We start from the raw sequence: 72089 nt of genomic DNA, 5'->3' as shown, positions 1-72089 counted from the left end.
GTGTCTCAAATTTTCACCTGCTCCAAGTACACCTGAAGCTACAACTGACAGCCGTTAACCAGCTAGGCACACAGACTATGTTACTTTTAGCAGAAATCTTTGGCCTGATGGATGAGGAACATGACCCCAAAAAAGTCACATTGGAACCTCCAGGGCAACATGAGATTTAGAGATCCTGATATACTTCAAACCTGGGCCATCAGGTTTGGAAAGCAATAGAAAATATTCATATATGGGCAAAGATTTAGAAACCCTGGCACCTCTCTGAATATACTAATTAGAGATATTTACCAGAAAAATTGGAAGTAAAGCAGTAACAAGAATGAGGACATCATAACTAGAAGGACTGGAACTGAAAATAGAAACAAGTAAAAAGGTGTGTATCTAAATAATTGTCTTAAATACACTTTTATGTGAAGTAATGGCTCCATATTGCAAAAATAAGAAAATAGTGATGGTCATAAATATGACTTAAGTTGACAAAGACTGGAGTAGTAGATTTGCCAAAAGGAGTTCAAAACTTCTAAACTCTTCATCTTTAGGAAAGAAGAGTGTAACAGCATTATTCTGCTATTAACGTTTAAAGTTTAATAATGGCTTTTAAATGCTTCAAAAACTTAACCACTAATAGAATTAAAAGCAGCATATGTGTCTTCCACATCATTGCACAAATGGTCTATACTAAATGTATTAATTCATTTCATGAACATTTAGTGTGTGCCTGTTATGGGCCAGGCACTGGCTAGATTCTTAGGTACAAAGTTAACTAAGAAATAGCCCCTGCAACACAAATGAGGGGTGGGTAGTGGGGGGAGAGCAAGGAAAGAAAAATAGGATAAAGCAAAGTCAAACACAAGACATAAATGTAATCAGGTGAATTCACTAATAAGAAAGAACTTAGATTGGGTTAAAAAACAAAATCCAATTAAAAGCTGTTCACCAGGAAGTCTTGAAATAAATTGACCTAGAAAGGTGAAAATTTGAAAATGGACAAATATGTTAGGCAAAAATGAAAATGAAGAAAACAAATATGGCATAATTCATATCAGACAAAATAGAAGAAAATATGCATTCAAAATTGACAAAAGAATACATCACAGTGAAGGAAAGTATGACAGTTAAATCCTTTATGTTACAAATGTGTAGAATTAAAATACAAGTGAAAACTTTACAGTTACAAAAGATATGGAGAGAACAGTTGTAGAAGATGACTTTATCACTTTACTTTCAATTTGATAGATGAAGTAGACTAGAGTAAAAGAATATAGGATATTTTGGTTATATACATAGTAGAATTGAATCAGTAGAAATATGTTTTAAACTTTTTTATTTCCACAAACAGAAACTTTATCACCTTTTAAAGTATGCATAAGTAGTTAAAACTACTGATCATGAATAAAGAAAAATAACAGTAAATTTCCCAAGGAAAAGAATATTTTAAAAGCACCATGTTTTCTGACCACATCCTAGATCAATAGTAAATATTCCAACTACATGGAAATAAAAAAGTACCCCACTTAAAAACTGTGGAGCCAAGAAGGAAATGTAAAAGCAATGACAAAATATTTAGAATATGAGATCACTGATGTGCTTCAGCTAAGATTCTACTCAGAGGTAAATTCATAGACATTAAATATTTTAAAGAAGAAAACTGAAGATCTAAGAATGCGAGAACAAAGAAGGAAAAAGTGCAAGAAAAACAAAAAATAAAAGTAAGTTCCAAATGAGAAAAAACTAAAATTGAAGTTATTTTTTTATAAAAATAGTGGGTTTTTTTTTACCATTTTACTGTGTGTGTCTGTATCCTATGAAGGTTAAGCCATGTTTTTATGTAATCATGGTATCTGCAAATACAGACCATGTATGGTTGTGTTTGCATTGGTTAATACTGCCAAGCTCCTTTCTTTGAGGGAGAAGAAATAATTTTGCAAAACCTAATAGTTGGCCCACGGTGTTGAAAAACAAAAGTCTTCATTATTCGGATATTTTATTCCACCATTTATATAAAATAATTATCAGCGTCTTGATTTGCTAAAAGTCCTTTTGTTTCTTGCTGAGCCCTATTTGGCTGTTGTAAGTATTTTATTTACTGTGAACCCTCATAAGATTCAGTGGCTATAAAGAATTAGAATAATTATTTCAAAAATGTTTTCTTGATCATTTGTAACATTTATCTACTTATTTATCATGGGTTTTTGTTGTTGTTTACTTATTTATTTTTGCCTTCCATGCTCAATGTTTTATTGGTTCCAGGACAAGAACCATTAGTCCATTTTGTTTACAACAAATTCCATAGAACCTAGAGTAACGCTTAGTCTACAGAAGGCTCTCAATATGTTGCTGAATGGACAGAAGAAAGGAAGCGAAGGCTTATCCCTGAGTTATACTTTGTACCTGAAAAACACTTCGTTAGAGGCCTCTTTGGTTAATATGCACATTTAAAATGATATTATGTACATTTAACCTTGTATACTAGTTCTTATTTATTACATCAGACTCATGGGGTTGTACTTCATTTCTTAAAGATTCCAGGAACAGAAACAGTCCTTCATGCAGGGCTAAATTCCAAGGATCCCCAATAGCTATAAGCTTTGTTTCTGTATTTTTAGGCCTATAGTCTTCAGATAGATTTCAAAACCATCTCTTTGTTAAGTAGCTGTATGACAATATTGTGCATTAAGGTGTCTATGTGTGTGTGTATATATATAGACAAAGGAGAATACTCATTCAAAACTCAATTTAAGGGTGATGAGGGCAACTTTTCTTCATTTCTTTCATCTTTTCTTCATTTCTTTCATCTTTTCTGTTCTTGTAGTTACAAATGGAGAGTTGGCCTGGGTCCAAGTTAATTCTTCCCATGGCCCTGTCTGTATTGTACCCTTTTTTCAGTGATTAAAGTCTGCAGACTTCAGACTGGGCAGTCGTAGGACACCATCTCCTTGGCCACTGTGACTGGTGAAGGAATAGGTGACCAAAATTGGGCCAATCAGAGCCCTTCTTAAAGATTTTTCATATCAATAGATCTGGAATTTTTTTTTTTTTTTTTTGAGACAGGGTGTCACTCTCTCACCCAGGCTGGAGTGCAGTGGCATGATCTCGGTTCACTTCAGCCTCGACCTCCTGGGCTCAAGCAATTCTCCCACCTCAGCCTCCTGAGTAACTGGGACTACAAACGTGTGCTACCACACCCAGCTAATTTTTTCTTTCCTTCTTTTTTTTTTTTTTTTTTTTTTTTTTTGGAGATAGGGTTTGGCCATGTTGCCCAGGCTGGTCTCAAACTCCTGGGCTCAAGCCATCTGCCTGCCTCTGCCTCCCTAAATGCTGGGACTACAGGTGTGAGCCACCACACTCAGCTGAAAGTTGTTATTTTGGAGAGATTTATGGCCACCTTCTCTACAGAGGAGGTCATCTTTAACTGAAAAAGGGTGAAACCACTATATTGAGGAAAGCTGCAATGCAATATGGGGTCAATCTTGCCAGGTCCCTGCCTCTGGAGAGTCAATCAACTCCCAGGCTAGCTCCATTTCTGCCACATGCAGCCTGAAGTGTTCCATTCTTCCTCTCATTCTGTAAGAAATCAGCCCAAGGTCCTTCCAGCGAACCACCATTTTCTGTAATCAAGTTAGGTTTCTATTGCTTGCAACCAAAAGCATTCTAATTCAACCATTCTATTAGTTTGCAGTATATTTGAAAGAGGAAAATCTACATGTTTTAATAAAGTATACTTTGGGAAAACCCTCCACCTTGGGATTAGTTTATATATCGTGCTCAGTTTTTTAAAATACATGACATATATTTCATATATATGACGTTAGCCACAGACCCTATGTTAATGTCAAGTGTTTTAACCACAAAATAAGTGAATGCAGACTCAGCCTGAAAGTTGAATGCTGGCAGCCTTCCCTTAGGCCAGAAAAATGAGCAGTTCCACAGCAGCTGTCCTTTAGAAACCATACTCCATGGAAGTTTGTTTTTAATTTTTATAAATTTGTGGGGTACAAGTATGATTTTATTACATGCATAGCTTGCATAGTCTTCAAGTCAAGACTTTAGGGTCTCCATCACCCAGATAACATACATTGTACCCATTAAGTGATTTCTCATCATTCACTGCCTCCCAACTCCTTCTCCTCTCTGAGTCTCCATTCTCTATTATTCCACTCTCTATGTCCATGTGTACACATTTTTTAGCACCTACTTATGAATGAGAGCATGTGATATTTGACTTTCTATGTCTGGCTTGTTTTACTTAAGATAATGACCTCCAGTTCCATCTATGTTCCTGAAAAAAATCTGATTTTACTCTTTTCAATCACTAAATAGTATTTCATTGTGTATATAATCACCATCTTTTCTTTATCCAATCATTCGTTGGTTGACTCTATATAGTGCTGTGATAAACACATGAGTGCAGGTATCTTTTTGATACACTGATTTCTTTTCATTTGGGTAGCTATCCAGTAGTGCGATCATTGGATTGAATGGTAGTTGTATTTCTAATTCTTTGAGAAATTTCCATGCTTTCCTTAGAGACTGTAATAATTTATATTCCCATCAACATGTATAGGATTCTTTTTTCTCTTCATTCTCACCAAAATGTGTGTGTGTGTGTTTTTGTCTTTTAATAATAGCTATTCTGTGGCCAGGCACAGTGGCTCACGTCTGTAATCCCAGCACTTTGGGAGGCTGAGGTGGGTGGATCGCAAGGTCAAGAGATCGAGACCATCCTGGCCAACATGGTGAAAACCCATCTCTACTAAAAATACAAAAATTAGCTGGGTGTGGTGACACGTGCCTGTAGTCCCAGCAACTTGGGAGGCTGAGGCAGGAGAATTGCTTGAACCCAGGAGGCAGAGGTTGCAGTGAGCTGGGATCACGCCACTGCACTCCAGCCTAGGTGACAGAGTGAGACTCCATCTCAAAAAAAATAAAAAGTAAAATAATAGTAGCCATTCTGACTAAGGTATGATGATGTCTCATTTTAATTTGCATTTCTATGATGATTAGTGATGTTGAGAATTTTCATACACCTGTAGGAAATTTGTATGTCTTCTTTTGAGAAATGTCTATTCATATTTTTTGCCCATTTTTAATGAGATTATTTTATTTTATATTTGTTGAATTGAGTTTCTTGTAGATTCTGGATATTAGTCTCCTGTTGGATGAATAATTTGCAAAAATGTTCTCTCATTATGCAGGTTTTCTATTCACCCTATTGATCATCTGTTATACTGTGCAGAAGTTTTTTAGTTTAATTATATCCCATTTGTCTTTTTGTTTTTTTTAGACAGAGTCTCACTCTGTCACCCAGGCTGGAGTGCAATGGGGTGATCTCGGCTCACTACAACCTCTGCCTCCCGGGTTCAAACAATTCTCCCACCCCAGCCTCCCAAGTAGCTGGGATTACAGGCACATGCCATCATGCCCAGGTAATTTTTTTGTATTTTAGTAGAGACGGGATTTCACTGTGTTGCCCAGGCTTGTCTCGAACTCCTGAGCTCAGGCAGTCCACCCGCCTTGGCCTCCCAAAGTGCTAGGATTACAGGTGTGAGCCACCACGCCTGGCCCTATTTTTTTGTTGTTATTACTTACACTTTTGAGGTCTTAGTCATAAATAATTTGCCTAGACCAATGTGCAGAAGAGTTTTCCCTGGGTTTTCTTCTAGTGTTTTTATAGTTTCAGGTTTTACTTTTACATTTTTAATTCATCTTGAGTTGATTTTTGTATACAGTGATAGGAGTTCAGTTCCATTCTTTTGCATATAGTGAATCTATTTTCTCAGCACCATTTATGGAAAAGGGTGTCCTTTCCCCAGTGTATGTTTTTATTGGCTTTGTTGAAGATCAGTTAGCTGTAAATACGTGATCTTACGTCTGTGTTATCTATTCTGTTCCATTAATCTATGTGTCTGGTTTTATACCAGTACTGTGCTGTTTTGATTACTATAGCCTTATAGTATAATTTGAAATCAGGCAATGTGATGCCTCCAGCTTTGTTCTGTTCTTTTGCTTAGGACTGCTTTGGTTATTTGGACTCTTTTTTGTTCCATATGAGTTTTAGAATTTTTTTTCTAATTCCGTGAAAAATGATGTTGGTATCTTGATAGGGATTTCATTGTATCTGTAGACTGTTTTGAGCAGTATGATTATGTTAATGATATTAATTATTCCAGTTCATGGGATGTTTTTCCATTTATTTGTGTCATCTACAATTAGGCAGGCAGATCACCTGAGGTCGGGAGTTCGAGACTACTCTGGCCAACATGGTGAAACCCTGTCTCTACTAAAAATACAAAAATTAATTGGGCATGGTGGTACACACCTGTAATCCCAGCTACTTGTGAAGCTGAGGTGGGAGAATCGCTTGAACCTGGGAGGCAGAGGTTGCAGTGAGCCGAGATCATGCCACTGCACTCCAACCTGGGCAACAGAGTGAGACTCTGTCTCAAAAAAAAAAAAAAAAAAAAAAAGAAAGAAAGAAAATACTTTGTGTAAATTTGCCATATTTACACTCCTTCTGTTAAAGCATGTTTACTTGCACCATGATTTTATCTTTTAAGCGAAATATTTCAAACAGAGAACAGTATAGTAAATGTCTATGTACCCTCCCTCTTAGCATAAAAATTATAAAGTTCAATTCATTTTTTCCTAGTTTTCCCTAACCCAGAGGGTAATTTAGACCCTATGTTAACAGTAACAATTAGTATTTTTTTAAAAAAATCTGTCCCAAAGGCTAGACAGCCCACAAGGGTTTCCCTAATTATTTTGGGGAACTGCGTGAGGGTTGCTTTCAAGCACAAGGAATTTGCACAACCACATGGAGTACATGGTTCTCTCTGGCTCTGGCTCCATCTCCCAGCAGAAATATCTGCTGCCAGTAGCTATGGAAGGCACCTAAGGGCTGCTACTGCCACAGGTGCCGCCTGCAGCTGACACTCACTATTGAAGCTATACTTCTTTGGGTCGTTGGAGTGGTGACAGTGCTCTTGTTCTCTCTGGAGGTAGAAAAATCCTTCTCCTCTTGTTGAGATACAGGGATCCCAAATTAGTGTGGCTGGTGATCACAACATCTCATCAATATTTGGTGAAACAGGCCTCACAGCTGTTCATCAGACAAGTGAATTAACTGACCGATTGTTATACTTAGAACCTTTGTCCCTCTCCAGGACTCAAGCATTATTTGAGTCCCAAGCTCACTTTTCCTAGAGAATGGGCTTCTCGAAGGGGCTGCTTTCTTTCTCAGTACACATACACCATTGGCCAACTTGCCTGTCAATCCTACAGGCCAGTCTAGATTCTAGAGCAAACACACTTTAAGTCCCAGCTTGGCTTACTCTTCTAAGGGAAGAACTCATGTCCATCAGATTTATTTGATGTTATTTTCTGAACAATAAAAGTGTTCAAATAGATTATAGGAACATTGCCTAGGATAGTATGGTATAGCTGTGGTTTGTGATTTATGGTATATCCATATGATTAGGTACAATGTACAATTTTCAAATGATTATGAAAATTACGTAGCAAGATAGTAACATGGTCATTACATACTTTTAAGTAGAAAAATCAGGATTCAAAATTATATGCATATTATGATTAAAGCTAGTATTGTGATTACAACTATTATTACTTACGATCTTATTTACAAAGGAATAATTAGAGAACATAGCCATGTTAGGGTGAGGATCATAAGTTATATCATAATGAAAGAATTTATTTTTCAGAATGTTTATTATACAAAGTAATAAAATATTTACTATGTGCTAAAAATTGTTACAAAATATTAAGTATTGCATAATCTTTCTGTTTTTTAAAACACTGTCCAAGCACCAGTACTAAAGGATCTTTTATCTGTCTGATTACTGCAAGAACCTGGAATCAATAAAATACGGTATTTTTTCTTCGTCTCAAACTTTCTGTCTCTCTCTCAAGACCCCGACTCCTTCTGCCTCTGCCTCTTCCTGTCCTTTTCCCTCTCTCTCTCCCCCACCCCCCTCCCCACACACACGATTTGTTAAACTCAGAAGGGAAGATTAAAAACAAATAATTCACCTACAATAATATACTAGTGCCTGTTGAAAGTTTGACTTTTTAAATTAAGCTTTAAAAAGTTTATTATTTAGGGTCATAGCAGAAAAAAAGATGTCATATTCAAAGGTTTGTCATTGAATACAGTTTAATAATGGGACTCTTTGCAAAGGTATCGGCGGACTAAGGGAACTGGGAAGGAAGGGTGAGGCACCCAGGAACTAGCAACCGTGGGAAGTCATTACCATCCCTTGCCTGAAGGAGCGAGGAGGAGGGAATTGTCCTGGAACCTAGTGAGAGCTACAGCCATGGGAGAGGAGCTGCCAGACAAGAGATGCAGCCATAGAGGAAGAAGCACAGCTGTTGAAACAGAATGGAGAGGTGAGTATATCCTAGTCTCTCCTCCTGCCTTCTGATTGCCTGCCAGTGCTTCCCACTGGCCAAACCCAATTGCAAGATGGAGGCCAAGGGACCCTGGTGATGCAGTCCCTAGAAGTCAGCCTCTCTTGACATAGAGAAGGCAAAGAAGGGTGGAGAATGAATTTGGAGGGGCAAATGGAGAATAACCAGTACACAGCGCCCAGGTTTTCCATATCATAGGAGACAGGTAAATATCTGTTTAACTACATACAAACTTCGACCTTGAAGCTGCTGAAAAGTGCAGATTATTTTTAATTGTGCTACGTTTTCCTGGGCAGGCCTGGAGTTTGGATGACTGTGTACTCTGTTGATGGAAATTTATGGCTGTGTCCATACGCTGTACTTTATTTGCAACTATGCTCTGAAAGTCTTCAGTTTTCTGCGCAATCCTGGACTGGTCACGTCTCAGCCTGTGACCCAGCTGTTGTTGAGCTGGAGCTCTTTCATCCTGTTTGCCACCTTACATCTCCTGTGTCCTGTATCCATGCTTTTTCCTTCTCGCACTTTGTTGGAGCACACAAATAGATTCCTTAGAAAGTATTCATGAGAAGCTAATTTTCTGAGACCGTTCATGTCAGAAAATGTCCTTACTCTAACCCTTGACTAATAGTTTGGCTGAGTGTAAAATTTTAGACTAAGAAACATTTGTTTTTCAAAATAGGCCATTGCTTAATTTTCTTCTCACAATTGTATATGTCATTTTTTTTTCTCTCAAAATTTCTCTTGATCAGACTTTTTGGGATATTTCCTTATCTTCCTAACCTTCTATGTATTATTTTTATTTTGGCCAACTATTTCTTTTTAACCTTTGTTTTTCTCACAGCATCTTCTTATTATTTTAAGGATGCCATATATCTGTAGATATGTGTATACAGTAAATATACACATATATACACAAATAGATGCACATATGGGTGTGCATTTTTTAATCTTTCAGGGTATGAGTTGTTACTTTTTTAGAAGTTTTACTGTGTTCTCTGAATTATATTGTTTTCTCCAGTTTTCATTTTTCTGTTTATTTTGGTTTCTCTCTTTTGCCTTATGTATGGTGATTGTTGATTGTTTTTATTCGACTGAGGCATCAAAAGCCGATCTGGATTGTAGTGTATTCACAGAATGGAATATTATTCTATCATAAAAATGAATGAAGTACTGATACACGTGGTAACATGGATAAACCTCCAAAACATTATGCCAATTGAGAGAAGTCAACGCAAAAGGTCACATATTGTATGATTCCTTTCATATGAAATATCTAGAATAGATACATTCATGAAAACAGAATGGAGATTGGTGATTTCCAGGGGTCAGGGGAAGGGAAGAATGGAGAGAAAGTGCTTAATAAGAACAGAGTTAGGCCGGGCGCGGTGGCTCACGCTTGTAATCCCAGCACTTTGGGAGGCCGAGGCGGGCGGATCACGAGGTCAGGAGATCGAGACCACGATGAAACCCCGTCTCTACTAAAAATACAAAAAATTAGCTGGGCGTGGTGGCGGGCGCCTGTAGTCCCAGCTACTCGGAGAGGCTGAGGCAGGAGAATGGCGTGAACCCGGGAGGCGGAGCTTGCAGTGAGCCGAGATCGCGCCACTGCACTCCAGCCTGGGCAACAGAGCGAGACTCCATCTCAAAAAAAAAAAAAAAAAAAAGAACAGAGTTTTACTTTGTAGCGATGGGGACTAAATAGAGGTGGTGGCTGCAAAACATTACAAGTTTACTAAATGCCACTGAATCCTTCACTTTAAAATAGTAAATTTTATGTGACTATCATAAAAGAAATTGATTTTTTAAAAGAGCTGCCTGGAAGACCTGTGGATGTGTGGCATGACAAGCAGTGGCCTTCATTTCTGAATAATTAGGCAGCAAACCAATTACTCTGAGAGGGCCCCAGCATTGTTAGTGTGTGCATGAGAGGATTTACTCTGGGGCTTTTTCACACAAAAATAGTTCGAATCTCTGCCCTAACGGGCAGCAGCCCAGTTCGCTAAGTTCTTCGTGGGTCTGAGGCCTGCACGTGACATTAGTTCCCATGTTTTGTTCCTTGTGCATCATTCCGCTCTTGCTCTCAACCTGGTTTCCTGCTCCCAAAGCCTCTCCCTCTCAGTCTCTCCGGAGGCAGAGCACTGGTCCCCCACTGGGCAGGTAGAGACCTTGTTCTCCTCGTGGGAGGGCAGGAAGGGAATCTTCAGGCTTTCTTCCCTTGCCTCCACCTACTGCGTGCCACACCAAAAACCTCTAAAGGCCTTGGCACAGCCAGTCAACTCTCCCCATTGGCTGGCCCTCCCCTGCACCACCCTTCCCGTGGTGAATGGGGACTTTCTTCCCTGGAAACTCATTTCTATCATTCTTCTGATGTTGTGTTTGTGTCCTCCTGTTTTCTTTGTCACTAGGGTTTATACTTTTAAGAAAGCTTTTATTATCATTTTAATGCCACCTCAGGAGGGAGAAGAGATAAGCCAGTTTGTGGCTTGATACGCTTGTTTTTTATTGTTGTTGTTTGTTTGTTTTTTGAGATGGAGTCTCTCTCTGTCACCAAGGCTGGAGTGCAGTGGCGCTATCTGGGCTCACCGCAACCTCTGCCTCCCTGGTTCAAGCGATTCTCCTGCCTCAGCTGAGTAGCTGGGATTACAGGCGCATGCCACCACGCCCGGCCAATTTTTGTATTTTTAGTAGAGAGGGTTTCACCATGTTGGTCAGGCTGGTCTCAAACTGGTGACCTTGTGATCCGCCCACCTTGGCCTCCGAAGTGCTGGGATTACAGGTGTGAGCCACTGCGCCCGGCCAACACATGTGTTTAAATAGAAGACTGTATATTTCTTCTGACATCTTGCTGGGAAATTTGACCTCAGAGTGAAAAGAATGTTGTTCAGTTGTCAGCTCTAAATTAAGTTGTGTTCTCAGGCAAGTTGACAAATTGCCTAATCTTTTCTTATAACTGATTTTTAACTGTTAAAATGGTGATTGGAGGTGGTTAGGGATGACAAGACATTGGGGAGGAGGCTTACATCTATTAAATGCCAATTATGTGCCAAGCGAACAATACTTTATTTCCTCAGGCTTCAAGTACAAGTTACTGAAACTAAACTAATGGTTACCTGTCTTGTGTGATTGTTTTTGCCAAGTGCTGTTTCTTGTAACTCTCTCTGAAGTAGGTGAAAATCAGATAAGGTAGTGTCTCCAAAGCCCTAGCACCTCAGCCTATGCCTCTATGACAGACTTTTCACACATCATTGTCACTATTCGTTAACATCATTGATTCCCAGCCCCCAACAGGAAGGAATCCTGACTTATCACCATGCACAAAAGTAGCTCAATGAATAATTGTGGAATTTGTGGTACTCCTGTTACAAGTACAATAATTTAGTTGGAAGAAAATAAGTGATAAGTATAAAGTGATCTCCAAATGTAATGTCTTTCATGTCAGCTACGACAAATCTAAGAGCCTTATGTTCACAGATTGCTACTTAGTGATGCTATTTTTTGGTTAGAAGAAATCGACTGGTACATGTATGTTTCATTGTGAGGACCCCAAATCTACTCGTTAGTTTAAGCAAATTGGAATTTATTTAAGGAATCTAATTTCAGCAAGAACTCTAGGACTTATAAGAATTATTGGCCAGGTGCAGTGGCTCACGCCTGTAATCCCAGCACTTTGGGAGGCCGCAGTGGGCGGCTCACTTGAGGTCAGGAGTTCAAGACCAGCCTGGTCAATACGGTGAAACCCGTCTCTACTAAAAATACAAAAATTCGTTGGGTGTGGTGGTACATGCCTGTAATCCCAGCTACTCAGGAGGCTGAGGCAGGAGAATCGCTTTAACCAGGGAGGCGGAGGTTGCAGTGAGCCGAGATCCACCACTGCACTCCAGCCTGGGTGACAGAGCAAGAGTCCATCTCAAAAAAAAAAAAAAAAAAAGAAAAGAAAAGAAAAAGAAAAAAATTAGAAAGTTATCATGTAGCTTTTCATTTTATTCCCCCACCTTTATTTCTCCCTTCCTGTCTTCCAGGGGCCTCCCAGTATCTCTCTATGCTGCATGCCAGCTTCATTCTTTTCTCTCTGCTGACTGCTGCTTAGTTTACTCATCACCTTGGGCTGGGCTGCTTTAAAATGGTAGCTTCTTCCTGCTGGCTTTCCAGCTTGGCGTCACATAATTAACAAACTCAATATTTGTTCATTCTAATTCGAAGTTCCCAGGAGGGGGAATAATTGGCCCAGCTTGGGTCGGGTGTCTACTCCTGCTCTTCCACTGGGACAGAGTGTGCAGGTGCACTGCAGGTGGAGGGCTGGGAAAAGATGGATCTCTAGTACAGTACATTTGACAGGCCCCTCTCTCTAAAGGAGTTCTGATTGTTGTTATTATTTATTCATAAGTAAGGTATTTTCTCCAGAACTTAGTAGAGGAAGGTTCAGGTGAAATGTGGATGCACATGTTCTCCTAGTGTAGCAGGAAAGCCCCCTGGGGCTGGGAATGGTGAGTCCTTTTTAGACTGTCCTGTCTGACGCTGCTCTTACTATGATCAAATAGGAGCACTCACCGCCTCCAGAACTAGTACTTTTCCTCTGCTTCAGCAAAATTCTTCAAGTGCTCATTCTGACACTGGTAGCTAACAAAGCAGTTGCAAGCTTGGAAAAAAAAAAAGCTAACGAGCAGTTCCAAGTTTGGAAAAATGGAGCCTTTGTTACACCTAGGCTTGGAAGCCGCACATGAAAGAGGGATTGTCACGTTTCCGTCTCTGTGATCTCTAAATGCCGTTTTGCACACAGAGGACACATTTTGTGGCTTGAAATGAGAGTAGGAGAGGAGGCAGATTCTGAGGGAAAGAACACGCATGGGAGAGAGCTAGAGAGCTGCTCCAGAGAGTAAAGTCCATATTTTCTATAGAAAGAGTGGTCCTGGGAGTTGTCTAATTAAAGCATTATATTTATTTTATTGTATTATTATTTAGATATACGATCTGCGTATACCAACCCAGAGGCTTTCTCTGAGTTGCTTCAAAATGAGACTCTGACCTGAGCTTTAGAGAAAGGAAGAAGTGATGATTAGTTGTAAGGACAAACATGGACTAGAACTGAAAGCCTATCTGGGCTCTGAGGCAGCCCTGGGAAAGCAGCTGCTTATTTCTTCTCTGTGATGGTCAACTTGGTCTTATTTTCATGGTATCTTTGGTTTTCTCTTCTCTGATCACATTTTGACTCAAAGCGACACTCTTGAGCCCTGAGTTCCTGGTTCAATGAATGTCCTATAGCCAGGATAGTAGAACTTGTTTTACAGAGTGTACACCAATGCTTTCTTCAGAAAGGGACTGTAGGAGCCAGGGGAAGTAATGGGCATAATGATGCTTAATGAGCTGCTCAGTGTAGTCAGAAGTTGATAGCATTGATTTTTCAGTCCTCTGGCCAACCAGACAGCAAGCCACCCAGAGTGTCTTTTCTTGTGAGAATAGTGCTGGGTCACTCTTGTAGTTTCTCTGGGGTGACTCATAGATAAGGGCAACCAAGAATGGTCATAGGAGCCGCAAAGGCCATGTATAGAGTGACACCATTTCTTAGAATGCTGCCTGGCTGGAAGAGAAAGTCTTGAGTACACTCACTCTGTTACCTAAGATGAGATTTATTCTCTGCAAAAGAGCAGAAAGGTCTTCATAGGTAGGGGCACATGAGAGATTTGATGTGAACAAAGGGGATCAAGTGGACCTCACAGTTTTAAATAATATTTTTTCTCAGAAAAGTGGCCCTATAACTTTCAAAATTGCAAGCATTACCATCTGCTTGAATTTTAAATTTAATAAATGTTCTGTCAACTCCTGGACTTGAAATGAAAGTTGCATTAACCAAAGACGTGCCTTTAGATGTAAGTTTAAATAAAGCCCCTCTAAAGAAGACTAAAATTCTATGTAATTTTACATAATTAAATGTAGCTATTTTGTCGTACTACAATTTTCCACTCCTTATGTCTACAATTTTGATGTTTGTCATGGATTTGCATGGTTTATTTCAGTGCAAGCTTACCCACATTTGTAGGGTGCAAATGGTAATTATTCTCTACCCAAAGTCAGACAAGATGCCCCAAGTTCTCAGTTTAGTGACACTTGGAAGATTTTTAGCAAAACAAATAGTGAATACTTTTCACATCTGAACAGAAACAACGAAAGCAAAAGTAATTTCCAAAAGGTCACTTTTATTTCTGCTGCTATTCTACCTTTTCGACGTCGCTATCCTTTCCACTGATGAGAATTTGAATGAGCATATTGGCACTGGCATTTCTGAAACGACCGAGATTACCATACAATTCCAAGGGTTAATATGTTTTTGGTTACAAGAAACTGTTTTTTCAAGAGCTTATCTTTAGAAAATATTATTTTCTTGTCTTTTCAAATAAAAGATCATCAGAATGTCAAAGTCTGAATCCTATGAGTCTTTGGGTACAATCTTTTTTCTCATTCCTTTTCTATCACACAAGAAAATTAATATTTTGAATTTCCTATGCTTTTGTATAGAAAATTATTCATGTACTAAGCTCATTGAAGTTAGAAAAGATGATCTCAATCTATGAACACTGTCATACATACTTTATTATTATGAGCATAGCACAGGGCTGTGGGCCAAGGAGATTACAAAAGAAATGTCCATGCTACCCAGAATATGCAATTCAGTGAAGCACGAGGAGTACAGCAGTGTTTTACAGTTTTCTTTTAAAATAGACTGAACTCACTAAAAGTCTGAGGAGGTCTACGTAAAAATGTTGAGATTGTGAGTACAAAGAATATGTTAATATGGCAAACATTATGTAGGTGGCTTGTAGATGACTGACATTTGTAGAACACCATGCTTACTTATAGTCTTAATGGCATTGCAGTGAGCCCCGGGCTACTTCTAAGGAGAACCAAATCACTGTTATTTGCTCCATTGATTTGCAGATATGCAAGGCAGTGGGGTAAAAGTTGCTAACAATTCACAAATACTTCCAACAAACACACAACACTTTCTTTTTTATAAAGTTTGAAATAACTAACAATACTCCTACAGTGATATCCTGCCTGTTTTTTTTCTTTTTAAATTCACGTGTGTATGAATCATGTGCAATAAGATTTACAGTGTGTATCACTTACATATTTATATTTTTACTGTGAGATCAAACATGCAATTACCCCAAACCAGAAATGACTAGAACCAACTGAGGAAGAGAACAGCTAGCGAGCATCCTCAAGACACACCACAAATGACCAAGACTCTGAAGTGAGTTACTGGCAGCCAAGAGGCCTGCAGGGAGGCACAAATCATTCAATCAGGCATTGCTGTTGACTCTGAAGAGGGCATTTGGCTGGGAGGGAGAGGGAGGAGATCCAGGTCTATTTGTGTCTTGATGCAGGCGGGGAGGTCATGAGCCATAAAGTACTGGTGAGAGGACAGCCCTACTTTCTGATGTTTCGAAGTAATTTTGAGACAAGTATTACTCTGTAAGTAAAATGTATTCATTAGTCTATTTCAGAGCTAAGTAGACTCTCACTTTTTTCTTCAAGCCTCTTTGTTGTAGACACTGACACCAAAGAGTAAAACTACTCATTTATCGGGAACCTTAAACTCTGTGGCTTTCAGTTGAGATTAAAATCAAAACTTGTTTAGACTGTAAAAACAGACTCATGATAACAGGAACAAATGTTGGCAATTCATAGAAACACAGATTTGCTCCTACTTTGACTTTCCCCATACAATCAGTGAATCTGTTGAAAGCAAAGTTGGGTATTGGGGGAACCCACCCCCAATATTTCAACGTAGGTTCTTTCTATTTTCCATGTGTTGGCCAGCTGAGAAATAAAGAGAGACAGTATAAAGAGAAGAATTTTACAGCTGGGCCACTGGGGGTGACATCACATATCGGTAGGCCCATTGTGCCCGCCTGAGCCTCAAAACCAGTAAGTTTTTATTAAGGGTTTCAAAAGGGGAGGGGGTATAAGAACAGGGAGTAGGTACCAAGATCACATGCTTCAAAGGGCAAAAAGCAGAACTACTAATAAGGGTCTAACAAAGATCACATGCTTCTGAGGGAACAGGACAAAAGGCAAAAGCAGAACTACTGATAAGGGTCTATGTTCAGTGGTGCACAGTATTGTCTTGATAAACATCTTAAACAACAGAAAACAGGGTTTGAGAGCAGAGAACTGGTCTGACCACAAATTTACCAGGGCAGAGTTTTTCCCCACCATAGTAAGCCTGAGGGTACTGCAGGAGACCAGGGCGTATCTCAGTCCTTAACTGCATAAGACAGACATTCCCAGAGTGGCCATTTATAGATCTCCCCCCAGGACTGCATTCCTTTCCCAGGGTATTAATATTAATATTCCTTGCTAGGAAAATAATTTAGTGATATCTCTCCTACTTGCATGTCCATTTATAGGCTCTCTGCAAGAAGAAAAATATGGCTCTTTTTACCCGACCCCGCAAGCAGTCAGACCTAATGGTTGTCTTCCCTTGTTCCCTAAAAATTGCTGTTATTCTATTGTTTTTCAAAGTGTCCTGATTTCATATTGTTCAAACACACATGTTTTACAATCAATTTGTACAGTTAACACAATTATCACCGTGGTCCTGAGGTGACGTACATCCTCAGCTTATGAAGATAACAGGATTAAGAGATTAAAGTAAAGACAGGCATAAGAAATTATAAAAGTATTATTTGGGAACTGATAAATGTCCATGAATCTTCACAATTTATGTTCCTCTGCTGTGGCTCCAGCCGGTCCCTCCACATGGGGTCCCTGAATTCCTGGAACAGTTGGGCCCAGGAATTAGTCTTGAATAGGAGGCTGTAATATAACACATTTGGAAATATTTGAAAAGCTAATGATCTCAGTACAACTGATATTAGTCTTTCAGGTATAATCACTCAAAGATGTCTTACAGTATATGCAGTTTGTGTTTTTATTAGTGTGGAGTGTGTTTCAATTTTCTGCAGGCCAATTTTACTCTTTAGACCAATGCCATAAACTTGAACCTGGAATAATAAAAGCAGGAATTTTCCTGTTGTTTGGCACTGAGCTCTACTCATTAGCTGCTAATGAAGCAGAAGTCGTAGAGTCGAGTTCCATGTGGGCCAGTTGGCTTCATGTTGAGAGGAATATCTTTCAAAGATGCAGATTGAATTCCCATCTCTCAGCAACATCAGCCAGATGCCTATCATGGGACACAATCTGATCTTGGGGAAAGAGTTTGAATGTTTAATATACTGTGTGCCACAACTATAACTGGAAAACACACACACACACACACCAAATATGGCTTACTGTCTAGTACAACCCTAGCACATGCTCAGCGTCATAGTCAGCAACATTTCTCTTTAATGGTGAGAGAAAAAAATCCAAAAAGAAAAGAAGGATTAAAGAATCCAATTTAAACTTATAACCCAAGTGTGCTGTTGACCCTGCAAGTGATAATGTGTTATGCATAAAATGATTTACGTAATATTTTCAGTGTTGTTCTCACTTTTATTATGCCATAAAAATCTCCCATTTTCTCATTTCATAGTGTAGAGCCCAACGTACAGAGAGTAGAAAACAAGGTACACAAGCCAGTTCCTCTATCCATCCATTCATCCATCTAGACTTCCAACACACTTCCTGAGAGTGTGATTTATCCTTGCTGCGTTAATATTCTTTTTTCACTCCTTACTCCTTTGGAATCTCGCCTGCAGTCTAGCTACTTTCCCCATACTCCTCTCTCAAAGGTTATCAGGAACCACTTAACCTTCATGCTCAGCGTCTATTCTCAACCGACATCTGGCAGAATGAGGAGGTGAGTCATGTTTCTGGAGCCCTGGCCCTATGCCAGCTGGGAAGGCAGCCGTGAAAAGTCTCGCCGCTAACCCCCAGCCCAGCAACAGGACTGCATTTAAACAAATAACCAAAAATAGTCTCTCTTAAACACTTATCCTGTGACTGTCGTGACTCAGATTATCCTGGTTCCCCTTCCATTTATTGACCCTCTCAGGCTTGGCTCCATAATTTGTGGGGCCCAAAGCAAAATGAAAATTTGAGTTCCCTTGTTCGAAAAGTAAGAAAAATTATTGTTAAAGTTACTCAATATAATTCTGTTTCTTTTGCAGTTTCTCTCTTGACTTGTCATGGAATTGTTTTATTTGCTATTTAATGTCATTAAGAAAAAATAAAATTTTTAATTAGAATAAATTTTACCACTTTTCTTCATATTGTACAATGCCAATTTTAAATGCAAATTTAAAAGCATTTAACTTATATGTGTAATCACCAAAATTATACAGCTATTATTTTTATGGCTCATACATATATATGTGTTTCATTCTTACCTGAACAGTGGAACCACTGCACAAAACAAACTCTACTATTTTTTTATTTCACTTACTGATATGCACACATTCTATCAACACTCTCTATGGTCAGTTTACTTGTATGTCATCATTTTCAGTATAAGTGCTTGACTAATTAACACAAGTAAGAAATTAACACAAGTAAGAAAATACGTGATGGCGTTTATTAGATCATTGATTCCTTTCACACCAACAAGTTAACACGTTCTGGTTTGGGAAGAAAGCATGGCCTCTCAAGGCTTATCAGCCTTCCCCTGCACATGCTTACTCTAAGATGAAACATGCACCTGGTACTCATATTGAGTCTTGCTGAACTCCCATGCATTGTGAGTCCACTGGAATTCTGTGCTCATGAGACATCATATGTCAGTGGGAAGGCCAGGAACGGTGGGCATGCACATTGCACATAGTGCTTCTCCTCATGCATGTGCTCCATTGCCCCATCCAATTTTGCCTACAAAACACAGTTCAAAGATACATTTTAAAAAAAATTATAAGACTGTGGCAATAGCATTACACTGAGCTTGGAGCCCTTCTGAGAGTGACGCTGTGTGAGATTGCATCAGCCACACAACCATGTCACTGGCCCTGGACTCTCCCTGGTTTCTGTTCATCCAGTCCATCTAATAAGTGTCATGTGTAGTTCTGTCATCATCTTCTCTTTGTACATTTCATTCACCTTTACAAATTCAATTAACACCTCCTGTCTTGCTCCCAGTTTTTCCCAGGCTCTGAATATCCAACTGCCTGCTGAATACATCTCAACACATACCACATCTAAAATAAAATCCACCATTTTTCCCCTAAAGCTGTTCTTCCTGGTTCAGTTAACCAAAAGTCTCAGTCATTGGTCCACAGTCTGTACAAAGCTGATCACATGGTAGTTGCTCAATATACACTGCTGGTTTATTGACCAAATTGAATATCTGCCTCCAGTTACAATTTGTAAGAGTCAGCCTAGATCATTCAGAGATCAGTTGTTCTGGTTGTAGATTTCCCATATCCTTATTTCTTTTTAAAATTATTCTTATAATACAGCTTCAAGACATTGGACAGAGGCAAGAAATAAAAATAAAGTTTAGCCATCCACTTCTACCTAACACTAATTAACAACTTTTAACAGGAACCGTGATGATATTAATAGTTAAATTGGATACCAAGATTTAGAGTAGATTTCATCTACATCTCCTCACAACTTTGCTTTTCAGTTATTCCCAAATAAGCAGTTTCATTTATTTTCCATTTCCAGATTTCTATATACATGAACTTAAAAAAAAAAAAAAAAAATCCAGCCCTGGGCATGGTGGCTCACACCTGTAATCCTAGCATTTTGGGAGGCCAAGGTGGGCGGATCACTGGAGATAAGGAGTTTGAGACTAGCCTGGGCCAATATGGCAAAACCTTGTCTTTACTAAAATTACAAAAATTAGCCAGGTGTGGTGGCTCGTGCCTGTAGTCCCAGCTACTTGGGAGGCTGAGGCAGGAGAATCGTTTGAACCCGGAAGGCAGAGGTTGCAGTGAGCCAAGATTGTGCCACTGCACTCCAGCTTGGGTGACAGAGTGAGACTCCATCTCAAAAAAAAAAAGAAAAGAAAAGAAAAAAAAGTCCATCAGTGGGCATTAGACTTAGTCCCTGTCAAAGTCACACTGGCTACTGTCTTATTATTTGTATTCTTTGTTACAGAAATTGTAATTTGATGAACTTTAATTATGGTGTCTTGATATTTCCATTGCTTCCCACTCTGGGTAGGCCATGAAAATAATGGTAACATTTGTGTTGTTATTTGTTATTTGTATTCGTTGTTACAGAAATTGTAATTTGATGAACTTTAATTATAATGTCTTGATATTTCCAGTGTTTCCCACTCTGGGTAGGCTGTGAAAATAATGGCAGTATTTGTGTTGTTATTCTGGCACTCCAGTTTAGACTGTAACCCAGAAGAGTTTGAAGGGTATTAAAAACAACAGCAATAACAAAAAAGAAAAACAGAACTAATAAAGAAAGATGGGGGTTTAGATTATTTCAAACCGCATGATGATGTTTGGTTTATCTTTAAGTGAGGTTCAAGGCAGTTCGTGTTTTTATGAGACTCTCTAGGTCCATTTCTAGCCACCTTTGCTTTAGGTTTGGCATGTGGAAAGACTAAAACTGCCTTCTTGCCTGACTAGGGTTCATCTAGTCACTAACTGCCTGCAACACCAAGGTAGAACTTCTTATTTCAGGCAGCCCAGACACTGGAAATAATGTGTTGCTTGTATTATAAATCTAAAGAAATGCCAAAATAACCTGTGGCTGTCAGGAGTGGTACAGTTAGCTTTTATGACCAAGGAATGGAAAGCCAACTTAGAACCCAGTATCAACCTTTCCATTCAAACCTGCATTCTGGTGGACATTAAAGTTCTAGTTATTTATGAAATTTAAAAATGATATTTTAAACGAGACTTGCTTCTAGGCTGTTCTAAGATATATTTTATTTATGATATGTTATAGTAATCTTCTAATTTTGAGTTACTCTCTTTCTTACTATTGTTTTAAACATCATTTACAGTTCTGTGACATTTCTTATGCAATATCAAAGCCAATAAAGTAGTATATTAGTCAATGAAGACATTGAATTTTTGATGCACACAGCAGTGTGGGTCATAAAATAGAAGTAAATGAATAATTCCTACCTTCAGAAAATGAATCTTTTTGAGGCAATAATAATATAGGCCTATGAATAATTAGAGCACAATATAACATAGTACATAGCCCAGTTAAAAAAAGAGGTTAGAAGAGGAAAAAGACCAGATCTCTATGTGGAGGAGAAAATGATGCTTAAACTGTCTTTCTCTTTGGAAAATTAATGAGGACAAGAGAGGGCATCCATCTATTCAGCAGACTTGTGAAAATAAACTATCTAAGGGCCTTTAGACATTGGTAGATGCTGCATGCTATTTTTCCCTTATTTTATTTTATGTTTGTTTCAATAGGGTTTTGGGAAACAGGTGGTCTTTTGTTACATGAATAAGTTCTCTAGTGGTGATTTATGAGATTTTGGTGCACCCATCACCAGAGCACCATACACTGTACCCAATGTGTAGTCTTTTATCCCTCACCTCTGCCATCCTTTCCCCTGAGTCCTCAAAGTCCATTGTATCATTCTTATTCCTTTGCATCCTTATAGCTTAGCTCCCATTTAGGAGTGAAAACATACAATGTTTGGCTTTCCGTTCCTGAGTTACTTCACTTAGAATAATGGTCTCTAGTTCATTCCGGGTGGCTGTGAAGTCATTATTTCATTCCTTTTTATGGCTGAGTAGTATTCCATGGTGTGTGTATATAGGGGGTGTGTGTGTGTGTGTATATATATGTGTGTGTGTGTGTGTGTGTGTGTGTGTGTGTGATCACATTTTCTTTATCCACTCATTTATTGATGGGGATTTGGGCTGGTTCCATATGTTTGCAATTGTAAATTGTGCTGCTATAAACATGCATGCTCAAGTATCTTTTTCATATAATGACTTCTTTTCCTCTGGGTATATACCCAGGAGTGGGATTACTGGATCCAATGATAGATCTACTTTTAGTTCTTTAAGGAATCCCCACGCTATTTTCCATAGTGGTTGTACTAGTTTACATTCCTGCCAACAATGTAAAAGTGTTCCCTTTTCACCACATCCATGCCAACTTCTATTATTTTTTGATTTTTTCATTATGGCCATTCTTGCAGGAGTAAGGTGGTATCACATTGTCATTTTGATATGCATTTACCTGATTATTAGTGAGGTTGAGCATTTTTTCATATGTTTGTTGGTCATGTGTATATCTTTTTTTGAGAACTGTCTATTCGTATCCTTAGCCCACTTTTTGATGGAATTGTTTGTTTTTTTCTTGCTGATTTGAGTTCCTTGTAGAGTCAGGATATTAATCTTTTGTCAGACATATAGATTGTGAAGATTTTCTCCTACTCTGTGGGTGGTCTGTTTACTCTGTTGATTGTTCCTTTTGCTGTGCAGAAGCATTTTAGTTTAATCAAGTCCCATCTATTTATCTTTGTTTTTGTTACATGTGCTTTTGGGTTCTTGATCATGAAGTCTTTGTCTCAAAGCCTAGAAGGGTTTTTCCAATGTTATCTTCTAGAATTTTTATGGTTTCAGGTCTTAGATTTAAGTATTTAATCCATCTTAAGTTGATTTTTGTGTAAGATGAGAGATAAGGATCCAGTTTCATTCTTCTACATGTGGCTTGTCAATTATCCCAGCACCAATTGTTAAATAGGGTATCCTTTCCCCCTTTATGTTTTTATTTGCTTTGTTGAAGATAAGTTAACTGTAAGTATTTGGGTGGATTTCTAATTCTTTATTCTGTTCCATTGGTCTATATACCTATTTTTATACCAGTACCATGCTGTTTTGGTGACTATGACCTTATAGTATAGTTTGAAGTCAGGTAATGTGATGCCTCCAGATTTATCCTTTTTGCTTAGTCTTGCTTTGGCTATGTGGGCTCTTTTTTTGGTTCCATATGAATTTTGGATTGTTTTTCCTAGATGTGTGAAGACTGATGATGGTATTTTGATGGGAATTGCATTGAATTTGTAGATTTCTTTTGGCAGTATGGTCATTTTCACCATAATGATTCTACCCACCCATAAGTATGGGATGTGTTTCCATTTGTTTGTGTTGCCTATGATTTTTTTAAGCAGCGTTTTGTAGTTTTTTTTGTAGAGGTACTTGTTTAGGTATATTCCTAAGTATTTTTTAGCTATTGTAAAAGATGTTGAGTTCTTGATTTGATTCTCAACTTGGTCACTGTTGGTGTATAGCAGAGCTATTGATTTGTGTACATTAATTTTGTATCCTGAAACTGCTGAATTTATTTGCCTGTTCTAGGAGCTTTTTGGATGAGTCTTTATATGATGATATCAGCAGCAAACAGCAAGAGTTTGACCTTGCCTTTACCACTTTGGATGCCCTTTACTTCTGGTTCTTATCTGATTGCTCTGGCTAGGACTTTCAGTACTACGTTGAATAGAAGTGGTGAAAGTAGGCATCCTTATCTTGTTCTAGTTCTCAGGGGGAATGCTTTCAACTTTTCTCTTTTCTGTATAATGTTGGCTGTGGGTTTGTCATAGATGGCTTTTATTACCCCAATGTATGTCCCTTCTATGCCGATTTTGCTGAGGGTTTTAATCATAAAGCGATGCTGGATTTTGTCAAATGCTTTTTCTACCTCTATTGAGATGACCATGTGATTTTTGTTTTTGATTCTGTTTATGTTTATGTGGTGTATCACATTTATTGACTTGAGTATGTTACACAATCCCTGCATCTCTGGTATGAAACAAACTTGATCGTAGTGGATTATCTTTTTGATTTGATGTTGGATTCAGTTAGCTAGTATTTTGCTGAGGATTTTTGTATCTATGTTTATCAGGGATCTTGGTCTGTATTTTTCTTTTTTCGTTGTGTTCTTTCCTGGTTTGGGTATTAAGGTGGTAATGGCTTCATAGAATGATTTAGGGAGGATTCCTTCTTTCTCTATCTGTGGAATAGTGTCAATAGGATTGGTGCCAATTCTTCTTTGAATGTCTGATAAAATTCATCTGTGAATCCATCTGGTCCTGGAGTTTTTCTTGTTTGGTAATTCAAATTACCATTTCAATCTTACTGCTTGTTATTTGTCTGTTAAGAGTCTCTCTTTATTTCTGGTCTAATCTAGGAGAGTTATATGTTTCCAGGAATTTATCCATCTCCTCTAGGTGTTCTAGTTTGTGCACGTAAAGGTGTTCATAGTAACCTTTAATTATCTTTTGTACTTCTGTGGTTTCGGTTGACATATCTCCTGTTTCATTTCTAACTGAGCTATTTGGATCTTCTCTCTTCTTTTCTTGGTTAATCTTGCTAATGGTATATCAGTTTTGTTTGTCTTTTCGAAGAACCAGTTTTTGTTTTATTTACCTTCTGTATTGTCTTTTTTGTTGTTGTTGTTTAAATTTCATTTAGTTCTTCTAGGCTCTTTGTTGTTTCTTTACTTTTGCTGGGTTTGGTTTGTTCTTGTTTCTCTAGTTCCTTGAGGTATGAGCTTAGATTGTCTCTTTGTGCTCTTTCAGACTTTTTTACGTAGGCATTTAATGCTATGTCAGTGGATAAAAGTCCCCCAATATTACTGCATTGCTGTCTATCTCATCTCTTAGGTCTAATAATAATTGTTTTTAAAAATTTGGGAGCTTCAGTACTGGGTGCATATATATTTGGGATTGTGATACTTTTCTGTTGGACTAGGCCTTTTATCATTATATAATGTGCCTCTTTGTCTTTTTTAACTGCTGTTGCTTTTAAGTTTGTTTTGTCTGATACAAGAATAGCTACTCCTGCTTGCTTTTGGTGTCCATTTGCATGGAATATATTTTTCTACTCCTTTACCTTAAGTTTATGTGAATCCTTATGTGTCAGGTGAGTCTCTTGGAAACAGCAGATATTTGCTTGCTGAATTCTCAACCATTCTGCCATTCTGTGTCTTTTCTTTTTCCTTTTAATTGCATTTGTTTTAATGCCGAATTTACTCCCATGCCGTAAGATTTTGTTTCATCAGTTTCTTCTGGGATATCTTTTTCTTCTAGGCAACTTCTTCTTCTGATTTAGGAACAATCTGTTCCTTTTCAGTAAGGATCATCTCAATGTGGCAGGGAGAGCTCATATATGGGTTAATCCGACTATGAGCTCTGTAGGTCTGGCAGCACATCTTAGGTGCTTTATTCACTTGGATATGCTCAATGACCAGAGAGTCTACATCTAAACCCTTAAGTTCACCATTACTCTCTGCATTTTTAAGCATGTGCAGCAAAAATTCAGCACTCTTTTTGGGCCACCAACCTTGTGTCTAGCCCCACTGCTTCGCCTGGGCACACCTGCCAAATCCACCATTGTAACGTCGGAATGGTACGCACGGTTTCTGTAAAGCGACATCTTTCAGATATTTTGTGGCTTTTCATATATGCATACCCTTGATGGCCTGGGCAGTTTCACAAGTGTTCTTAAGGTGAATACGAAGATTGGAACCTCTTGAGTTGCATGATTTTGTGGGGTGCTCCCGGTCAAGTGTATAAGGAACCATTTTCACAGATTATCTCAGGCTACTTAGGGAAAGAGCCATTCTGTATCTTTTAAGTGGAGCATCTAGGCCATTTACATTCAATGTTATTATTGAGATTTGAGGTACTATTCTATTCACCATGCTATTTGTCGCCTGAACATCTAGGTTTTTTCATTGTGTTATTGTTTCATAGATCCTGTGAGATGTACGTTTTAAGGAGATTTTATTTTGTGTATTTCAAAGATTTGTTTTGAGATTTAGAACTTATTTTTAGCAGTACTTGTAGTACTAGCTTGATAGTGGTGAATTCTCTCAGCATTTGTTTGTCTGGAAAAGACTGTGTCCTTCATTTATGAAGCTTAGTTTCACTGGATTCAAAATTCTTGGCTGATAATTATTTTGTTTAAGGAGGCTAAAGATAGAACCCGAATCCCTTCTAGCTTGTAGGGTTTCTGCTGAGAAATCTGCTGTCAATCTGATAAGTTTCCCTTTATAGGTTACCTGATGCTTTTGCCTTACGGTTCTTAAAGTCCTTTCCTTCATCTTTACTTTAGATAACCTGATGACTATGTGTCTAGATAATGATCTTTTTGTGATGAATTTCCCAGGTGTTCTTTGAGCTTCTTGGATTTGAATGTCTAGATCTCCAGCAAGGCCAGGGAAGTTTTCTTGATTATTCCCTTCAATATGTTTTCCAAACAATTTCTCTTCTTCCTTGGGAACACCAATTATTCTTAGGTTTGGTTGTTTAACATAATCCCAAACTTCTTGGAGGCTTTGTTCATTTTTAAAATTCTTTTTTTCTTTGTCTTTGTCAGATCGGGTTAATTTGAAAGCCTTGTCTTTGAGCTCTTAAAATCTTTCTTCTGCTTGTTCGATTCTATTGCTGATACTTTCCAGTTCATTTTGCATTTCTCTAAATGTGTCCTTCATTTCCAGAAGTTATAATTGCCTTTTATTTATGCTACGTATTTCACTGAAGATTTTTTCATTTATATCCTGTATTTTTTTTTTTATTTCATTAAGTTGGACTTACCTTTTCGCTGGTGCCTCCTTTATTAGCTTAACCATCGACCTTCTGAATTCTCTTTCTGGCAATTCAGGGATTTATTCTTGGTTTGGATCTATTGCTGGTGACCTAGTGTGATCTTTTGGGTGCATTAAAGAGCTTGTTTTGTCATATTGCCTGAATTATTTTTCTGGTTCCTTCTCATTTGGTTAGACTATGACTGAGGGAAGATCTGGGACTCATGGGCTGCTGTTCAGATTCTTTTTACCCATGGGGTGCTTGCTTGATGTGGTGCTCTCCTTCTTCCCCTAGAGATGGGGCTTCCTGAGAATTGGTGGTATTTTTATTACGTGTGTTGGTTGGCCTCTAGCCAGGAGGTGGCACTTCCAAGAATGCAGCAGCTGTGGTAATGTAGGGAGAATACAGTCTTGCCCTAGGATTACCTTTGGATAAGTATTCAGATTTCTCAGGTGGTAGGCAGGGCCATAGAGCTCCAAAGAGATTGTCCTTTGTCTTCAGCTACCAAGGTGGGAAGAGAAAGACCATCAGGATGGGGCAAGGCTAGGTGTGTCTGAGCTCAGACTCTCCTTGGGTGGGGCTTGCTGCAGCTGTTATGGGGGATGGGGGTGTGGTTCCCAGGCCAATGGAGTTAAGTTCCTGGCAGGATCATGGTGGCCTCTCTTGCATCGCACAGGTTGCCAGGGAAGTGGGGGAAAGCCGGCAGACACAGGCCTCACCCAGCTCTTACACAACCCATACCCCAAAAGGCTGGTCTCACTCCCGCTGTGCTCCCCCAACAGCACCAAGTTTATTTCCAGGCAACTGGTAAGCAGGGCTGAGAACTTGGCCCAGGCTACATACAAGCCTCCCAGCAGAGAAAGCAAGCAGACTCACAGTTCCTCAGCTGTCCCATGGAGCCTGCAATGGCAATCCACCTCCTTCAAAGGGTCTGTGAATTCTCATGGCTTTTCTGGTATGTTCTTGTGGTAGTTCTTAGAGCAAAAGTTCACAATGTGAATTTCTACATACTGCTCTGAGTGGGAGTTGCAAGTTAGTCCTGTCTCCTGTCTGGCATTTTTCCCAAACTCCATTTTCTATTTTTCACTTGTTTAGCTGTAAAGAACATAGCATTTACAAAGACTAGGCTGTGTTCAATAATGAAGAGTTGGAGTATGGGCAGATTATAAGAAAACTTAAGAACTTGAAAGAGCAACTTGATAGAGGAAGAAATGATTTCTTAAAGGGAGTGAAGTGGCAGAGGAATATGAGAAATATCTATTCAGATCTTTTGTCTATTTTTAATTGTGTTATTTGTCTTTTCAATATTGAGTTGTAGTTCTTTGTATATTCTAGATACAAGTCCCTTATCAGATATATGATCTGAAAGTATTTTCTTATTCTGTGGATTGTCTTTTCACTTTTTTAATAGTGTCCTTTGAATTACAAAAGCTTTTAATTTTTTTTTTTTTAATGAAGTCTCACTCTGTCATGCCCAGGCTGGAGTTTAGTGGTACAATCTTGGCTCACTGCAACCTCTGTCGCCCAGGTTCAAGTGATTCTCCCACCTCAGTCTTTCAAGTAGCTGGGATTACAGGTGCCCGCCACCACGCCTAGCTAATTTTTTGTATTTTTAGTAGAGACGAGGTTTCACCATATTGGCCAGGCTGGTCTGGAACTCCCAAATTCAAGTGATCTGCCCTCCTGAGCCTCCCAAAGTGCTGGGATTACAGGCATGAGCCACCACACCTGGCCTAATTTTTATGAAGTCCAATTTATCTAATTTTTTTGGTTGGTCTTGCTTTTAGTGTCATGTGTAAGTTTTTTTTGCCAAAGTCGAGGTCATGCAAATGTTATCCCTATGTTTTCTTCTAAGAGTTTTACAGTTTTAGCACTTAAATTTAGATCTTTGACTCATTTTAAGTTAATTTCTTTATATGGTATGAAGTAAGGGTCCCACTTCATTCTTTTGCATGTAAATATCCAGTTATTTCACCACCATTTCTTTCCCCCAATGAATGGCCTGACACCCTCATTGGAAATGAGTTGCCCTTAGATGTATGGATTTAATTCTGAATTCTCAAAGTTATTCCATTAGTCTATATGTCTATTCTTATGCCAGTGATGTTTTGATATTGTTGTTTTGCAGTAAATTTTGAAATACAGCAGTGTAATTTCTCCTACTATATTTTTCTGTATCAGGATTGCAACTAAAACAGCATAAAAGTCCTTTGTAATAAATGTGACTTTTAGAATCATCTTGTGAATTTCTGCAGAGAACTCAGCTGCAATTCTGAGAGGGATTATAGGTCAATTTGGAAAGTACTCCCATCATTACAATGTTAAGTCTTTAGATCTGTGAACACAGGATATTTTTCCATTTGTTTAGATTTTCTTTAATTTCTTTCAACAATGTTTTATAGTTTTCAGAGTATAAGTTTTCTCCTTTGATAAATTTACTACAAAATTTTTTCTTTTTGATACTGTTGTGAATAAAACTGTTTTTTACATTTTTATTTTAGATTCAGAGGATACATGTGCTTGTTTGTTACATGTGTACTATGTGCATAGTGGTTGAGATTGGGCTTCTGGTGTACTCATCATCAAAATATTGAACATTTTTCAATTCTCACCCTTCTCCCATGCTCCCTTCTTTTGTAGTCCCCAGTGTCTATTATCTCCACCTTTATGTCCATGTGCACTCATTGTTTAGCTCTCGCTTTTAAATGAGAACACGTGATATTTGATTTTCTACTTTTGAGTTAGTTTACTTAGGATAATGGCCTCCAGCTCCATCTAGGTTGCTGCAAAGAACATGATTTTATTCTTTTTTATGGCTGAACAGTATTCCACTGTATGTGTGTATGTGTGTGTGTATATATATATAATATAAAGAAAATGTGGTATGTATGTGTATAGAGAAAATGTGACGTGTCCACCAAGCCTTGGTGAACACTTAGGTTGGTTCCATGACTTTGCTATTGTGAATAGTGCTGCGATGAACATATGAGTGCAGGTTATTTTGTATATAATGGATTATTTTTCTTTAGGTAGATACCCAGTAGTGGGATTTTTGAATCAAATGGTAGTTCTATTTTTACTTCTTTGGGATATTGCCATACTGTTTTCCATAGAGGTTCAACTGATTTACATTCCCTCCAACAGTGTATAAGCCTTCTCTTCACTCTGTATCCACAGTAACATATGTTGTTTTTTAACTTTGTGATAATAGCCACCCTGACTGATATAATATCTCATTGTGGTTTTAATTTGCATTTCTCTGATGATTAGTGATGTTCAGGATTTTTTTTGTATGTTTATTGGAATACTTAGTAATGAAATCAAATCACTAATAAAAAATCTCCCAACAACAACAAAAAAGACCAGGACCAGACAGATACACAGCCAAATTTTACCAGACATGCAAAGAGCTAATACCAATCTTACTGAAACTATTCCAAAAATTAAGGAGTAGGGATCTCTCCCTAACTCATTCTATGAATCCAGTGTCAGCCTGATATGAAAAACCAGATAAGGACACAAGAAAAGAAATCTACAAACCAATATTCCTGACAAATGCAGAAGCAAATATCCTCAGCAAAATATTATCAAACTGAATCCAACAAAACATAAAAAAAAAAATCCATCAAAATCACATGGGCTTTATTCCAAGGAGGCAAGGATGATTCAACATATGCAAATTAATAAACACGATTCACCATGCAAACAGAACAAAGAACAAAAACTTTCTGATCATCTCAGTAGATGTAAAATAAGTATTTGATAAAATGCAACATAACATCACTTCATGATTTTAAAAAACCCTCAACAAACTAGGCATAAATAGAACATATCCCCAAATAATAAGAGCCATATATGACAACCCCATAGTCAACATCATACTGCATGAAGAAAAGTTGAAAGCATTTCACTTCAGGTCTAGAACAAGATAAGTTTGTCCACTCTCATCACTCTTATTCAACATAGTACTGGTAGCCCAAGCCAGAACGATGAGGCAAGAAAAGAAATAAAGGACATCCAAATTAGAAAAGAGGATGTCCAATTATCTCTGTTTGCTGATGACACAACAATATACTTAGAAAACCCTAAAGGCTCCTCCAGAAGACTCCTAGAGTTAATAAGCAACTTCTGTAAAGTCTCAGGATACAAAATCAATATACAAAATTAGTAGCATTTATATACACCAATAATGTTCAAACTGAGAACCAAATTAAGAACTCAATCTATTTACAGTAGTCACACAAAAAAGTTAAACACTTAGGCATACATTTAACAAAGATCTCTACAACAGAAACTACAAAACAGTGATGAAATAAATTGTAGCTGGCCCAATAGAATAGAAAAATATCCTATGCTCATGGATTAGAAGAATCAATATTATTAAAATGGCAATATTGCCCAAAGCAATCTACAGATTCAATGCAGTTCCTATCAAATTACCAATGTCTTTTTTTCACAGAATTAGAAAAACAATCCTAAAATTCATATGGAACAACAACAAATAGCCCAAATAGCCAAAGCACTCCTAAGCAGAAAGAACAAATCTGGAGGCATCACATTGCCTAACTTCAAATTATATTACAAGGCCATTCTAATAAAAACTGCATGGTACTGGCACAAAAATGATCATGGATCATTTCATGATCAGTGATTTCATGGATCAGTGAAATGAAACAGAGAACCCAGAAATAAAGTCATATACCTATAACCAATGGATCTTTGATAAAGTTTACAAAAATAAACAATGGGGAAAGGACATCTTTTTCAATAAATGATGCTGGGAAAACTGGCTAGCTAGCTGTGGAAGAATAAAGCTGGATCCCTCTCTCTTACTATATAAAAAAATTAACTCAAGATGGATTAAATACCTAAACATAAGACTAGAAACTATAAAAATTCTAGAAGAAAATCTAGAAAAAACTCTTCTGGATATTGTTCTAAGGAAAGAATTTATGATGAAACCCAAAAGCACAAGCAACAAAAGCAAAAATAGACAAACAGACTTAATTAAACTAAAACGCTCCTGCACAGCAAAAGACATAGCAGAATAATCAGACAACCCACAGAATGGGAGAAGATATTTGCAAATTATTCCTCTGACAAAGGACTTATATCCAGAATCTACAAGTAGCTCAAACAAGTAAACAAGAAAAAACAAACAACCCCACTAAAAACTGGGCAAAGGAGATGAACAGACGTTTCTCAAAAAAAGAAGTACAGACAGCCAAGAACTGTTTGCTTAATTTCATGTTCAGATTTTTTGTTGCAAGAATATAGAAACACAATTTTTAAATATTGATCTTGTATCCTGCAAACTTGCTGAAGACATTTATTAGTTCTAATAATTTTTTAGTGGATTCCTTAGGATTCTTTATAGAAGATCATGTCATCTGTGAAGAGAGAGGATTTTAATTATTTCTTTCATATCTGTATCAGGAAAACAGTATTCATATCTTATGTCTGGAAGGTAGGCATATAATTCAGAAATATAAAATGATCAGGTATTGTTTTGCTGCCTTTCTTAGAGGCTTTCTAATCTCCTTTTACCTTATTTGTATGGCCTGTTTAGAGATGCCTGCATTTGTGATATTCACTGTTATTCTTGCATTTTTTTTTAGAACAGGGTATACCCTCCTATACCAGATAGGCCTCATTCCATCAAGGTCAATGACACCTCTGAGAATAGAACTGCCGAAAGTTCTATATGTTAACAGGTATCGAAACTTCTGACCCAGAATGTGGATCATGCCAGGTCTCAATATGTTTAGTTTCTTCCTCCCTGTGTGGAGATTAAATATATTTTGCCTTTTGTACACAATCTATAAAGCCATAAGCAGAAGAAAATTTTACACCTTGCATTATTTCTCACTTTCCGTTATTTAACAGTGACACAGTTATTGTTGTTCATTATTCTTCAAGTCCATCACATTTTAATATTAAAGTCAGGTGATGAGGTCAGCAGGTTTTCCAACAAAAATGTTTTCCTTTATCTGCATTGAGATGTCGTGTGTCATTTTTCAGTAGCATATTTGTTACTTTTAAAAGATATTTTATTAAATTATGCTTTTTGTGGTTATGTTTTATAACAAAATATTTTAAAATAAATTCTGCGTTACTTTTCTGTGAAGGACATTTCTAACTACCAGCCACAATGTTTCTTCTTTATTTCACAGGGATGCAAACTGGAGAGCTGCTAATTCCTATAGCATCTATTTTATTCACAACCCTAAAATATAATAGCTCTGTTCTTAAAAAGGGTGTTTGATGTTCTGAATATTCAGTGTAATCCTCTGAGGCATGAAGAAATACCTAAAACCTGATTAAACAAGGTAAACATGTTATATGAAAGTTTTCTACATGTCATTTGTTATATTTTTATTAAATACAATGTAATTTATGGTAAATTGGAACCCATGTAGTAAAGAGCCTATTTAATAGCCAATACATTGATTTTGATGATAATGATGACATATTCTGGGAAGAGGAAGCAGATGTTGAAAATGTTTACCATCATTCCTGATGCATCCATCTTTGACAATTATGGACTCCAGATTGAACAATATCTCTTTTTCATTCCTCTCAACCATCAAATCAGTTTAATAAGATGTGGAAGACCTAGTATTAGTTTGTAATACTCATGGTTTTGGAAATTGCAAGACAAAAATTTTGGTTTATAAATTTTGGTCCTGATAGAGTTGTGTAAGAAAGTTACTAAAATAGCATTGAAATAACAAATGACATTTGAAGCCTCTTCTCATTCAGAGAGCCTATGATTCTAATTGTATGGAGCCAAAGATTATCTTCACTAGATTCTAGATATACTTTTTTGTCATTATTAACATCTAATTTATGCATAAATTTTACTGAAAACCCCTGTGTAAAACATGTTATGTGACATCAGTTAGATGTTCATTCCTTGGGTTTGCACTGGACCTCCATAGATGCCTCAGTTCAACATTCAACCTTCGTGCCCTAACCTGCATCTCCTATAACTACCCTAATGTTCATTGCACTCTGCAGGGGATTTATTATATTCCTCCCAATTCTCTCTTTTCTCCCACACTTCCCTGGAAGTCTTCCCTGTCTTGAAATATATATATATATATTCATTTCCATTTGAAATAGTCTTTCACTTAAAAAGAAATCCAAAGAACCAATGTGCCAATAAATGAAATATAATCAAAGCATTCTTACTAATAAAATTGCATTATTACATTTTCTTTGTTCATGAGTTTATATTGCCTGTTTTTATTTGTAGCAGTTAGCAAATTCTTTTCTTCAATATTATAACTCATTTCAGTCATTTGTTATCTTTGCATTTATGGTTACTGCATTAGTAAGCTTTTGCTAAGTCATACTGTGAACACATATAACCACTGAAATCACAGTGGCCAGTAATAACCAGCCTTTATTTCTCTCTCATGTACATGTTGGCTGAAGACCAGCTTTGGCTCTGTTCCATGTGTTCTGCATTTTGGGATCAGGCTGAAGGAAAAGCTCCTATTTTGGTCTTGTGGCAGGGGGAAAGGAGCAATGTAAAGGCAAGTTTTAGCCAACTTGACATACTAAAAATGTCATCTTTTTAACTTAGGGTTGCATATCTTCGATTTAATATGTGGTCAACTATTTCACATATGTTCTGTTTTCTTTTTTCTGTAGTAAATTGTTTTTTTCATGTTATTTACTGTATTATCTAAAGAATGTTAAATATTTATTTCACTGATTTATGAGTTCCTGACATATAAGAATATTAGCACTGTTCTATAATTTTTAAAAACATTTTCCTAGTCTTTTTTTGCCATTCAATTTATAATTTTTTAAATGCATAGAAAACAATTTTTAATGTAGCCAATTACATAAATAAAATTTTAAGGCTTTTTCAAATGACTATAACTATATAGTTTAAACGACCCTGTGCATAATCAAATCAGTTAGCTTACCAATAATTTTCAAATATTTCCTAGCTTCACATTTTACATTTAAGTATTTAATTTATTTAAAATGCGTCTTTATAGTGTGAGATAAAAATCTAAGTTTTTTTTTTCAAAATATCCAATCTCTTGTCTCTTTAGAAAAATAATGTTTTTTTAATCAGTAGTACTTCATATGGTTCAAAATACAAAAAGCATAAAATTGCAGTATCTTTCCTACTCTGTCCCACATCACATAACAATAAAAGGAGCTAGTCTTGTGGCATATTCTCTTCCCCATTCCCAGTTTTTCTAAATACAATGTGGGTTTAACATACAGTTAATTGTGTTTTTTATATACATTCTATCTTATAATTATTTTTCTATATTTAGTTGAATAAGAAAACAGATATTAAACAATTACTGAGAAAATCATATTTCATCTGCCAATACTTTTAAACCACCATTACTCATGAGCTCTTAATTTTACTCTCAAATTAGTTAGAATAAATTTTCACAGTTTTTTTCCCCCAAGAAGTTAACATAGAAGGAGTGATGATTAATACTGAGTGTCAACTTGATTGGATTGAAGGATACAAACTATTGATCCTGGGTGTATCTGTGAGGGTGTTGTCAAAGGAGATTAACATTTGAGTCAGTGGGCTGGGAAAGGCAGACTCATCCTTAATTGGATGGGTACCACCTAATCAGCTGCCGGTGAATATAAAGCAGGAAAAAAACATGAAAAGGAGAGACTGGCCTAGCCTCCCAGCCCACAGGTTTCTCCCGTGTTGGACGCTTCCTGCCCTCAAACATCGGACTCCCGACCTTCTTCTTCTTCTTTTTTTTTTTTTTTGTTGTTGTTGTTGTTTTCTGAGATGAAATCTCACTCTGTCACCCAGGCTGGAGTGCAACGGCGTGATCTCGGCTCATTCCAACCTCTACCTCCCAGGTTCAAGCAATTCTCCTGACTCAGCCTCATGAGTAGGTGGGACTACAGGCCCCTGCCACAACACCTGGCTAACTTTTGTATTTTTAGTAGAGATGGGGTTTCACCATGTTGGCCAGGCTGGTCTTGAAATCCTGACCTTGTGATCTGCCTGCCTTGGCCTCCCAAAGTGCTGGGATTACAGGTGTGAGCCACCGTGCCTGGCCCAGTTCTTCAGTTTTGAGACTTGGAATGGTTCTCCTTGCTTCTCAGGCTTGCAGACAGCCTACTGTGGGACCTTGTGATCATGTAAGTCAATACTCAATAAACTCCTCTTTATATATATCTTATTAGTTCTGTCCCTCTGGAGAACCCTGACTAATGCAGATTTTGCTACCAGGAGTGGTTCTAGAGGAACAAAATATTAAGGACGGACTTCTTTTGTTGGTTTTGGGATTTCTGGAGTTGGCTACTTAATATGATTAGACCCCAAAATGCTTAGGACTATACTTCTAATAGTATGGAGAACACTGATAGTCCTTGCTGTGAACAAGGAACTGATAGTCCTTGTTTAGAAAGTTAAGCAAAATAAATGCATTTGACACTGCTGATTCACTGCTCATGAGGGGCAAGGAGTTTAGTGATTTTATACACAATATCTTTGACCATATGAGGAGAACCAAGGACATAATGAAGCTGGTTGGTTGCTCCTAAGTTCAATGGACGAAGTGATGAAAGAAAATGATTAACTCAGGGATTCTGTCTCCCAGCTTCAGAAGCAGATACTGAACATCAAATCTGCTAAGATTGCCCTGAGTGAGAGTCTTATCTCCCATGGAGAAAGAGCTGAAATTGTGAAAAAACAGATGCAAGCTCTTATCATGTGAGTGGCTGACCTGCAACTAAAGGTGCATGCACAGCCTCACCAGGTGTCTACTGTTAAAGTGAGGGAACTGATTGAAAAATAATGGGACCCTACAACTTGGAATGCGGATGTGTGGGAGGACCCTGATGAAGCTGGGGCCACTGAGTTTGTAAACTCTAATGAACCTTTTTTGCCAGAAGAAACAGCTTCCCCATTCCCAGTAGTGGCAACATCCCCTCCCCAGCCCATGATTCCATCAGCCTTTCCACCTTTGTCTGAGGAGATAAACCCTGCACTGCCTGAGGCAACAGTGATGGCCTCTCCTGAGGCAGTTGCCAGGCAAAATAATATTGATTCTCCTCAGGAGCCACCCTCTACACCTCTATTTGCTTCTAGACCTATAATTAGACCAAAGTCCTGGTGGGCCCCCAGAAGTGCGTTTGATAGTGTGACCCATGAGGAGGTGCACAACACTGGAAAAGAACTGCTTGAGTTTTCTAATTTATATAAACAGGAATCTGGAGAACAGGCATGGGAATGGATATTAAGGGTATGGGATAACGGTGGAAGCAACATAGAGTTGAATCAGGCAGAATTTATTGATTTGGGCCCACTAAGTAGGGAATCTGCATTTAATGTTGCAGCTTGGGGAGTTAAAAAAGGTTCCAATAGTTTATTTGCTTGGTTAGCTGAAATGTGGATTAAAAGATGGCCCACTGTGAGTGAGCTAGAAATGCCTGATCTCCCTTGGTTTAATGTAGAGGAAGGGATCCAAAGGTTTAAGGGGATTGGGATGGCGGAGTGGATTAGTCACTTTAGAGAGACTCATCCCAGCTGGAAGGGACCAATGCCTTGTGCAATAGATTTGTGAGAGCAGCACCTGCACCTTTGAAAAGCCCTGTAATTTCTTTTCTCTGGATGTCAGATCTAATGGTGGGAACTGCAGTCACTTAAATACAAAATTTAAATCCATGCCTATATTTGTTGCAGCACTATTTACAATAGCAAGGTATGAAATCAACCTAATTTTCCATCAATGGTAGACTGGATAAAGAAAATGTAGTACATATATATCATGGAATACTATACAGGTATAAAAAGAATGAGATCATGTTCTTTGCAGGAATATAGATGGGGCTGGATGCCTTTATTCTTAGCCAACTGATGCCTTGCAAAATAGATTTGTGAGGGCAGCACCTGCACCTTTGAAGAGCCCTGTAATTGCTCTTCTCTGGATGTCAGATCTAATGGTGGGAACTGTAGTCAATCAACTACAAAATTTAAATACAATGGGAATAATTGAATCCTGATGTGGCAGGGGCCAAGTGGCGGCACTCAACCATCAAAGGCAATGTGGGCATAGCTACTGTGATTGACAGCAGAGGCAAAATGGCAATCAGAATAGTAGGACTTGTGTAGAGCTCTGGCAGGCTAATTAATCATGGTGTTCCTAGAAGTGAAATTGATAGGAAGCCTACTGCATTCCTACTTAATTTATACAAGCAGAAAACTTCTAGGTTGAATGGACAAAAGACTAATTTGAATTATAAAAACAGAATCACAGCCCCTCAGTCAATTTCCAGACCTGAGACAGTTTACAGACCCAGAACTCCTTGAATGAATGGGAGGAGGGGTCCACTAAAGGACCCCACTACATTACCGACAATTTATGCAGTGAGTCTTTCTCCCATCCTCCCCCAAGGAGACCTCCAGCCTTTTACCAAGGTAACTGTGCATTGGGTAAAGGGAAATGATTAGACATTTCAGGGACTACTGGACATGCTCTGAGTTGACATTGATTCCAGGGGACCCAAAACCTCACTGTGGTCCTCCAGTTAAAGTAGAGGCTTATGGAGGTCAGGTAATTAATGGGGTTTTAGCTCAGCTTTGACTTACAGTGGGTCCAGTGGGTTCCTGGACTCATCCTGTGGTCTTTTCCCCAATGTTAGAATGCATAAATGGCATAGACACACTTAACAGCTGGCAGAACCTCCACATTGGCTCCCTGACTGGCAAAGTGAGGGTTATTATGGTGGGAAAGGCTAAATAGAAGCCATCAGAGTTGCCTCTACCTAGAAAAAATAGTAAATCAAAAACAATATCACATCCCTGGAGGGATTGCAGAGATTAGTGCCACCATCAAGGACTTGAAAGATTTAGGGGTGCTGATTCCCACCACATCCCTGTTCTACTCTCCCATTTGGCCTGTACAGAAGACAGATGGATTTTGGAGAATGACAGTGGATTATCATAAGCTTAACCAAGTAGTGACTCCAATTGCAGCTGCTGTACCAGATGTGGTTTCATTGCTTGAGCAAATTAACATATGCCCTGTTACCTGGTGTGCAGCCATTGACTTGGCAAATGCCTTTTTCTCCACTCCTGTCCATTAGGCCCACCAGAAGCAATTTGCCTTTAGCTGGCAAGGCCAGCAATATGCCGTTACTGTCCTACCTCAAGGGTATATCAACTCTCCTACTTTGTGTCATAATCTTATTTGGAGAGACCTTGGTCGCTTTTCGCTTCTGCAAGATATCACACTGGTCCATTACATTGATGACACTGTGCTAATTGGATCCAGTGAGCAAGCAGTAGCAAACACACTGGACTTATTGGTGAGACATTTGCACGCCAGAGGATGGCAAATAAATCCAACTAAAATTCAGGGACCTTCTACCTCAGTAAAATTTCTGGGGGGTCCAGTGGTGTGGGGTTTGTCAAGATATTCCTTCTAAGGTGAAGCATAAGTTGCTGCATTAGGCCCCTCTTACAACCAAGAGAGAAGCACAATGCCTAGTGGGCCTATTTGGATTTGGGAGGCAACACATTTCTCATTTGAGTGTGTTACTCTGGCCCATTTATCGAGTGACCTGAAAGGCTGCCAATTTTGAGTGGGGTCCAGAACTGGAGGAGGCTCTGAAACAGGTCCAGGCTGCTGTGAAAGCTTCTCTGCCACTTGGGCCATATGATCCAGTGGATCCAATGATGTTTGAGGTGTCAGTGGCAGATAGGGATGCTGTTTGGGGCCTTTGGCAGGCCTCCATAGGTCACAGAGGAGACCTCTAGGATTTTGGACCTAGACCCTGCCATTATCTGCAGATAACTACTCTCCTTTTGAGAGACAGCTCCTGGCCTGTTACTGAGCTTTGGTAGAAACAGAACATTTGGCTATGGGTCATCAAGTCTCCATGTGACCTGAACTGCCTATCATGAACTGGGTGCTTTCTGACCCTTCTAGCCATAAAGTGGGGTATGCGCAGCAGGATTTCATTATCAAATGCAAGTAGTATATACATGATTGGGATCGAGCAGCTCCTGAAGGCACAAGTAAGTTACATGAGGAAGTGGCTCAAATGCCCATGATCTCCTCTCCTGCCACTGTGCCTTCTCTCTCTCAGCCTGCACCAGTGACCTCATGGGGAGTTCCCTATAAGTTGACAGAGGAATAGAATACTAGGGCCTGGTTCACAGATGATTCTGCACGATATGCAGGCACCACCTGAAAGTGGACAGCTGCAGCACTATAGCCCCTTTTTAGGACATCCCTGAAGGATAGCAGTGAAGTGAAATCTTCCCAGTGGGCAGAACTTCAAGCAGTGAACTCAGCTGTGCACTTTGCATGGAAGGAGAAATGGCCAGATGTGTGATTATATACTGATGCATGGGCTGTAGCCAGTGGTTTCACTGGCTGGTCAGGGACTTGGAAGAAGCATGATTGGAAAATTGGTGACAAAGAAATTTGGGGAAGAGATACATGGATGGAAACCTCTCTGAGTGGCCAAAAACTGTGACGATATTTGTATCCCATGTGAGTGCTCACCAGTGGGTGACCTCAGCAGAGGAAGATTTTAATAATCAAGTAGATAGGATGACCCATTCTGTGGACAACCACTCAGCTCTTTCCCCAGCCACCCCTGTTATCATCTAATGGGCCCATGAACAAAATGGCCATGGTGGCAGGGATGGAGGTTACGCATGGGCTCAGCAACATTGACTTCCACTCACCAAGGCTGACCTGGCTATGGCCACTGCTGAGTGCCCAATTTGCTAGCAGCAGAGACCAACACTGAGCCCTTGATATGGCACCATTCCTTGGAGTGATCAGTCAGCTACCTGGTGGCAAGTTGATTATTTTGGACCTTGTCCATCATGGAAAGGGCAGAGGTTTGTCCTCCCTGGAATAGACACTTACTTCAGATATGGGTTTGCCTATTCTGCATGCAGTGCTTCTGCCAAGACTACCATCTATGGACTCATGAAATGCTTTATCCACCATCATGGTGTTCCATACAGCATTGCCTTTGACCAAGGCACTCACTTTATGGCTAAAGAAGTGCAGCAGTGGGCTTATGCTTATGGAATTCACTGGTTTTACCATGTCCCCATTATCCTAAAGCAGCTGGATTTATAGAATGGTGGAATGGCTTTTTGAAGTCACAATTACAATGCCAACTAGGTGACAATACTATGTGGGGCTGGGGCAAAGTTCTCCAGAAGGTCGTGTATGCTCTGAATCAGCAACCAATATATAGCACTGTTTCTCCTATAACCAGGATTCACAGGTCAAGGAATCAAGGGATGGAAGTGGCACCACTCACCATCACCCCTAGTGATCCAGTAGCAAAATTTTTGCTTCCTGTTCCTGTGACATTGTGTTCTGCTGGCCTAGAGGTCTTAGTTCCTGCCACCAGGAGACACAACAATCCCATTAAAATGGAAGTTAAGATTGCAACCTGGACACTTTGTGCTCCTCTTACTTTTAAGTCAACAGACTAACAAAGGATTACAGTGTTGGCTGGGGTGATTGACTCAGACTAACAACATGAAATCAGTCTATTACTCCACAACAGAGGTAAGGAAGAGTATGCATGGAATACAGGAGATCCATTAGGGAATCTCTTACTATTACCATGCCCTGTGATTAAGGTCAATGGGAAGCTACAACAGCCCAATCCAGGCAGGACTACAAATGGCCCAGATCCTTTAGGAATGAAGGCTTGGGTCACTCCGCCAGGAAAAAAGAAAACACAACCTACTGAGGTGCTTGCTGAAGGCAAAGGGAATACAGAATGGGTAGTAGAAAAAGGTAGTCATCAATACCAGCTACGACCATGTGACCAGTTGCAGAAACAGGGACTGTACTTGTCATGAGTATTTCCTTCTTCTTTTGTTAAAAACATGTTTGTGCATGTATACACTTGTGCTAAGAAAATATCTTCATTTTACTTCCTTTTTCCTTTATCATGTGACATAAGATTTATTGACTTCATTTCAGCATTTGAGTGTCGTTAACTTTATGTAATAGCATTTGGGTTGGGGATTGGCGCATTTCCAGTTGTACGGAGGATAGTGGTATTACGTTAGGCACAATTATGACCTTACTATTGTCTTTATTTGAAGATTATGTTATGATCTCAGGAGATGTGTATAGGTTCAAGTTGAAAAGGGGTGGACTTATGATGGTTAATACTTAGTGTCAATGTGATTGGATTAAAGGATACAAAGTATTAATCCTGGGTGTGTCTATGAGGGTGTTGCCAAAGGAGATTAACATTTGAGTCAGTGGACTCCGAAAGGTAGACCCACCCCTAATCGGGTGGGCGCCATCCAATCAGCTGGCAGCAAATATAAAGCAGGCAGAAAAATGTGGAAAGGAGAGAGTGGCCTAGCCTCCCAGCCCACAGATTTCTCCCACGCTGGATGCTTCCTGCCCTTGAACATCGGACTCCAAGTTCTTCAATTTTGAGACTTGGACTGACTTCTTGCTTCTCAAGTTTGCCAACAGCCAAGCAGCCTCAAGCTTGCAGGCAGCGTTCCTCCCTCTGGAACCTTGTGATTGTGTAAGTTAATACTTAATAAACGCATATATATATATATATATGTATGTGTGTGTGTGTGTGTCTCCTATTAGTTCTGTTCCTCTAGAGAACCCTGACTAATACAGATGGTGTAGTGGGTTGAATGGTGTCTCCAAAGATATATCCACATCATAATACCCAGAACCTGTCACTCTCACCTTATATGGCAAAGATGTGATTCAGTTGAGGATCTTGCGAGGTGAAGCAAATACTGGATTTTCCAGATGAACCCTAAATACAGTCAAGCAAGAGAGAGGCAGAGGGAATTTTGGGCACAGCCATGAAGAGAAGCTGGTGATGGGAAGAGAGCAGCAGAGATTGGAGTGATGCAACTATAAGCCAAGGAGCACCGAGGATTGCCGATAGTCACCAGAAACTAGGAAGAGGCAACGAATAGATTATTCCCTAGGGCCTCTAGAGGAAATGCAGCCAAGCTGACACCTTCATTTTGGACTTATGGTCCCTTTAACTATAAGAGAACAAATTTCTGCTGTTGTAAGCCTCCGAAGTTATGGTAATTTGTTACAGCATTCCTAGATACCTAATACAGGTGGTGCTTTATGAACCTGGCAGGAAAGAATAAGAATGCTTTTCTCCACCTTAATATACAAACTACAAATTGGCAAGGCATAAGATTTTGGGTTTACAATTATATTCCTTAAATATTCTCTGTGTAGCAGGATGAGTTGCAGACAAAACTCCTCAGACACCGGATTAAAGAAGGAAGAGGTTTTTTATTCAGCCGGGAGCATCAGCAGACTCATGTCTTAAGAGCCAAACTCCCCGAAAAAGAAATTCCTAGCCCTTTTAAGGGCTTACAACTCTAAGGGGTCTACATGAAAGAGTCATAATAGATCAAGTAAGCGTGAGGAACGTGACTGGGGGCTACATACATCAGCGAACAGAACAAAAAGTTTTACAGTGCTTTCTCATACAATGTCTGGAATTTACAGATAACACCAGTAGTTTTGGTCAGGGGTTAATATTCTTATTATTTTAACCACCAGGGCCAGGTGGTGGTATAAAGGTCGTCTAGCTATTTATCTTACTTCTGTTTCTTTCCAACTTTTTGCTTTCTCCCTTTTCTCCTGTCTTATAAACTAGGGAAAAGGGGAGGTTGGGGAGAAACTGGGAAGGACAACAGAAGAACTGGTGGTCTCATAGCATATATGCACATTGTTGTATTGATTATTACTTGCGACCATTCCCTTTTCAAGGGAACATACATTTTCTTCCTATAGCAGGATCCTTTTATTTTCCTTGTCCTTTTTAAAAAACTATGTCAAGGATTTACCCCTCTTTAGTGATCACTTTCTGGAATACAGTGAGCCTTTTATTTTTATTATTATCATTATTATTATTGAGATGGAGTCCCACTCTTGCCCAGGCTGGAGTGCAGTGGCATGATCTCAGCTCGCTGCAACCTCTGCCTCCCAGGTTCAAGCGATTATCCTGCCTCAGCCTCCTGAGTAGCTGGGACCACAGGTGTATGCCACCACATCCAGCTAATTTTTGTAATTTTTGGTAGAGGCAGGTCTTCACTATGTTGTCCAGGCTGGTCTCTAACTCCTGACTTCAAGTGATCCACCCGCCTCGGGCTCCCAAAGTGCCTGGAGTATAAGAGTGAGTCACTGCGCCTGGGCAAGCATTTTTAAATAACATACAGAGATTGTTTTCTTCAGCTCAGAATATTTTGTTCTATTAGGGCTGTGAGTATTATTTTTGTTTTATTTATTTTGAACTTTCCTTTATTAACACCACACGTTTATATGGTCCTCTTCTCTGACCTCAAATTTTATTATTTTTTCTCCTATTATTTTCATCCCATTGTCCCTTTCCTAGTTTATTATGGTTTAAATTTGTCTTCAATAATATTGTTTCTATTTTCTGCAACAGTTTTAATGCTCCTTATTGTTCTTAATGTTTATTTTTATTTTTCTATTATATTATGTTGTTAGCTGTTTCAGTCCATTTTAATTTCATGTTGCCTTTTATAAATTGATTTTCTTGTAATTTTTTTGATTCTGTAGCAAATCATTTTCAGAGATATACTTTTTCTGTCACCAAAACCATATTTTCTTATATAATTACATTTTAAAATTAAATTATATTTAATAGTCTAGTTAAAGTGACAGCCTATAACAAAGAATAGGAGTACTCTGCCTCATCTGCGCTTAACCTGGGTCATTCTAATTCCAACTCTCCAAAGGCAAACCTTTTCAACTTTTTTTTTTTTTTTTTGGTAATTACCTACTTAGTCTAAATAACATACTTATGCTGGCTTAAATAACATGCAATTTCTTGATTTTATAATTTTGATTTATTATTATGCTTTGGAATATGAAGATTTTCTCTCTAATACATGTCTCCCCCAATACCCTGAGTTTTTCATAATTTTTGCATCAATCAGTATTTAATATTTACATTATTATAACTAGCTAGAGTTCCCTCATGAGCTATGTAGTCTTTCAGAAACAGAACCCTTTTGTTTTCTCTGTAGCCATGAATTGCCTATTTATTATTTGATTTATTTTGATATATCTATCACTAATTCATACCCAAATTCTCCCACAGAAGATTAATTCTCCTCAATATATTAGTTTCATTTTTCTTTGGTGACCTCTACTATGATATGAATGTGTCCCTCCAAAATTTTTATGTTTAAATATAATCTTCAGTGTGTTATTATAGTGTTAGGAAGTGGGGCCTTTAGGAGATGACTAGTTCAGGAGGGTAGAGCCCTGGGAATGAATAGCACCCTTGTGAAAGAGGTCTGAGAGAGCACGTGTGCCCTTTCCACATGTGAGCATACAGCAAGAAGGTACCATCTGTGAGCAGAGAGGGATGTTTCACCGGACACTCAATCTGCTGGAGCCTTGATCTTGGACTGCTCAGTCTCCAGAACCATGAGCAACAAATCTTACAGTTGTTTTTAGGTTATCCAGTCTGACTTATTTTGTTATAGCAGCCCAAATGGGCTATGACAACATCCCATCAGGAACCCTTCAACCACTACTCTGATCAGGACTGATTCCTTATTGGACGTGCAGCACAGCTATCGTCTTGGATTTTGATTCACTAATATGCTTGACTTCCTTTTGTCAACATCCTGAGATTTCTTTTATTTCCTACATTGAACCCCTTCTTTCCTGGACCTCATGTATTCCTCTTTCTTTGTTTGTTTGTTTTAGTAGAGCTAATTTTCCAGGCGCTTCCTGAGAAAAGGTGTAAATGAAGTAAAATTTTGAAAACTTGAGTTTCTAAAACATATTTTTTAAAATTCTACCTTAACACATGTTTGTTCTTTGAAGGACATAGAATTATAGCTTACAATATTTTTCTTTTATAATTTGACATCCTCACTCCATTTACATATAGAATCCAGTGTTATTTTTGAGAAATCCTCTATTAATTTACTTTGTCTGTAAACTGATTCTGTTCCTCCAACTTGGGAAGCTTTTTAGAATATTTATCTCTAAGATTCTTGCATGTCACTAACAAGTAACTTGGAAAGTGTCTGTTCATTATCATCCTTATTTGTATTTCTAATTTTCTTATGTTTTCTCTACTGTTTCAATCTCTTTGTTTTATTTGTTCTAATTTCTGGCAGATTTTCTCAAGTTTCTCTTTCATCATTTTGACTGAGTTTTAAATTTATTTTATCAAATCTTTAATATCCAAAAGCTTCTTTATATTCTGAATATATCTATTAAAATAGAGTTCTATTCTTGTTCTTTTGGATGCAATATTTATCTCACCATTTTTGACAATCTGAGTTATTGTTTATCTTTTTTTTTCCAGTTTACTTCTGCTCCCTGTGCTGTCTCTGCGTCTCCTGTGCTCCATTGTTTCTGTTTGTATGCTTTGGTCTTTTTAATGTTTAGGATTCTCATCAACCTCTCATGATCCTAGGCCAGTTAGGACTGATTGGGAACTCTGTGTGTGGTGTGGGAGAGGCTTGTCAAGTAACAGTATTAACTAAAGTTTAATTGGCCAGAAACCAAGCCATTTTTACTAGGAGGATTTTCAGCTGTCAGTACCTACAGGTCTGCCTTTTGGGCAAGTGTATTTCCTCAGTGAGGGGGTACTCTAATCACTGCCTGATATGGTTTGGCTGTATTCCCACCAAAATCTCATCTTGAATTATAGTTCCCATAATCCACATGTGTCAAGAGAGGGACCCAGTGGGAGGTAATTGAATTATGGGGTTGGTTACCCTATGCTGCTGTTCTTGTGATAGTGAGTGAGTTCTCAGGTGATCTGATAGTTTTGTAAGGGGCTTTTCCTTGTTTGCTTGGCATATCTCTCCTGCTGCCTTGTGAAGGAGGACATGTTTCTTTCCGCTTTTGCCATGATTGTAAGTTTCCTGAGGCCCTCCCAGCCATGTGGAACTGTGAATCAATTAAACCACTTTTCATCATAAATTACCCAGTCTTAGATATTTCTTCGTAGCAGGGTGAGAATGGCCTAATACAGTAAATTGGCACCAGGGGTGGGGTACTGCTGTAAAAATACCCAAAAATGTGGAAGCAAGTTTGGAACTGGATAACAGAGATTGGAACAGCTTGGAGGGCTCAGAAGAAGACAAGAAAATGTGGGAAAGTTTGGAACTTCCTAAAGACTTGGAGGGCTCAGAAGACAGGAAGATGTGGGAAAGTTTGGAACTTGCTAGAGACTTCTTGAATGGCTTTGACCAAAATGCTGATCGTTATATGGACAATGAAGTCCAGGCTGAGGTGATGTCAGATGGAGAACGGAACTTGTTGGGAACTGGAGTAAAGATGACTCTTGCTATGCAAAAAGACTGGCATTTTGCCCCTACCAGGGAGATGTAGGGTAGAACAAAGCTGGAGGCATCATGCAACTATTCTACAGGGCTACAGTAACCAAAACAACATGGTATTGGTACAAAACCAGACATATTGACCAATGGGATAGAATAGAGAGCCTATAAATAAAGCCATATACCTACAACTATTTGATCCTTGGCAAGCCTGACAAAGACGAGCAATGGGAAAGATTCCTTATTCAATAAATGGTGCTGAGATAACTGGCTAGCCACATGCAGAAGATTGAAACTCCACTCCTTTATACCATAAATAAAAATAAACTCAAGATAGATTAATGACTTAAAAATCAAACCTAAAACAATAAAAACCCTGGAAGACAACGTAAGCAATAAGATTCTGAACATAGGAATGGGCAAAAATTTCATTATGAAGATGTGAAAAGCAATTGCGACAAAAGCCAAAATTCACAAATGGGATCTAATCAAACTCTTCTTACAAAAGAAGAGTAAACAGACAACCTACAGAATGGGAGAAAATTTTTGCATACTATGCATCTGACAAAGGTCTAGTAGCCAGCATCTATGAAAAACTTAAATTTACAAAAAACCCCAAAACAACGCCATTACAAAGTGGGCAATAGATATGAACAGATACTTTTTAAAATAAGACATACATGCCGCCAAAAAATCATATAAAAAATGCTCAACATCACTGATCATTAGAAAAATGCAAATCAAAACCACAATGAGAATCCATATCACTCTAGTCAGAATGGCTATTAGTAAAAAGTCAAAAAATAATAGATGCTGGTGAGGTTGCACAGAAAAGGGAACACATACACTGTTGGTGGGAGTTTAAACTAGTTCAACCATTGTGGAAAGCAGTTTGGCAATTCCTCAAAGAGCTAAAAACAGTACTTCAATTCAACCCAGCAATCCTATTACTGGGTACATATCCCCAGGGAATATAAATTGTTCTACCATAAAGACACATGCATGCATATGTTGATTGCAGCACTATTCACAATGGCAAACATATGGAATCAACCTAAGTGCCCATCAATGGTAGGCTGGATAAAGAAAATGTAGTACATATACACCACAGAATACTATGAAGCCATAAGAAAGAATGAGATCATGTTCCTGGCAGCAACATGGATGGAGCTGGAGGTCATTATCCTTAGCAAACTAATGCAGAAACACAAATCGACATACCATATGTTCTCATTTATAAGTGGAGTTAAATTAGGAGAACATATAGACACAAAAAGGGAACAACAGACAGTGGGGCCTATTGAAGGGTGAAGGGTGGGAAGAGGGAGAAGATAAGAAAAAATAGTCAATGGATACTAGATTTAGTACCTGGATGACAAAACACCCTGTACAACAAACCCCTGTGACATGAGTTTACCTATATAGCAAACCCGCACATGTACACCTGAAACTAATATAAAAGGTTTTTAAAAATTAAAAATAAATAAATTAACTTTATTGGGGTATGATTAACATAAAAATAGCAGTTCATACTTAATATATGCCTCTCAATGAGTCCACATCTGTGAAATTTTCACCACCGTCAAAGCCAGGTACATATTAATCACCTTCCATAGATCCCCCCGACCCCTTTTTAAATTATTTTTTTCTTTGTGTTTAGAACATTTAACATAAGATATACCCTCTTAGCAAATGTTAAGTTATATGGTTTGGTTCTGTGTCCTCATTGAAATCTCATGTCAAATTGTAATCCTCAATGTTGGAGAAGGGTCCTGGTGGGATGTGATCTAATTAAACCTCCTTTTTTATGTATATAAAGTACTCAGTCTCAGGTAGTTCTTTATAGCAATGTGAAAATGGACTAATACGTTAAGTATACAATATGGTATTCTTAGCTATAGGCACTAAGCTTTATATTAGAGCTACAGAATTTATCTTATATAACTAAAACTTTGTACCCTTTAACTGTCATCTCCCAATTGCCCCCTTCCCCAAATCTTTGGCAACCACCATTTTACCCTCTACTTCTGTGAGTTTGAATATTTTAGATTTCACATATAAATCATATTATACAGTAACTGTTTTTCTATGCCTGGCTTATTTCACTTAACATAATGCTCTCTAGGTCTATTCATATTTTTACAAATGTCACAAAAGTCAATGCCGGCCCGTGAAAGTGTCTGTGGGGGCTGCAGAGACACAGTAGTGGAGCTGCCCAAGGCATTAGGAGTGCACTTCTTGCATGAGTGTGGCATGGATGTGAGACATGGAGTCAAAGGAGGTTATTTTAAAACTTTAAGGTTTAATGAGTGCCCTGCCAGGTTTTGAACTTGCATAGGGATGGTGGCCTCTTTGTTTTGGCTAATTTCTCCAATTTGGAATGGGAACATTTACCCAATGCCTCTACCCCCATTGTATCTAGGAAGTAAAAAACTTGTCTTTGATTTTACAGGCTCATAGGTGGAAGGGACTTGGCTTGTCTCAGATGAGACTTTGGACTTCAACATTTGGGTTACTGCTGAAATGAGTTAAGACTTTGGGGGACTGTTGGGAAGGCATGATTGACTTTGACATGTGAAAGGGACGGGGTTAGGGGTGGAATAATATGGTTTGGCTCTGTGTCCCCACCCAAAATTATAATCCAATTGTAATCCCCACATGTTGAGGGAGAGACCTGGTGGGTGATGATTGTATCATGGGGGTGGTTTCCGCCATGCTATTCTCATGATAGCAAGGAGTTCTCACAAGATCTACTGGTTTAGAAGTGGTAGTGTTCCTTATGCTCTCTCTCTCTATCCTGCCACCTTGTGAAGAAAGTGCCTCGCTTTCCCTTCACCTTCCACCATGATTGTAAGTTTCCTGAGGCCTCCTCAGCTATGTGAAACTGTGAGTCAATTAAACCTGTTTTGTTTATAAATTACCCAGTCTCAGTAGTATTTTTATAGCAGTGTGAAAACAGACTAATACAGGCTCTAACAAAGATATTCTAATCTGTGATTGGTTGAGAAATTTGGTGTTTCTCTTGAAGGCGATATGGGTTGGAACCTCTTATTCCGCCATCTTGCTAACATCCTATGTTGCTTTCTTCTTAATTTTCCTCCTTCCCTACCCATTGTGTAACTTGGTGGAACGGTTTGGGTTACATAGTTATCCCACTGTATTCTCACCAGTGTTCAAATCTGTAGCTTTAAGGCATATTTAATCTCCACATCTCTTGAATTAGTCACCAATTACTATATAGGTTGATTTTGTGGAATATATCTCTGCTGTATTCTTGCTGAGTCTTTTTCTTTATCCTTTCACCTACTAATTATTTTCTTGTTCATCTGAACTTATAACAGTGTCTGACAAATTGTATTATAGTGATGCCTTGCACGTCCATTCTTTCTTACCCAAGTTCTTTATGTATGGGTACTGCTTGCCTCAGAAGATGTGCTGCATTCAGACATTTTCTTTGATTTCATGCCTGATTGTTTTCCAGGAGTTTTCAGTATCTGGAGTTGGGCAAAGTATACTCTGGTTTAGAAAGCATCTTTAAATGGTAGGGAGAGATACTTGCAGTGTCCCAGTTGCTATCAGTTCTGGAATGCTGAGATGTGAGTGTATGGTGATACAGGCATGAAACATCTATCTATTAATTTTTAGAAATTTTGTTGCATAAAGTGAGAGTGTGTCAGAAACTACAGTTCTAACAACTGTCTTTTAGCTAATACTAAATCCTCCCATATTCTGACTGTCTTTCAGCCTTTGTTTTCAGTGTTATCGAGAATTTTTATTTATTTTTGTTTTCAGAAGCCATTTAGTGAGAAGTTGAGAGAGGGACTTTGGAATTACTACCCAGAGTCCTCTTGAGCCAGAATTCTTATTGCATTTGAAACTGTTCTTGTGATGCTTTAAACTTTAAAGCATGCTTTTAAGTTAAAGATCTCTAAAGTTCTTTCTGATGTCAAGACTGAAAGGAGTGTTTTAAAGAATACTGCATATTGTTTTTCTTTCCCTAACTCACTTCTCATTCTTATAATTGCTTCCTAGTTTTTGGTAATATAACCCAGATTAATGCAACTACATCATTTGATATTATATAATTTCATTTAATAATTAATTTGGCTATTTGCATCCAATTTTATAAACATTCAAAATTTTAAAAATCTAAGTTTATGTTTCATGTGTTAATGTTTATTTTTAATACTATTTTTAACCACAAGACCCCCATTCTTGAAATATTTAATTTGATTTATTCACATTAGTGATACATTGACACCTCATATAGAATTCTTTCATTGCATTTCCTTCTTTTAGCCTCAAAAGATATTGCAACATGGTCTCCTGGCATGTCAAATTGTGTATTGTACTACAGAAAGCAATTAGAATTTTTTAGCAAAGGGTATTTTTGGGGAATTTCTCAAGTTGACCGATGACTTTTCCTCTCAGGAGTTAATGGTGCCATTGCTAGGTTCCTAGCATGGAAAGCCATCGGATCTGGAATAGAGAGTGGAAAAGAGTTCAAGGAAAGCTTGTCATAGTCTTTCTGGCTTTGAAGCTGCTGAGTGTGGATGTACCCCTCTGTGGTGTTTCATGACTAATTAAATTGTATTAATGCAAAGAAGAAGAATGGCCACAGTTATAGATGACTGTCTGAAAAAGACTTTTCCCAGACTGAAGAAGTGGAACAGCTCATTGATAGAGAATTTAATGAATTACAGCTTGGAAGAAACCAAACAAAGATGACTTTACACTAATTAGCCACACAAAAACATTCTCCAAATATACAGGGCATAATGACTAAGCCCTGTGTAAGAGACTTAACTAGGTTGTATGTATACCACAGTTTTGGAAAAAAAGACAACTAACATTCCTTAGGCCACACTGGAATTCAAGACTAAAATACTTAACTTATCCAATGGTTAAGTATGAATTGTGCAACCACTGAGCTGCCAAATTTTCCTTTGGTTATGAACTGTTACAGATGCAACCACCACACATCACTGAGACATTGTAACAGCTTGGTTTTGTCAACTGAAGAAATATAGATTCAATGAATTTGCTCTTTACAGCATTTTTCAGAGTAAACTATGTGTGGTCAGGAAAGGAATTACATCTGGAGTATCTGATAATAAGTCCTTTCACAACCAGCATTTAATGGAAAGATCTAAAATAGCATGTGTGAAAAAAGGTTGTTTTGTTCTAGAGGAGGACCAACAGTTTTGAACACTTAGTCACCACAGCAGTTGATGACAATGAAACCTAAGACATCTGATCACTTTAGCATGATCGTCTGCAAGGTTCTTCCAGCTACAACATCAGTTGTTCTCATGATAGTATACTTTTCTTAATGTTTGTCATGCTGTGTTTTGTATTTGGAAAGGGGGATAATGTTGTGAAACGAAAACTTTCTCTCAGTTTTAAAAAATAAATGAGACAAATGCAACATCTATCTAAGTTGTTTTCAAAGCAAGAAGCTTTCTTTGCACAGACGCTGAGGGTAATAATTTTTTCAACTTTGTGTCTAAGATAAAAAACCAAAACTGACTTTTCTGTTTCATTTCATTTTACTGGCAAAGACTTATTGCTGACATGGGTCTGGTGGAGACTGAGCTTTTCCTCTCAACTCATACTTAGCAGAGTAGTGTTCTAAATACAGCTTCATTTGCCTAATCACCACACTTTGCTGTCAGGCTAGGTAGAGAGAGTCTTCTTATATCTGCCAGGTTTTCTGTAAGCAGGAAGAAAAATATTTTCTAGTAATAAGGAAAAACAGTAAGAATGTTGTCTCCCTGTGACTGAGCATGTTTTTGTAATTAATAATAATGCTTGTATGAAGATGATTTGATACTGCACTCTATAGGATGTTGAATTCATTTGGGCTGAATTATCTTTCGGTTGAATTATCATTGTGTTGAATTATCTTGGGCTGGGAATAGTTGTTTCTAAAAACTGGGACCTAACTTCATTTATTTTATTGTTTTTCTGTTTTCCTTTTCTCTTACCTTTATTATTGTCTTCTTCTCTTTTATTTGGGTTTAACTTGCTATTATCCTTCTAGCATATTAAGGTGGAAGCTTAGATCACTGATTCAGAACTTCTTTTCTAATATAATCATACAATGCTATAAATTTTCCTGTAAGCATTGCTTTAGCTGCCTCCCATAAATGTTAATATTTTGTATTTTCATTTCCATTAAGTTAAAAATGCTTGTAAATTTTCCATGCGATGTCTTCTTTGACCCATGGGTTATTTGGAAGCAGCTTTTTAAATTTCTAAAGATTTGGGGATTAAAAAATATCTTTCTGTTATTAATTTCCAGTTTAATTATCTTATGGTCAGAGAACACACTTTATATAAACTTAATCTTTAAAAAATGTACTGAGACATGTTTATGGCCCAGAATATAGTTTATTTTGTAAATGCTAAGTGTGTACCTGAAAAATTGTGTATTCTACTGTTGTGTGGGAGAGTATACTATAAATATCAGTTAGATTAAGTTGGTTGATAGTGTTGTCCACATCTTGTATAACCTATTGATTTTCTGTATGATTGTTCTACCATCTGATGGTTTGCTGAGAGAAAACTTCTAAAATCTTTAAACTATAATTTTGGATTTTTGTATTTCTTTTCTCAGTTCCATTAATATTTGCTTCATATACTTTAGAATTCTAATGTATTTGTATATTTATTAGATATGCAAACATTTAGGATTACATTCTCTAGATAAATAAATACCTTTATGATTATAAAATGTCCATCTTTATTCCCGGTAATATTTTTCATTCATTCTAAAAATCACCTTCATCTGAAATTAATATAGCTATTTTAGCTTTCTTCTGCTTAGGTCTAAATGGTATATTTTACTTTGTTCTTTCACTTTTAAGGCTTCTTAGTGCTAATTCTTGGATATGTTTTTTGTTTTTTAGTGGCTGTTTTAAGGTTTGGAGTACCCATATTCAACTTACTATAGTCTATCTTCCAACAATAATACTATAACACTTCATATATACTGTAAGAATATTATAGTAGTATATTTTCATTTTCCCTATTCCAACCTTTTTGCTAGTATAGTCATACATTTTACTTGTACGTGTTATAAACCCCAAGATACATTGCTATTATTTTCGCTGAACAATTATATTTTTAAAAATTGGCAAATGAGAAAAATAATTTTAAAAGACTTTACATTTATCCACATGTTTACTATTTGCAGCATTTTCATTCTTTCCTATAGATTTTAGTTTCTAATTTTCATTCTGCCTGAGTATTTCCTTTAATATTTCTTTTTGTTCCTGACTGATGACAATAAATTCTTTTCAGCTTTTAATTTTTGTTCTTTTCGTCTGAAAATATCTTTATTAGATCTTCATTTGCTAAGATAATTTTACATACTATAGATTCTAGGCTTACAATTTTCTTCAAATCTTTGAAGATGTTATACCACTGTGTTCCGCTTGCCTACTTCTTGACAAAAAGTCTGCAGTTGTTCATGTCTTTTTCTCTTTATATATAATGTGTTTTCCCCTTCCTCTGACTGATTTATTTTTATTTTTTATTATACTTTAAGTTCTGGGATACACATGCAGAATGTGCAGTTTTGTTACATAGGTATACACGTGCCATGGTAGTTTGCTGCACCATCACCTACATTAGGTATTTCTCCTAATGCTATCCCTCCCCTAACCCCCCACCCCCTCACAGGCCTCCCTGTGTCCATGTGTTCTCATTGTTCAACTCCCACTTAGGAGTGAGAACATGTGGTGTTTGGTTTTCTGTTCTTGTGTTAGTTTGCTGAGAATGATGGTTACCAGCTTTAACCATGTCCCTGCAAAGGACATGAATTCATCCTTTTCTATGGCTGCATAGTATTCCATGGTATATATGTACCACATTTTCTTAATCCAGTCTATCATTGATGGACATTTGGGTTGGTTCCAAGTCTTGCTATTCTGAATAGTGTTGCAATGAACATACGAGTGCATGTATCCTTATAGTAGCATGATTTATAATCCTTGGGGTATATACCCAGTAATGGGATCACTGGGTCAAATGGTATTTCTAGTTCTTGATCCTTGAGGAGTTGTCATGCTGTCTTCCACAATGGTTGAACTAATTTACACTCCCACCAACAGTGTAAAAGTGTTCCTATTTCTCCACATCCTCTCCAGCATCTGTTGTTTCCTGACTTTTTAATGAACACCATTCTAAGTGGCGTGAAATGGTATCTCATTGTGGTTTTGATTTGCATTTCTCTAATGACCAGTGATGATGAGCATTTTTTCACGTTTGTTGGCTGCATAAATGTCTTCTTTTGAGAAGTGTCTATTCATATCTTCTGCCCACTTTTTGATGGGGTTTTTTGTTTTTTTTTCTTGTAAATTTGTTTAAGTTCTTTGTAGATTCTGGATATTAGCCCTTTGTCAGATGGATAGATTGCACAAATTTTCTCCCATGCTGTAGGTTGCCTGTTCACTCTGATGATAGTTTCTTTTGCTGTGCAGAAGCTCATTAGTTCAATTAGATCCCATTTGTCAATTTTGGCTTTTGTGGCCATTGGTTTTGGTGTTTTAGACATGAAGTCTTTGCCTATGCCTATGTCCTGAATGGTATTGCCTAGGTTTTCCGCTAGGATTTTTATGGTTTTACATCTTACATTTAAGTAGTTAATCCGTTTTGAGATAATTTTTGTATAAGGGAGGGGTCCAGTTTCAGTTTTCTGAATATGGCTAGACAGTTTTCCCAACACCACTTATTAAATAGGGAATCCTTTCCCCATTGCTTGTTTGTGTCAGGTTTGTCAAAGATCAGATGGTTGTAGATGTGTGGTGTTATTTCTGAGGCCTCTGTTCAGTTCCATTGGTCTATATATCTGTTTTGGTACCAATACCATGCTGTTTTTGTTACTGTAGACTTGTAGTATAGTTTGAATTCAGGTAGCATAATGCCTCCAGATTTGTTCTTTTTGCTTAAGATTGTCTTGGCTATGTGAGCTGTTTTTTGGTTCTATATGAAATTTAGAATAGTTTTTTCCAATTCTGTGAAGAAAGTCAATGGTAGCTTGATGGGAATAGCATTGAATCTATAAATTACTTTGGGCAGTATGGCCACTTTCACAGTATTGATTCTTCCTATCCATGAGCATGGAATGCTTTTCCATTTGTTTGTGTCCTCTTTTATTTCCTTAAGCAGTGGTTTGTAGTTCTCCTTGAAGAGGTTATTCACATCCTTTGTAAGTTGGATTCCTAGGTATTTTATTCTCTTAGTAGCAATTGTGAATGGGAGCTCACTCATGATTTGGCTCTCTGTTTGTCTGTTATTTGTGTATAGGAATGCTTGTGATTTTTCCACATTGATTTTGTATCCTGAGACTTTGCTGAAGTTGCTTATCAGCTTAAGGAGATTTTGGGCTGAGTGGTGGGGAAATATATGATCATGTCATCTACAAACATAGTCAATTTGACTTCCTCTTTTCCTATTTGAATACCCTTTATTTCTTTCTCTTACCTGATTGCCCCAGCTAGAACTTCCAGTACTATGTTGAATAGGCGTGTTGAGAGAGGGCATCCTTGTCTCCTGCCAGTTTTCAAAGGGAAATCTTCCAGTTTTTACCCATTCAGTATGATATTGGCTGTGGGTTTGTCATAAATAGCTCTTATTATTTTGAGATACGTTCCATCGATACCTAGTTTATTGACAGTTTTTAGCATGAAGGGCTGTTGAATTTTGTCAAAGGCGTTTTCTGCATCTGTTGAGATAATCATGTGGTTTTTGTCATTTGTTTTGTTTACATGATAGATTACAGTTATTGATTTGCATATGTTGAACCAGCCTTGCATCCCAGGTATGAAGCTGACTTGATCATGGTGGATAAGCTTTTTGATCTGCTGCTGGATTCAGTTTGCCAGTATTTTATTGAGGATTTCTGCATTGATGTTCATTAGGGATATTGGCCTAAAATTTTCTTTTTTGTTGTGTTTCTGCCAGGCTTTGGTATCAGGATGATGCTAGCTTCATAAAATGAGTTATGGAGGATTTCCTTTTTTTCTGTTGTTTGGAATAGTTTCAGAAGGAATGGTACCAACTCCTCTTTGTACCTCTGGTAGAATTCAGCTGGGAATCCTTCTGGTCCTGAGCTTTTTTTGGTTGGTAGGCTATTAATTACTGCCTCAATTTCAGGACTTGTTATTGGTCTATTCAGGGATTCAACTTCTTCCTGGTTTAGACTTGGGAGGGTGTATGGGTCCAGGAATTTATCCATTTCTTCTAGATTTTCTAGTTTATTTGTGTAGAGGTGTTTATTGTATTCTGTGATGGTAGTTTGTGTTGCTGTGGGATCAGCAGTGATATCCCCTTTATCATTTTTTATTGCATCTATTTGATTCTTCTCTCTTTTCTTCTTTATTAGTCTGGCTAGCAGTTTACCTATTTTGCTGATCTTTTCCAAAAACCATCTCCTAGATTCATTTATTATTTGAAGGGATTTTTGTGTCTCTATGTCCTTCAATTCTGCTCTGATCTTAGTTATTCTTGTCTTCTGCTAGCTTTTGAATTTGTTTGCTCTTGCTCCACTAGTTCTTTAAATTTTGGTGTTAGGGTGCAGATTTTGTATCTTTCTTGTTTTCTCTTGTGGGCTTCTAGTGCTATAAATTTCCCTCTACACTCTGCTTTAAATGTGGCCCAGAGATTCTGGTCCGTTGTGTCTTTGTTCTCATTAGTTTCAAATAACGTCTTTATTTCTGCCTTCATTTCGTTATTTACCCGGTAGTCATTCAGGAGCAGGTTGTTCAGTTTCCATATAGTTGTGTGGTTTTGAGGGAGTTTCTTAATCCTGAGTTCTAATTTGATTGCACTGTGGACTGAGAGACTGTTTATTATTATGTCAGTTCTTTTGCATTTGCTGAGGAGTCTTTTACTTCCAATTATGTGGTCAATTTTAGAATAAGTGCAATGAGTTGCTGAGAAGAATGTATATTCTGTTGATTTGGGGTGGAGAGTTCTGTAGATGTCTATTAGGCCTGCTTGGTCCAGAGCTGAGTCCAAGTCCTGAATATCCTTGTTAATTTTCTGTCTCATTGATCTGTCTAATATTGCCAGAGGGGTTTTAAATTCTCCAACTATTATTGTGTGGGAGTCTAAGTCTCTTTGTAGGTCTCTAAGAACTTTATGAATCTGGGTGCTCCTGTATTGGGTGCCTATATATTTAGAAAAGTTAGTTCTTGTTGAATTGCTCCCTTTACCATTATGTAATGCCCTTCTTTGTCTCTTTTGATATTGGTTGGTTTAAAGTCTGTTTCATCAGAGATTAGGATTGCAATTCCTGCTTTTTTTTTTGCTTTCCATTTGCTTGGTAAATATTAGTCCACCTCTTTATTTTGAGCCTATGTGCATCTTTGCAGGTGAGATGTGTCTCCTGAATACAGCATACTGATGGTTCTTGACTCTTTATCCAATTTTCCAGTCTGTGCCTTTTAATTGGGACATTTTGTCCATTTACATTTAAGGTTAATATTGTTATGTGTGAATTTGATCCTGTCATTATGAGGCTAGCTGGTTATTTTGCCCATTAGTTGATGCAGTTTCTTCATAGTGTTGATGTTCTTTACAATTTTGTATGTTTTTGTAGTCATTGGTACCAGTTTTACCTATCCATGTTTAGTGCTTCCTTCAGGAGCTCTTGTAAGGCAGGACTGATGGTGACAAAATCTCTCAGCATTTGCTTGTCTGTAAAGGATTTTATTTCTCCTTTGCTTATGAAGCTTAGTTTGGCTTGATATGAAATTCTGGGTTGAAAATTCCATTCTTTAAGAATGTTGAATATTGGCCCCCATGCTCTTCTGGCTTGTAGGGTTTCTGCAGAGAGAGCCACTGTTAGTCTGATGGGCTTCCCTTTGTGGGTAACCTGACCCTTCTCTCTTGCTGCCCTTAACATTTTTTCCTTCATTTTGATCTTGGTGAATCTGATGATTATGTGTCTTGGGGTTCCTCTTCTTGAGGAGTATCTTTGTGATGTTCTCTGTATTTCCCGAATTTGAAAGTTGGCCTGCCTTGCTATGTTGGGGAAATTCTCCTGGACAATGTCCTGAAGATTGTTTTCCAACTTGGTTACATTCTCCCCGTCAATTTCAGGTACACCAATCAAATGTAGATTTGGTCTTTTCACATAGTCCCATATTTCTTGGAGGCTTTGCTCATTCCTTTTTATTCTTTTTTCTCTAATCTTGTCTTCTTGCTTTATTTCATTAAGTTGGTCTTCAGTCACTGATATCCTTTCTTCTGCTTGTTCGATTTGGCTATGATACTTGTGTATGCTTCTCGAAGTTCTCATGCTGTGTTTTTCGGCTCCATCAGGTCACTTATGTTCTTCTCTAAGCACGTTATTCTAGTTAGCAATTGGTCTAACCTTTTTTCAAGGTTCTTCGTTTCTTTGCATTGGGTTAGAACATGCTCCTTTAGCTTGGAGGAGTTTGTTATTACTCACCTTCTGAAGCCTACTTCTGTCAATTCGTCAAACTCATTCTCCATCCAGTTTTGTTTCCTTGCTGGCAAGGAGTTGTGATCCTTTGGAGGAGAAGAGGCATTCTGGTTTTTGGAATTTTTAGCCATTTTGCTCTGGTTTCTTTCCATCTTTGTGGATTTATCTACCTTTTGAATTTGATGTTAGTGACTTTTGAATGGGTTTTCTGAGTGGATGTGCTCTTCCTTTCTGTTTGTTAGTTTTCCTTCTAACAGTCAGCCCCTCTGCTCCAGGTCTGCTGGAGTTTGCTGGAGGTCCACTCCAGACCCTGTTTGCCTGGATATCACCAGTGGAATGTGCAGAACAGCAAAGATTGCTTCCTGTTCTTTCCTCTGGAAGCTTTGTCCCAGAGGGGCACCTGCCAGATGCCAGCCAGAGCTCTCCTGTATGAGGTGTCTGTGGGCCCCTACTGGGAGATGCCTCCCAGTCAGGATACAAGGGGGTCAGGGACCTACTTTAGGAGGCAGTCTGGCCCTTAGCAGAGCTCGAACACTGTGCTAGGAGGTCCTCTGCTCTTTTCAGAGCTGTGAGGCAGGGACGTATAAGTCTGCTGAACCTGTGTCCACAGCCACCCCTTCCCCCAGGTGCTCTGTCCCAGGGAGATGGGGGTTTTATCTTTAAGTCCCCAACTTGGGCTGCTGCCTTTTTTTCAGAGATACCCTGCCCAGAGAGGAGAAATCTGGCAGTCTGGCCTCAGAGGCCTTGCTGAGCTGACGTTGGTTCCGCCCAGTTCAAACTTCCCAAGGGGCTTTGTTTACACTGTAAGGGGAAAACCGCCTACTCAAGCCTCAGCAATGGCAGATGCCCCTCCCTGCGCCAAGCTCAAGTGTCCCAGGTCGATCTCAGACTGCTGCTGTGCTGGCAGCGAGAATTTCAAGCCGGTGGATCTTAGTTTGCTGTGCTCTGTGGGGGTGGGACTATTGAACCAGGCTACTTGGCTCCCTGGCTTCAGCCCCTTTACAGCGGAGTGAAGGGTCTGTCTTATTGGCATTCCAGGAGTCACTGGTGTATGGGAAAAAAAAAGAACTCCTGCAGCTAGTTCGATGTCTGTCCTTTGGCTGATTTTAAGATTTTTTAAAAACCATTGATTTTCAGTACTTTGTACGTGATGCACAGTTGTGCAATTTTCTTTCTCTTTGTTTTGATTTCAAATCATTATGTTTTTTGAATCTTTGGGTTTGTAGGCTTTATCATATTTGGAAATATTTTGGCCATTATTTCTTTAAATATTTTGTCTCTTTCTCCTAACTTTTCACTTCTGAGACTCCAGTTGGACAAATGTTTGACCACTTGATATTGTTTTACAGGTCACTGATACTCTGCTGTTTATTTGGGAGGCATCTTTTTAGTTAGTTAATTGTTTTACTTTTTTGAGCTCACTTTGGATAGTTTATATAGTATATATGTCAACTGTTTTGGGTTAACAATTTTTCTTTCTGCTATTATATTCATACATAATCACACTTGATACATTTTATTAAATTTCAAATATTGCTTTTCTTCATCTCATTTGAGCCATTTTGATTTTTTTATATCTTCCATTTCTCTCTATATCATTTAATATTTTTCTGCTTCTTAAAAACATACAACAGATTATGAGTATTATTTTAATAATAGTTTTCAGTCTACAAAGCAGACTGAAATAAGACTCTACAGAGTATTATTTTAATAATACTCTTAATACTGTTTTAATGTATCTGTCTGCTAATTTTATCATCGCTGTCCTATGTAGGTCTATTTCTTTTTATTGATTTTTCTCTTGTTTATGAATTAAATATTTTCCTGGGTTTTGCATGATGGTAATTTTTCATAGGATGTTAGATATTGTGAATTTTTTTATTAAATACTGTTTTTTATTTCATTAAAGATTGTTAAATTTTGTTTGATGTCTAATTAATTTACTTGAAACCAGTTTAATCCCTTTGTAGAATTCTTTTTCAGCTTTCTTAGGACTTTGTTTTCAATAGAAGCCACTTGTCTTGAGCTAATTTCATTCTGCTACTAAGGCAGTACCTTCGGGAACTCTACCCAATTTCCTATATATTATGAAATCTCTCTACTCTGGCTGGTGGAAATATGTTCATGCCCAGCTCTATTTGAGCTCCACGACTTGTTCAGCCTACTGCTTTTCAGGGATTATTTCCCTGGATTTGGGCAGTTTCCTTTTATGCACTCATAGATCTGTGATCAGCCAGAAACTCAATGGTATTTTCTATAGATCTTTGGAGTTTTTTTCTTTGTGCAGCTTCTCTTCTTCGGCACTCTTTTCTGCAAATTCTTGCTATCTTGGCTTCCTTGAATTCTAATCTCGAACTTAGGAAGACTGCCAGGCTCTGTTTGGATTTCCCCAATTAGCTATGTAGACTGAAAACTATTTCTAGGCAGCAAACTGGAGCAATTGTAGAGTTTATCTCATTTATTTATCTATCCCTATCCTAGGGATCATGGTCTTGCGCTGTCTGTTAGCTAATGTCTTAAAACAGTTGCATCACATGAACCTCTATCATGGCCTTGAGCAACAGGAGTCTACAGCTGGGCACAATTTGATTTTACTGAAATTTGTCATGTTATTTGTTAACTCTTATTTGTTGTTTAAATTTATATTTAGGAGCCAATGTAAAGTAATGGGAAAGAATCAGGACATGGAGACAGACAATCCAGGACCAAATCATAGCTCTATCTATATATGTATTAATTAAGTCATTCAATTCATTCATAACTTTATTATTTTGTTTTATAATGTTTATTGAATGTCTACTTTGTTCTAGTCACTGTGCAACATTCCAGTCTTAGTTTGTCACCTATAAAATAGGGAGAAATAACACTACTTCATTGTGGTAGATTGTGAAAATTGCCACAAATTATTCCACCTTTTTTCATGATCTTGCAATGCAAACTTGCAGCCTCTTCCATTAAGACATAAAGTTCATTTCTTCACTCATTAAATCTCGGCTGACCCTGTGACTCATTTTGTAGCTGAAGTGAAACATGCATGAGTTCTGAACCTGGGTCTTAAGAGACATTTCAGCCGGGCACAGTGGCTCATGCCTGTAATCCCAGCACTTTGGAAGGCTGAAGTGGATGGATCGCGAGGTCCGGAGTTCGAGACCAGCCTGACCAAGGTGGTAAAAACCCCGCCTCTACTAAAAATGCAAAATATTAGCTGGGCGTAGTGGTGCATGCCTGTAATCCTAGCTGCTCAGGAGGCTGAGGTGAGAGAATTGCTTGAACCCAGGAGGCGGAGGCTGACAATGTGAGAAAAAACTACGACATCTCTCAGGCCCAGCGCTTGATGTTAAATGAAAATTAAAAGAATTTATACTCTTTATTCTCTCAAATTTATTGTCTGTTGGCAAGATCCTATTTTATATGCCCAAAACCTAATATTAACTTTGTTTGTATTCTTTCTGAAAAATTCTTTTTTTCTTTTTCTTTTTTTTTTTTTTAGGCGGAGTCTCGCTCTGTCACCCAGGCTGGAGTGCAGTGGCGCGACGATCTCGGCTCACTGCAAGCTCTGCCCCCCGGGTTCACGCCATTCTCGCGTCTCAGCCTCCGGAGTAGCTGGGACTACAGGCGCCCGCCACCACGCCCGGCTAATTTTGCTTTTGTATTTTTAGTAGAGACAGGGTTTCACCTTGTTGGTCAGGATGGTCTCCATCTCCTGACCTCGTGATCCACCAGCCTCAGCTTCCCACCGCGCCCGGCCAAAATTCTTATTTTCAAAATATTATCCTGTTATAATCTCATGTTTTTACCCTATGGCATTTACCCATGTATTTAAGCATGCTATATGCATGTACTGTTGTTTTTACTTCACCTGTCCCTTTCCATGTTTAGAAATCATCCTAGACATTCCTAAAAACTCTGTTTAAGTGTCACCTCCTCTTTGAAACCACTGTGAATTTAGAGGAATTTTTCAGCCTTTTCTTTGTGATTCCAAGTCATTTTGATAGTATTACTTATAGTGCTTTTCATATTATAAATATTTGATTAATACTCTTTTCCTTTTGAAGAAGAACTACAGTTTATTTCACTTCTTTCTGTAAATCCACGTAGAGATCCATGATTATATGTTGAATATATGCCTGACAGCATGATTGCTTTTTCTAAGAATATGTTTTCCTTTTAAGTACTGGTACATTCCAAACTACGGGTTGATTGTCACTACTCAACTGAATGCTTTGGGAGAACAGAATCATTCATGCCAAGCACTGATATTTTCCAAATTAGTCTATGGAATAACCGCTGGGTATAAGCTTTATTTTAGTTTTTTAGAATTGTTTTAATATGCTCACCCATAATATTATTAGATGAGAAAAAGAAGATTTAGTCATTATTTTAATTAATTTAGTGTTTAAGAGTATTTAAAATAGTATTTAATTTAATGTAACTGATTATGAATTTCTAAACTTTTGAATTCTGCTGTCTCAGAAGTGTTCATCCTATAGACTTCCCAGAATAAAATCTTTAAAACCACCACAAAGTTCAGTAAAGGAAAAAAAATTCTTACATGGTTAAAACAATAGTTTAAGATATCATTACACTTTAACTTTTATTTCTGGAAAACAATCTTCAGAGCATTATCATTCATCTTAAAGATTACTCATGTATCCATTCTTTGAAAATCTAACATCTTAACATGTATCTGCTGCCTTTTTTTTGCAAAGAGCCTTATTTTTCAAAAGTCACAATTAGAGGGCTTGCCGGCTTTTTAACCTTGTGTTGGCTTCAATTCTCTTTGGAACAATAATCTCCCGGCTGTAGTTACTACTTTCATCCTAGAAGCTCTCACTCATCCCATGAGGCTTTCTTCATTATTCCTAAGTTTACCAATAGGGAAGCTGCAGTGTTCTCACAAAAAAAGTCCAAAAGTTGCTTAAAGAGTATAAGTAATATTTTCCATTTTTATTTAAATTTCTTTCTGATTCAGAGCCTTCCTTTTAGATTAAGACTAATTTCTTTGATGCTCATGGTTTTCAGATGATAAATCCCACAGCAACATTAGCATCTGACACTCTTAAAAAGCTCCTATGGTGCATAAATTTTCATCAAACACTCTAAATATTTTGTGGTTCTTAATGTTATGCTATATTTGAGTCAAGGAGTCATGGGATATATTTAAAAATCCAAAGGACAGAGAAGTATATTGAATTGAAAAGTGATAGTTCTCCTGCACGTTCCAATCTATGCTGCAAATCCCCTTTTCCTTGCCAGAAATAACCTTGGTGCACTGTCTTCCTACGCCTGTCCTGTGTATCTCGCAGATGTATTTATTCATGTGGATGCTGCTTATTACACACTGGATAATAGAAAGGATGAAACTCTTTATATCTGGGTCAACATCTGGCTTCCATTATGTGTTGGATACTGAAGAAAATGAAGGAATACAAAGGCAAATTGCACTATTATCTCAGCCTCAGTTTCTTCCTCTTATCACATACACACTAGGAAACACAGTGCATACACACAGGCAGTTGTACTTAAATGATGTCATAATTTGCACACCGTTCTGCAACGTATTTTTGTTCTTACTACATCCTAGTTATCTTCCCATATCAGAACATTCCTCATCTTTCTTAACAAGGATCTCATAGGATAGATTTCTCATAATTTATGTAGCCATCACTCTATTGATAGGTGCTTACATTGTTTCTATTTTTTCCTATTACAGAAATGTATTTGAAATTCATGTCTTTTTACATGCATGTTTTTACATGTGTACAAATATTTCTGTAAGACAGATTTCACTAAGTAGAACCAAAAAGTGATACAATTTTTTGTTTTCAATAGATACCACTAAATAACTCCAAAAAGACCATAACAATTACATTTCACACTATGAAATTCCAAGATTCCTCATACCCTCATCAGCACTTGATAGTAAATGAGAAATCTTTATATTACATATAAATAAAAAAATTAAAATATACACTCGTGTTTCTAGCTCCAATTAGGGAAGTAACATTTTCAAAGCCTGTTTGCTACTGAAAATTTGAAAGCACACATGAACTTTAACATAACCAACACATATCATTTTCTGATTAAATGGGGTTACAACTGTGTTTGTTATATTTGAGGATGAGCTCCTGTAACAAAAAGGATCCAAAATACAGTGGCTTAACAAATACAGAAATGAGTGTCTTTCTTGTGTAACAGAGCGGAAGTAAATAGCTCAGATGGGTGGGACAGATCAGCTCTATGCAGTCATTCAGAGACAGATTCCATCTGAATGGCTCAGACGGGTGGGACAGATCAGCTATATGCAGTCATTCAGAGATAGATTCCCGCAACCTAATTGCTCCCTCATCCTCTGGGATACAAATGAAGCTGGACCCCTGCCACATACAGAAAAAGTCTTAATGAGTTTTGCTGAATGTTTTAATTTCCAGACCCAGACACATCACTTCTGCTCACATTCTATTAACCAGAACTTGTCCATCTAACTGCTAGAGAGGCTGAGAAATATGACCTAGTTCAGAGGTTTCGACTCAATCACAACTTTACTTTCACGGGAAAAAGGAAGAACAGATTTTGGTGGAACTCAGTCTCATTTACTACTGCCCCCAATGTCATAGTAATATTCAAATAACTGAACTAAATAAAAAAGATGGCATTTCATAAAGGCAAATCCAGGAGAAGATAGAAATTGACATATTCAAAAGGCAATGTTTATCTTTATGAGCTTTAAATTACATAGAAATTTTCTTCCAATAATATTTTTTAAAGTGTTTACAACTGTTTGGTCCATCCTAGGTCATCTGAAGTAACTAAGCATTTCTCCTTATCTGTGGAAATATTCTATAAATATTGCAATGACTTACAACGAAGTTCCAAGATACCTCAAATTGTCATACCTCCTTCTTCAGTTTGTAGCAGTTTCATCTCATTACTTCAATCCTGGGCTACTTTTTAAAGGGCTAAACAAAAACAAATTTGTAACTACTTAACATTTTGAAAGTATACACAAGTAAGCCTAAGAAGAATTTAATGTCTAGAAATAAAATTCACCAAATGTATGCTCTACAGCAGGGGAAATCAATTCTAAAGCTGGGGCTAGGATAGAGAATAGAGGAGGCCAAAACCCTCTCTAGTTAGACTTAAGTCTATACTAGAAGACATGCCTAACTCCTGTCTTGCTGGCACAATGAACACATTTAACTAAAGGCATACAACAAAGCCATTATTGTTTTGTAGAAGATGATAAGACCAACAGAATAGTATAATGCCTTTTTTGGCACTGCGAGATGAAGTCAGAGAACTTTGGCAACTCAAAAGGAGCAATAAAATGGCCATGTGAAAAGGACACTTTGGAAATACAGCAATGGCAGAAATATAAGATGCATAACTGTGATCAAGATTTACTGCTAGAGATGTTACCATAGCTTCTGAGGTGCTGTCACTCTCTACCACACCTGGCAGCAGGATGTTAGATGAGATGGGAGCCCACAATTAAATACCAACAAAGGTAACTTCAGGACTTCAGCCTGTGGCCTACTTCATTCTGACCTCATAAAGAAGGTAGTCTTTGGAATGTATGCATGACCCAAGGACTGCGTAAAAGGTAATACAATGACTCAGTACTCAACAAAAAGAGAGGAGCAGGTAGTTTATGACTAACTTTACCAGGTGGCTTCCTTAAGCACAGTCATAAATAATAAGTGAATGTCACACAAAAAGAATCACAGGAAGAGAACGGATGGACAGCTTCTTTACCATATGCCTTTTGCAAGATCCCTGATGGATTTAAATTCTGTTGGTTTTTTGGAGAAGTTGTTCATACCTCAATCCTGTACCCTTCTTAGATGACACCGATCAGTCTCTTCTCTGTTCATAAACACCCCACATGCCCATGTTTGTTAACTAAAGATGTAATTTACTTCTGTTTTTAGCTTGGTACGTTTTTTTTTTTTTTTTTTCTGAATGTGTCTCTACAACTCCCTTTCACTTATCATTGTTCTGCTTTCAGTTGAGTCACTCAGTCATCGCTAAGGACTCATTAGCTGGTTAATGAGAAGCACTGTATAGACAGAAAACTGTGCACCTGCCAACTGCCTGCCGAAGGACCTGGGCTGTAATTTTCTTGCCATTTCAATCCCAATCTTTCTTTAGGAGACTGATGCTAAGGTTCAGAGTGGACTGTTTGTTTGATGGTTTCTAATATGGAGACAGTTCCAAGAGAGCCAGGATTAAATTGGCCAACTTCATGCACATGTGTGACCCAACCCAAATTACAGTCCAGGTGGCTGGTGGTGAAAGCCAACTCATTAACCTACAGTGACACCTGTTCATCTGACACACCTTTCCTGAACTCAAAAGGTCTATTTCTTTTGAAATATTTATGTCTCTGAAACTAAAGTTCATTCCATTCTTGTCTTTAACTTCACATGATGGTTAAAACAGACACTTAAAATAATAAAATCACCTGTAAAGGCAGAGAAGAAACATACGAAGAAGAGTCCTTTCTGTCAGGACAGAAATAAAATAAAATGTGCATATAGGATCCTGAAAGAAAAATCTTCACCCAATTTTAAATGGGAGTTTTATTCAAATATCCAAATGACGGTTTCTATGGCACGTCTTCAATTTGTTCATAGTAACCAAATTGAACATATTGCCTTCTTCTATTATGTGTATGTCCTCTTGGCTGTCAAACTCTAGAGAGCTCAAAACAAGTGTGCAAGCAAAACTGAAAGAGGTTAATATCACAAGAGAACCCGCCACTTATAAAGGTCTTCTGTGTGTTGATTCTCAGAGACATGTTCACGGTCAGTTTAATAAAAATAATTTAGTAATTTTTTGCCTGACCCTTTAGATTTAATTTTTTAATTAAAATAACATATAATAAAGCAGACAAAGATTTTGTCATTTTAGATAAAGTTAGTAACTTTGGCTTTGGTTTTCCTTCTGGTTCCTCAGTGCTTTTTTGCAGTGTTTACTTACCTGTGGTCTCATGTCTTTCCCATTAATTCATTGAAATTGCTGTCATCATGTTTGTTATTAAATTCAAGTGACATTTCTCAGTTCTTAACTGATTTGATCTCTTATTTGTCCAGCCAAAAAATATACACCAAATAGCACCTAAGTGCCAGACACTGCATTTAGATGACAGGAACAAATGCTGAAGTAGACATATAAAGTCCCTACAGTTGTGGCATTTACAGTGGAATAGGAGAGCTTAATATTAAATGGTTACATAAACAATTATTCAATTACAATATGATTAATGATACAAGAACAAATATAGTGTGCAATAAGAGAATATAAATGAAAAATATAATTTAGTTGGATATGTCAGGGAAATGTCCCTGAGAAAAAGACAGCTAACCTTAATATTAAAACTTATTTACTCAAAAATAAGTGTGCGAAACTGTATAGTTGACTTATCTTCAGTTCAGTCAATCTAAAACATCAACTAAACAATGTATTCACAGATATACCACACAATGACAGTTAGTATTCGTAATTATAATCTTGGATGAGAAAAGAGCCTATAGGGCCTTTTAGATCATCACGGTTAAATTATACTTGGCTAATATAGCTTGAATATTTAGTATAATGTCATGTTCAAAACTTCTGAAACACTTTTATTCACATGTAGACGATATGATACTTATATTATAGGAGACCATCCTATTTCACAATCAAATTATACAACAGTATACTAAATTATCATTTTTTGTTTCTTTAATAGTTGCTAATATATGTGTATAGTTGTGAACATACCTGTATATGTGTATGTGATATGTATATATATCAACTGTATAGTTAAAACACCACATGTATAGAAGAGACCATCTGACCGGTATTTAAGCTTAGCCATGAGAATGGAATTTGGAAGATGAAGAATGTGACCTGGAGGAAAGAAGAAAATAATTACAGAGGGGCATTTAAGAGTGAGAGGATAGGGAAGAGAGAAAGACGTTGAGGAAAGAAGATATCAGACTCCCCTCACTGCCCTCCCCATTAACACACTCAAGGCTAAGCTAGTGAGGGGAGAGTATCTTTGGGATGCTGGACAAAATATGGAATTCCAAGAACCAGGAAGCTTTTGTCTTATTCTAAAAGGACATAACTTGCAGGCCGTCTCCAGATCAATTGAGTGGTAGATCCATACTACAAATAAACATGATAGCAGAGTGTGATTAGGCAGAAGAAGGTGCATCTCAGCACCTCCTTCTGTGTAATGTGATTTCTGTGTAATGTGGAAATGAGCAGCTATTGTAGTGGGAATGAGCAACTCCACAGTAAAGGCATTAGGCTGTGCCATCTGGGCAGTGGATGACACAGATATCAGTGTGTGGCTGGGGTCTGAAGCCTGTTCAGGGTCAAGATGAGCCTAAGTCATCCAGAAAGGCTGATGAAGTCAGCAAAAGTCAGCCAGACAAAGGGCACTGTCAAGGCCATCATATGGATCTAAGCATCCCTTTTCCTACCTCGTCAAGAGCGCCAAGAAAGACACCAACATCCATTGCCGATTTCCTTCTCCTTGCCAGTAGGGAGGCTGAAAAAAAAAAACAGATACTCTCTTTCTATTAATATATCTTCCTTATAGAGTGGGATAGATATTTGGCTAAGTCTTGATGAATAAGATAAAGTGGAATTTGCTGGGTGGTGGGCAGGGGTCCTTTGTGTAATAATTTTGTGTCTTGATAAGGTAGGAATATGGCTGGGACCATCCCTGACTCTCTTTTTTCCTTGAATGTGAACACATGAGTGAAGCATACATCCGTCATCCATGGAGCAAGAAACATGAGGATGAAAAGCCCATATGTTAAGGATGTGAAGTGAAAAGCGGGAAGAGCTTCTTTTTTTTTTTTTTAGAGATTTGTCCTTATATTTTTTTAAATTTTATTTTATTATTATATTTTAGGTTTTAGGGTACATGTGCACAATGTGCAGGTTTGTTACATATGTATCCACGTGCCATGTTGGTTTGCTGCACCCATTAACTCGTCATTTAGCGTTAGGTATATCTCCTAATGCTGTTCCTCCCCCCTACCCCCACCCCACAACAGTCCCCGGAGTGTGATGTTCCCCTTCCTGTGTCCATGAGTTCTCATTGTTCAATTCCCACCTGTGAGTGAGAACATGCGGTGTTTGGTTTTTTGTCCTTGCGATAGTTTACTGAGAATGATGGTTTCCAGTTTCATCCATGTCCCTACAAAGGACACGAACTCATCATTTTTTATGGCTGCATAGTATTCCATGGTGTATATGTGCCACATTTTCTTAATCCAGTCTATCGTTGTTGGACGTTGGGGTTGGTTCCAAGTCTTTGCTATTGTGAATAGTGCCGCAATAAACATACATGTGCATGTGTCTTTATAGCAGCATGATTTATAGTCCTTTGGGTATATACCCAGTAATGGGATGGCTGGGTCAAATGGTATTTCTAGTTCTAGATCCCTGAGGAATCGCCACACTGACTTCCACAATGGTTGAACTAGTTTACAGTCCCACCAACAGTGTAAAAGTGTTCCTATTTCTCCATATCCTCTCCAGCACCTGTTGTTTCCTGACTTTTTAATGACAGCCATTCTAACTGGTGTGAGATGGTATCTCACTGTGGTTTTGATTTGCATTTCTCTGATGGCCAGTGATGATGAGCATTTTTTCATGTGTTTTTTGGGTGCATAAATGTCTTCTTTTGAGAAGTGTCTGTTCATGTCCTTTGCCCACTTTTTGATGGGGTTGTTTGTTTTTTTCTTGTAAATTTGTTTGAGTTCATTGTAGATTCTGGATATTAGCCCTTTGTCAGATGAGTAGGTTGCAAAAATTTTCTCCCATTCTGTAGGTTGCCTGTTCACTCTGATGGTAGTTTCTTTTGCTGTGCAGAAGCTCTTTAGTTTAATGAGATCCCATTTGTCAATTTTGGCTTTTGTTGCCATTGCTTTTGGTGTTTTAGACATGAAGTCCTTGCCCATTATTCATGTTATCACTGAGCAGGTAAGTTGACAGTAACAGCTGCTTATCTTTGGATTTTTTTTGGTAATGCAAAACAAACTCTTATTTGTTTAGGTCGCTAAGCAAGTTTTCTATAGCCTTTTACTCTTTCACCATACATTTGTTTCATTTATTTATTTATATATTTTTCAATTGTAGGGATGGGGTCTCATCATGTTGCCCAGGCTAGTTTCAAACTCCCGGCTTAAGGAATCCTCCTGCTGCATCCTCCCAAAATGCTGGGACTACAGGCTGTTCACCACAAATTGCATTGAGTGGCCATGTGATAGTTAATGTGAGTTTATTGAGGGTCCATCTAACAGATAGTTGTATAAGATCCCATATGTTCAGATACCTGAAAGATGAACATGTCTACTGGAGTCATCTAAGCCAGGACTTAGTTACATAAGACTGGTTGA

The 72089-nt window shown here is 37.9% G+C and overlaps 1 long non-coding RNA gene and 1 pseudogene across 1 annotated transcript; both read right to left on the bottom strand.

Annotated features, from left to right (window-relative positions):
* Positions 1-18966: 18966 nt before the first annotated feature.
* Positions 18967-67183, bottom strand: LOC131382593 (uncharacterized). Its single transcript, XR_009212158.1, has 3 exons — positions 67105-67183; positions 66582-66644; positions 18967-19233 (listed from the first exon to the last, which is right to left on the bottom strand). It is a non-coding gene; the product is annotated as an uncharacterized LOC131382593 (long non-coding RNA).
* LOC116468621 (large ribosomal subunit protein uL22-like) lies at positions 25324-25878 on the bottom strand (annotated as a pseudogene).
* Positions 67184-72089: the final 4906 nt, after the last annotated feature.

This window comes from Hylobates moloch, unplaced genomic scaffold, assembly GCF_009828535.3.
Source record: "Hylobates moloch isolate HMO894 unplaced genomic scaffold, HMol_V3 SCAFFOLD_2, whole genome shotgun sequence".
NCBI lineage: Eukaryota > Metazoa > Chordata > Mammalia > Primates > Hylobatidae > Hylobates > Hylobates moloch.
This window is presented reverse-complemented; position numbering and strand designations above follow the sequence as displayed.